At 43.6% G+C, this 72,089-nt stretch overlaps 2 protein-coding genes across 2 annotated transcripts; both read right to left on the reverse strand.

Annotated features, from left to right (window-relative positions):
• Positions 1 to 7,282: 7,282 nt before the first annotated feature.
• On the reverse strand, positions 7,283 to 12,544 carry LOC118473355 (cytochrome c oxidase subunit 2-like). The gene is made up of 2 exons (XM_035962589.1): positions 9,986 to 12,544; positions 7,283 to 9,192 (listed from the first exon to the last, which is right to left on the reverse strand). The coding sequence occupies exons 1-2, from the start codon at positions 10,308 to 10,310 to the stop codon at positions 8,912 to 8,914; spliced, it is 606 nt and encodes a 201-aa protein (XP_035818482.1). The 5' UTR covers positions 10,311 to 12,544; the 3' UTR covers positions 7,283 to 8,911.
• A 6,373-nt stretch (positions 12,545 to 18,917) lies between these two features.
• On the reverse strand, positions 18,918 to 23,948 carry LOC118473356 (ATP synthase protein MI25-like). Its single transcript, XM_035962590.1, has one exon. The coding sequence runs from the start codon at positions 19,596 to 19,598 to the stop codon at positions 18,933 to 18,935; it is 666 nt and encodes a 221-aa protein (XP_035818483.1). The 5' UTR covers positions 19,599 to 23,948; the 3' UTR covers positions 18,918 to 18,932.
• Between the last annotated feature and the right edge of the window lie 48,141 nt (positions 23,949 to 72,089).

A 72,089-nucleotide genomic window follows, 5' to 3' on the forward strand; every position in this document is an offset into this window, starting at 1 on the left:
AACAAGGCGCGAAGCGATGCCGCCCTCTTGGTTTTGATTTCCTCACAAGTATACTTTTCCGGGAAAAAGAGATTCATACAACTTCCTTTCTGCCTCCACCTTACTCACCGGCTCTCGCTTGTCAGTTTGGCTTTGTGAATTTGAAATACCCTCTCTCCTCGCTTCTAGGCTAGGGATTGGCTCGTATCCTGGTTGAGAAGAAGCAGTTTTCAAGCTTGACTTTTCTTGTAATAAATGATAGAGCAGAGCACTCGCTCGTCAACTCGCTACTCTCTCCCCTTCTACTTGTCTAGGCTTCATACCCGAAAGATCAACTGGCGCAAGCACATTCTTGAAAGATAAGGCCAGAGAATAGTAGGTATAGCGCTGTTGTAGGTTAAAAGGAGGAAGAAATAGCTGTACGAGTTGCAGAGCTGGTGACAAGTGCCACTGTACGCTAGAAAGAATGAGTCCCTAACAAAGTAAAAAAAGATAGGTCGAAATGCCTGTATTCCTACTGGAAAAGTGCGTGATGGTTACTCTTTATCATTGGCATACTTGCATTCCTTTCCCCAACTATCCGAGTTTGGGTTTCCTACCAGTCCTTTCCCTTCGCCAGTCTTAGACAGTTCGCTTACCCGATAGGCTTGGCAATTCCACTACTTTAAGTTGGGATTTTTTCATGTATCTTTCCTTTTGTCCTCGAAAGCCTGTCTTCCCCGAGAAGACAGTCTTCCTCTATAAAACAACAACATTAGTGGATATAGACTAGGCTAAGGGACGGACTTCATCTCTGTTCTTACCCAAGGAAACTGGGTATCGGGGCGGTATAGTATAGTATAGGAAAGGAGTAGATCTGCCAGTATCTGCCTTCTGTTTGGGGCGCCAGGTCGAATACGTCAAATAAAAGACAAAGTGTGGAACAGCAGATCTAGTTTCTTGGCATGTTGATCGATCAACCCTTTTGCGGGTCTATAGTGCCAGGGCTCTCTTATAGACTTATAGATGGGTTTCTTGCTTTGGAGGCAGGCTATTGGAGTGCGAGGGTTAGCCAGTTAGTTCTTTCTTATTTGAGGTAAGGTGATCCGCTATAGGCTATAGGACGAGAACGGGAATATGCAAATATACGAGTGCCAGACCCGATAAAATATACGAGTGCAAACGCGCCCTCCATGATCATTGCAAGGTTTAGAGCAGTTAATAAGCCAAGCCACCAGCATCCAAAATAAGTAGCGAAGGATATTAATATGATTGCTTAGCACGGCTCACGCACGTTGCTATACATCAAAAAAGCTTCTTCGTCTGTCTGTCAGCAGCGTATACAAAGGCTGCATGATAAACCTATCATTATCCATCTCACGAACCCACCCTTGGGACGAACTCACTCCTGGTTCTCAAGCTTCCTGTTTCTAAATCGAGGAAACAGATACCAACCAAGTCGTAGACTTACCACTTGAGTATGCTCATACAGCCAAACCTTTTGATTGCAAACATTAGTAGTTAAAGCCATACTGTAATCACCCACCAACAATACAGGACGGAAAAAAACAAACTTACTGCATTTTCTTACCAGCAAAGCAAAATGCGGCCCAAGCAGCGTAGGCTTGTGAATCTTCTCATCCGCCATAAAGTCTTGCACACACTTACCCATAGCATAAACAGAGTTCAACAGGTTGTCACCAACAGACTGCCCCCATGCATACTCCCACAACCCTTCAAGATCACCAACATAATCCCAGAAAAACATTTGAACAACGTACCGGACGAAAGGTAAGTGCGAAGGGCGAAGTTGCGAAGGAATAGTTGTTACTACTCTTAGTTTAGTTTAGTACCCACGGTCCATTTGATCATTTGCTGCGGTACCAAAGTTCAATCGTCATCTTCAGTTGAAAGAGTACACATTATATTGAGTACCTCCCTATCTTCGATCTCTCTTGTAAGAAATCCTACGCATCCCTCCCTTGTCAGAAAATAAATAGGAATATGAGCCTGTACTCACTCACGCTGCCGGAGTACTTTTTGAGTTGAGGGTAACGTAGTAAAAATCCTTTATTTCTGGGGATTTGCCTTTTCTTTCAAAATGAATTTATGCTTAGTCTAAAATTGGTAAATACCAAATAATAATAATATAAAGATATAATATATATTATTATTATTATAAATATGTACCAGTTTCCTGAAACTAACAAATAGAGTTATAGCTTTGATTGACTTACTAGCTTACGGGAATGCTTTGAATCTCAACTTACTTTTTTAGAGGGGGGGATTACTACTGCATGGAAGGATGGTATACTGGAACGCAGGTGTTCTTACTCTTTCTCAGGTACCTGAGAAAATAGAGTTGGCTGACTATAACATGGAAGGCCCCAAGCGTCGCCTTGAAAATTATGTGGAAGAGTTCCGGCTTGCTTGCATTAGGATCCATCCCTCCAAGAAACCATCAATATATGAAGCATATGGCTCCTCTTTGAGTTCTATTTTCTTGGGGTTGGGATGAGAGCACGATATGAGCATGCGAATTTCTTCGAATCTACCATTGGAGAGAAAATAAGGGGTTATGTGGATGGGGGATTTGGAGATTCTTGAAAGAATGTTTTGGCTTCTTCCTATTACGCTTCAACACAGAAGAAGATTGTTAAAAGGTGCTGGAAGGAGGATATATTTTTCCAATTGTTTCAATTGCCCAACCTCGGAATGGCCAAGGTTTAATGATTTCATGTAATTCTTCCGCTTACAGGTTTTTAATCGGTCTGTATCTTTGGACATCCTCGGGCGTATTTATTGCAATCTTTTTCCATGTTTGGCCAATAAAACCCATATCTGTGTATCAGCCATCTCATTCTTCTGCCCGCTTGATGTGCTCCAGCGATTCTTTCATGGACCTCAGCCATTACCAATAAAGCCCCCCTTTACCTTCTCTTTCTATTCTATAAAAAGGCGAACATCTAATCTAGGCTCGGTCGCCTTTCTATGAAGGCGAGCAGCCCAGCCCCCTTGTGGAAATTTGTATATTAAGGAAGCCGTATTTCGCAATAGCAGCTCCGAGAAGCTGGGCTTAGGGTGCGCCTCCTGCGGTCGTTTCAGTGACTCAATTGGCTGGCTTCCCTCAGCTCAGACTGGTGTCGCCACCTCTCCCAGGACCGGAATGATTATCCCTGCCCGATGGGTCTACATTCATCCCTGAATGTCGTCGGGTACTCTTCACTTCCCCGCCATTCTTGTAACCGTCACCTGTAATCCGCGCAGGTGTGTCCGCACCCCCTGGAGTGGACGAGAAAGAAAGGATTTTTTCTCGGAGCAACCCCCAGACCCAGGAGTTCACTTTCCCGTATGAGCATTCGGTACATATATAAGTCAGTGGAAGAGTCAAAGGGTCACCACTACTGAGGGTCTCCCCCCTTATCTTAGAAGGGTCGTCTGAGGGTTCGCCGCGGTTCATTGCTGTGCTTACACACTAGGCTACCCTTCTCCGAAAGCTCCGCGGGACCACCTATCACTAGTCTTCGGCCGGAGGGGTTTATTGCACAAAAAGGCCGGGACGCAGAGGAAAGCCCAACGAATGTCAGATGCAAAGCCCCGCACCTCATTAAGATCATATTGGCATACTCTCCCAAAAAAAAAGAGCAGACCCCATTGAAGACGGGAGTGAGGTACAACAAATTTCCGTCCACCTTCTCACGGAGCCGTACGTGGACGTTACCGCTCATACAGCTCCCAGCCAGCAAGCAGTTAGCTTTCCTCTAGAAGTCATGGAAGTGTGGATAAATCGACATCAAACTCTAGTCGACAGAAGGTTTTTCTTTTTTTCCCGCTCGCAGTAGTATAGTAGTCCCAATATTCCAATACTACAGCGTTAGCAGCGTTTTGTCTCGATGAAAAATCTTCTGGTGACCATGAGGATTTCTTCTCTATCCTTTGGACTTGAACGATCCAATTTCGAATCTTGTTGGAGATTCTTTATCTGGCTTTGACGTATGGGGCCCTTTCCCCACTGTTTGAGAAAAGTTTTTCATCTTTCCTTTACATCCGAACAGGACGGGCCGGGCCACTAGTCCCTGATCTGGACGCCGCACCTGGAACTCCTTCTACCTGTGGTTGTGGGGTTGGCGCCTCCTGAGCTGCTTGAGCAGCACCCACAAGGGGGTGGGAAGGAATAAGACTACATAAGAGAATACTCTCTTTTTACTTTATTGACTGGTGTCCCGCGGATCTCTCTCTTTAGGCGCTTCGTTTAGTTCGTTTATAGCGAGAAAGCCCATGCGAGTCAATTAAGTAAGCTGGAAGGCACTTTTTAAAAAGCCTGGAACTTGATCCAATCTCTAACCAATTGCGGCTTGTTAGAGCACCTAAGCAACGATGCGAATAATCGCTTGCCTAATTCAGTAGGGTTTTCATTTGATTTCTATATGATAATATGCAGTAGCCATCCATCCTGGAAAGGAACAACCATAAGTGATTAGAGCGATGCTCCTTTTTTTGCAAAGAGTTGAGTTCTTCCTCTTTCGCGCAGGATAGCCACGGACTCTTCCGAAACATTCAGATATAGGAAAAGCCAGAGCCAAAGCCAACGCGTCAAAGTGGTTCAGCAATCGACGTAACAGGTTCAAATACTCTAAGCTAGGTATATAGAAGGTATATTCGATTCAACAATCTGAAGTAGTGGAGTTAGCCCTCGGTATACCATACTGTAAGCCTCAGATAATCACTAGCTTATTCAAGAATAATATAGTATAGTAAAGTCGTAGAGGAAGAAAAGAAAGAAGAGAAAGAACTGGGAGTATGAGGACAACTTACAGGGAGAAGGAAGGTGGAGACAAACAACAGGAGCTATTCAACCATCGTTAGAGGCAAACCAATGATTAGAAGAATGCTGGAAGAAGAGGAAAGCTGATTGATAACACTTAACCAAACATCGCAAGGACAGGAAGGAGTATCCTGAACGTAAGGCCAATGGCTAGCATACTTCGCTGAACACTCAACTTGATCTATATCGATAGACACATCTGAGAGAATCATAGTTCCCCCTCTGGGGATAACTAGTTCTTCTCCCGAGTCCTTGTTTTGTATGAGATAACAGCAGTCTTTACTTAACCGAGCATCGTAGGGCTTACTTCATCACACATAGCTGTCTTTACTTTCGTTTCGCTAACCGCCCAAAAGCAGGTGCGCACACACAAATGCTAGGCGAGATACGTAGTTCTCTCAACCCTTCCTATCCATCATTACAGACCGGAACTAGATCGGATTAGGTAGAGCAAGACCTTGAGCCTCTTGAGAAACCAATAGAAACGACAGTAGCTAGCTTCACCAGAAGAGGAAGAAAGACTTCTATAACTTAACTTCCCTATTGAGTAGAATGCATGGCAAGTTTCCACTGCTTTAGGCTACTCTACTAAGACTCGAGGGCCGACTTCACGTAACTAAACTAAATGGCTTAACTAAACTAAAAAGGAACTAAACTGGGATAAATCTTAACTAAAGGCGTACTGTACTTTGCTTAACACTCACTATATTCAGCTAAAGCTGGATGCGTATTATATTATATCTTGCCTTGCCTTGGTAGAGCGAAACTTTGAACCCAACACAAGCAACTCTCCAGGTTTAGCGATATTGATGGGTTCCAGCCTCATTCCACTACTTACGCTTCCCGCAAGAGAAGAGTCTTGATTTCGATTCGAGAAGGTAGTTATTCTTCTTCCGATAGTCATATTGATTGATTCGAAGAGACTAGAACGATACACATTCCCTGCATTTCTGCCAGGAGGCAGAAATGGATGGTGGAAACGGATGCACGAAATACCAAAATAGGAGCAACTTATTAAATAGGGCTATCTATACAGTAGGTCAAATAGGATCAAGTTTTGCCAATTCCGAATTCAAGTACGAAAACTAAGAAGTTGGCACTTTTAACACAAGGAAAAGGGAGCCCACATAAAAAATCGAAAGCGAGTTGGTGCTTGGGAAAGATACTGGTACCTTTAGACTAGGGTCAATAATTCATTAACATTTTTTTATTTTCCTGGCTTAAGGCTTTCACCGCAGTATTGTCTTATGCTTTAGCCAAGTATAGCTCTTAAATCTGTCTGATTTGCCAATCCAATGAATCATGATTTCCCTTGCTTTTCAGATAGCCTTGACATGAATGAAATGTGCACTTGACCGTTATCCCTTGCTTTGATTACACTCTCTCTCTATTCTTATCTCTTGTCCGGCACCAATCCTTCTTCTTGATCCCAACCTACTAAGAGTTTTCCGATCGTCATCCAACCAGTAACATGTGATGACCGAATCGACTGCTCTGTGAAGAGTTGGAAGTCAAGCTAGGGGATATTCTCTCTCAACCTATTCTTGGGACATTGGCCAAAGATAATAAGCGAAGAAGGAAGGCAAAGATACTTGGATTCCATTGATTATCTTCCATTTCATCCTGCACTTGATTGCAAAACAAAATCAGAAGCTGTTCTCAGATCCGTTCTCCGCCGATACCAATAGGAAACCTCAGCTGGAAACTCTCTAGATAGCTTCTTAGCGCTTAGCTACTTTCTCCTTCTGCGCCGCTAGCGCTACTACTCCTAGTGATAGGAATAACATACTCTTTTTCGCGATGAGGCCCATCTTGGACCGGTAACGTATTCTAATGATCTGGATCTCTGGCTTATCTCTTACTTGACGGATTCTATTTCAGCTAGTGGGATTTCATTTAAGTGACGATAATCAGGAAAGAACAGGGTGGATTGGCTCTGATCGATACCATCTAAAAGTGCTTGCTTCATTCATTCGTGACATTACTGGTTATTCTTATTTAGTTTCGCCTCGCTCTTGGAATCATGCGCATGGCTCCATGCATATTCATGGGGGGCCTAACGAGTGCTACGAGTGAATGCGTAGCTTTGTCTTCTCTTATTCAATTTCGAGTTAGAGGTTAGAGGGAAAGAGAACTCCCCCAAAGCAGCCATTCTCTTAAGAAGAGCTATTATCCCTTGTTATTTCTAAAATGTGTATCACCATACTGAATCTAGCGCAAAGCTAGGAATGATTATCGGAAGTTGGCTACTTACTTAGACTTAGGTAAATCAGTTCCTTCTCTAAGACCTAACTGCGCTGTCGAGGGTGATCTTGAAAGAGCACATGAAGGATAGGGAGGGACCGGAATTCCCCTTTTTTAAAGAGCTGCTTGTACTCAAGCTTGAAGGTGGAGATCTTATAAAGGTTGCCAGTAAGCAAGAAGCAAGCAGGTATCTATTAACAGCAATAGTCAGAGTCATATAAAAGGTAGCCAAAAAGAAGCATCGAATCCATCAGGTTGTATGAAATGAAAGGAGACCCACAGTCCCACTTCTCCTTCCCCCCGCCCCAGAAATGGGGCGGGCCTCGTTCTTCTTGACGATACCACCGTTCAAAAAGACTACACCTTCTCCCTAAAAACGGAAATCTGGTTTGGCAGTCACAAGGAAGATTGTGTACCCCAACTCAAAAAAACAGGCACGGGACTAGCCCGCTGTCCCGAGGACAAGAAAAAGGCTGTGTTTAGCCTTTTCGTGCGCGATCCCAATCGTGGACCGTTAAGTCGATATGGGCTTTATCTTAGGTTCCCCCGTATAGGTATAAAAGAAAACCCTTTTCCAGTTCATGTTATCGAGGACCTGGGCGATTTTTACCCGCTTCTCGGCGCTCGCCGTTTCAAGGTGAAGATCTTCGTTAATCCTTTTTAGGATTTTTTATTTTCGTATACGCTGGCATGAGCGAATAACATTTTTGATTCGTTCTCGCAAGAACGAAATGGATGGTGCTTCAGGTTCAGGGTTCGGCGGGGTGTGGCTTGTGGATGGTTCGGACGCGGCATTTTCCTCCGACTCCGATAAGTTGAGGTACTTTTGCCAACTCTCAGAGGCGGATCCCGAAGCCGACCCAGAAGAATTCATCCAATTTATGAGAGCGGATTCGCTACCGAAGAAGACCCCCAAGAGAGAAAGAATCACCAAGGCGAGACTCCCAGGGCAGCCCATCTTTCTCAAAAAGGAAGAGAGGGTGAGCCCAGAACCCCATTCTTTCAAGAAAGTTAGAATAGAATGAATTCTGTCGAAAAAGAAAGCAGGAAAATAGGAGTAAGCGAGTAGGGTCAACAAGATTCTAAACGAATACGCGAAGGATATTTTTTATATTATTCCAATTATTATTTATTGATTGATTATATAATTTTTTTTAGATCCATATTCATTTTCATTTGCAAATACAAACTCTCTTGCATTTTATTTTTACTTTAGAAGGATAAGGGAACGGAGAAAAAAAGAGCTGGCTTGGCTGGTACATCAAGCATATGACATATTGCTTGTTCGGTGTGGTACACATATCTGTCAATGTCAATCAAGTAAGAAAATTCATTCCCACTGTCTGAGGAAAAGGTGAAGAATTGCAATTTATTGAGCTTGTAAGGCCCGTCCCCGATAAAGGGTATAAATAGGGCTATAAGTAGGCCGTTTGCTATTGCAATAAGGGCTGCTCGCCTTTCCTTTTGACGGCTTGGCTTCCTATCGCTCCTATGTAGTGGTCGGCCTTAAAAGGAGTCTTCCTACCATACCATCATGCATGCCTATGTTATAGTGCGTTAAGCTTCGGCAGAAGCAAGCAAGATGATGAAGCGAAGCTTCGTAGACAAGGCTCGTTCCGTGCTTTACTTACGAGCTCGTGTAGTAAGGCCTCGCCCTACTTCAATAAGGGCTTATGCACTCCACTCGTAAACGAGCGTTAGAGCTTTTTGAGCGAGCGAGCGAAGCCTTCCCTCACCCGAGAATTGCATTTCCGCTTCAGCTTCCCCGGTTTAGTTGGTTTGGAGGATTAATTGATTGGATACCCAATCCGCATAATCTTTCAAAGTCACTGCTTCTACGACGATAGGCGTAAAGGCATGATTAGTTCCACAAATCTCACTGCACTAACCATAGTAAACTCCTTCTCGTTGTACCGAGATGGAGGTAAGATTTGAACGACCAGGTACAGCATCACATTTGACACCTGAGGAAGGTACAGCCCAACTATGAGGTACATCAGCGGGTGTTACAATCATACGTAGATGAGTTTTGGCTGGTACAACCACTCTATTGTCAACTTCTAATAAACGTGATTGACCCAATTCTGGATCATCTTCTGGAATCGTATAACTGTCAAAAGTGAGTGACTGTTCATCGGAACTGTTATAGTCCGAATACTCATAAGGTTGGGTCGACGCCCGCCTCCCCCCAAACTTGACTTGCAAGTTTCCCCGCAAAAAGCTCTCCACGCCTACTCTTATTTTTAAAGAGCGCTATTCTTCTTTAGTTAGGTAGTTCTCCCCCCTCTTGAGTCACCCTTATCTAAAAAAAAGGACGGAGTCTATCTAGATCATAGGATCACTGTATTCAGAGGTCAATTCTCTTTCTTTGACCTCCCACCGTTCACGACATCCCTTGCTTCTCGCAAGAACGGCTCCTCGGTGGAGGAGTAGAAGCGCTGGTCCCCTTCGGCCAAGTGCTTGTGCGTGCTCTTACCTACCGTAGGACCTCCGTCCCCGAAGCGAAGAAGGAGGAGCAGGAACAACAGGTTGTCCTCTCTTGGCCCAGTAGTTCCGCAACTACTACCGTGGTTGTTGCCAACGGGGATCCCCCATTCCGAAAGGTAACGGGGCCGGCCCTTAGGTCCAAAGTTGTATGCCACTGCTGTGGTGCCGATAGATTCACTACTGAAGCCCCGTTATCGGACATTGCGGGCTTAGCATCTATTTTTCGTATATCGCTCCACCACACCGAGAAGAGGTATGTGTACCTCCAGCAATAACAAGAATGGAACCATAGGCTCCTATGCTGGGAGCATTTCGGGGTATAGGTCTAACCACCTCAACTCCCCGTTTCTGGCATGCTATAGTTCTTTTAGTCTCTCGACGACGGGAATGGGAGATGACCGGTAAGCCAGATGCTTCGCGAACCACCGGTACATTTCGTTGCACTTAAATCACCCTCGTTAAGAGGCGCACTCCGATACCATTGATGTCCAATAGCTTTGATAGTAATGGCTGGATCTACTAATACCCCGTCCATTGAGTATAACAGAGCAAACGATGGTATAGCAATGAACAATGGAATGACACTAGGAAAAATGGTCCGAATAATTTCGATAGTAGTTCCATGAACAATCCTTTGCGGGATTGGATTAGTTTGCTCGTTGAAATGCCATAAAGCGCGAACCAACATCCGTGATACGAAAACCAAAATCAGAATGAGGAAGAAAAAGATATCGTGATGTAAGTCAATGATTCCTTGCATCATAGTGTTGCTGCGTCTTGAGATCCTAATTGCCATGGTTCCGCAGCATCACAAAGAGCGATTGTGAGGAATCGACATTCTAATGAACGAAGAATCATTGGCAGCACCAGAAGTAGGACCAAACCGAGAGTGAGTAGCATAGACAAGGATAGATTTGTGAATGAGACATAGTACTCACCAATATTCAGATCCAGAATTGGGTGAATTCCAAATTGATATTGATCCAACGGGCTGTTGAGATTAGGTAGGTTACCAAAATACCCTCTGCCTTGTTGGGCAATCAAGTAGTCCCAGTTGCCCTCGGCAGACATTCGGGCGTGCAGATCTTGTATTCTCTGACCAAAACAACTACGTCCCTGAGGTGTGTGAATCTCCTCGAGTAAGGAGCGCCAAAAAGCGTCGTAGTCCGCAATCGCACTCTCACGCCGGATACCAGAGAATAGATTCACACGGAAAGCGCTTATTTCCTGTACTGACGGGAGATTCAGGTTCCTCTCACGCAAGATACCTTCCATTTCTCTAAATAAGGGGAGGGCTCGGAGTACCCTATGCACATCCTCCACCGATTCCGATTCTCGATTTAGTGGGATTCCAGGCATCCCACGAGTTGCAATCATAATGGGTTTACTACTTGATAATAGCATTTTTCTATCCGTTAATAAAAATATCATCGTACTTGACAATTCCATCTTTTTCAGCTCTGCTCCCAAAAGAGAAAGGAGACTAGACTGATCCATTCTTGACGAATCGTCGGCGTTGGTTTTTCCAACGAAACGAAAAAAAGAACATTCGAACAAATAGACTTGATTCCATGACAAGCAAAAATGCTAGCTTCCCAGTACAGTAACGCATACACTATAGACTTTATTCTCCCGTGCTCTACCCAACGAAAGCCATAGTATAGTAACGAAAGCCATAGTATAGTTGAGAACAGGAGCGGGAGACTGAACACCGACACAATGTCGATTTGACAGATCATCGCCATCTCTTTTGATGTAACGAGCACTCTTTCACGAACTTCTCGGACAAAACGCAATGCTCGTTTCGCATACACTAGAGCGTTTGTCCCATCCTTATCTAGTGGGCCAATGAGATTACTATTACTATTACTATTACTATTACTATTACTATATACTATACGCATTTTCTGAGGAGCAACATGAGACTTGATTTCCTCCATCTCTGAATACGAGTTCAGCTCCGGCACCTATTGATTTAGCTCCTTCTAACATTATATATAATATATATCTATCTATTATCGCGTGTATACTTTCTTTACTTTGTATCTGTGCTATTTCGGTTTTCGTCGGCTACCTGACTTTGATTTTTCTCTTTCGAGCCGAGAAAAAAGAAAGATTTTAAAGCCAGGGTCCCATAACTTTATAAAATAAGAAAAATCCATTTTTCCTATATAGAGATGATATCGCGCTTGCGGCTCTTTCCCTGATTTATCGTTGATTCCTTTTCTTTTTTTCGCCTATGCCAACTGAGCTAACTAACTTGCTGTTTTTTACTTGTTTGGTATCTAGAAATGCCAATTCAGTGAAACATACCAGAATATCGTACTAGATAGAGACTGGGCTCGTCCTGTATCAAGTACTATCTGCCTTTCCATGGCCTTGAGCGGACCTTTACTCAGCTCCTGCTAGAAGGGCTTACGACGAATAAGATTGTTGGAATGGCTTTAAGTGTGCCGGGCTTGCCCCTATTCCAGTACTATATAGATAGCCTCGCCTCGATGGATCGTTGATTCCTCAATCATGGCATGCACAATACGCCAGAGAACCTAAATCATCACATCATTGTAATACGCATTTTCTTGTAAGTTAAGGGAATAGGCCCTGCCCTGGAAATCCATCTCGATCGAAAGCAAGTGAGCTTGTCGGTTGAGTCGTCATAGATAGTGGTTTCCTCAAGTCAAGCAAGCCCTAGAAACTCGATCCCACAGGGGAGGGGATATTCATTTGAGTTGCCGGTGCCGATCTACGCTTTCCAGGTAGTGAGCCTGCTTCATGACTCGATCTATATTTGATTTGCCGAAGATAGTGGTCTCCTTTTGAAGAAGTCGATTTTTCTCTTGCTTTTCCACCGGGCCGGTGCTCCCCTCTGTTAGGAAAGCTGGAAAGGTCTCTGGTTTGTGAGTGACAAAGGTTTCATTCATCTTACTGCCGTTTATTGGATCGAGAATAGAAACGATTGCTTGATGGCTGGTTGAACCATCCTTGCCAATGAGGTGGAGTGGCCAGTGCATCCCATGATATGAGTGACTGCTGGGCACCCTTCCCGCTACTTCTCTTTCCTCGGTAAGCGGATTTCCGTGGAGTTTGCTCCGCTCTAAAGAAGGGTTACCAGAATAGAAATAGGGGAAGGATAGGCCTCATCAATTAGCATTCTATTGAGTCATTGTTTAGCAATCTCGCAGTCATTGAGACAAAGACTTAGCACAGGAGAGGGATCACTGGAGCTATGGCACTTTTTAGCCAGTCTGGCTGAAAGCAGCCTAAGTCCAGGCAATGCAATTCCGGTGGGACGTGCCCAAAGTGGCTTTTGCCAGAAGAAGCGGTTTTGCGGGATGGGGAAAAAAGGCATTTCAGTACATTGTTCGTTGAAGGAATAGAATAAAATAAAGGTATGCTCTCCTGAAAGGAGAAGGAATTCAGGCTAGCCCCCCTGCTCTATCGTCAGTCGTTCTCACTCCTTCGTCCATCATACTCCCCGCGCCGCACTCCCCAAACTCTATAGGTTGCGTTAGCAATACGAGCGAATTGGCGGTTTCGAGCGTGTAGCAATGCGAGATAGAAGATTGAGCTTGCATGCAATAGCTATGGGTAAGTGCGCCGTAGGCACGAGTGAAGGGAACTAGTAGCCTTATCACGTCAGGTAGCTAGCTAACCGAAGGAGATATATGCCGTTTCGCCACAACAACGCCTATCGGCCAAGACCACTTGAAGATGGAGAGTCAAGTCTATCTCGCCATGAAAAGTGAAGTGAAAGTAAAGTAGTAACAGGATTTCCATTGAAATACTATTATTTCCGATCTGCTTCATCCTCAACCAAACAAGACAGCGGATTCTCATTTATCATAGGTAAGATCAAAGAAGAAGAAGTCGGTTCTAGTCCCTTTGTTAGCCCGAATTGTTGCTATCTCTTTCTGTCGAAGGGAATGCAAACAAAGCGCATCATCCTAGTACGAGATCATCATCCCCGTAGGAGATTCCGGAGCTTTGCACATCCATCAGTCACGTGGACCATACGCACTGGTGCTTTTGCTCAGCTCTGTCGATACCTCGAGCTTCTATTTCTTCTGTTAAGGGAGATGATGTAAATGTCTTAGTTTTCCCGGTAATCCACAATCCATTGTCAAAAGCGAATTGTGAAATATCTACGCCTAAATGATCAGAGACTTAAGTTGCCTCCGTCTAAGGAACCCCTGGATAAGCTTCCTAGATCCTCGCTTATCGTTCACGATGCCATAAACCTTGGTTAGCTCTTCAGAAGCAAGGTATGCCAATTAGTTCAGATGGTGTTCTACCGCCCAGCCCACTTCTTCCATATTTGAAAGCCTTGTCTTCCTATTGATTCCACTCCAATAAATCTATTGCACACCCAGTGGTGAGGTCGGTGATAACCCAGTATTAAAGAGCGGATTCAGCGACTTGTTACACAAATCATTGTAAAGTACAGAGAAAAAGGAGATCTAAATTGGTCAATTTCAAACTCCCGCCACATCCGGGCGAAAGGAGTGGCAGATAAATCGAGAATCCAATTTCGAATGAGCAGAGGAAAGGTGTTTTCCCTCGTTTCTCGCTTTGATTGGCTCGTGGGTGGATAGAAAAGAGATTCTTGGCTGCGCATGTCAGTTGACCATGTTCCAGAAATCGATCCAACCAAGGAAAAAGATACAGACGGATCTTGCTTCTTATGTGCTGCCCTGGTAAAGACCCGTAAGTGGAATCAATAATAATCCTTTCTAGTGGGACTATGCTGGGTTTCTTATGTTAGGAAAAATAGGGTTCCAAAATCCTTTAAACAAATCCGGCACTTGCTGCGGGAACTTCATTGTGGGCAGTTCCCCACAGAAGATGACCTGGCACTTATCGAGATGTTGTGGACGTATCACCATAGTTCTTAGCTGTCCGTATTGGCGGTTAGTAAGTAGTTTGGTTTCTAGGAGGAAATTGGTTCCATTTCTCTTGCATCCATAAGTAACAAAGACCCTCTTTAGGAATTTCTTGCGGCAGGGTTGTTAGCTTGGCTTGAGTATTGCAAGGATGGATTCGAGAATGGTGTTTTCAGAACGACGCTTGTCCGCCTGCTTGTGAGTCAGTTCTGCCACTCTTTCCTGCTGAAGCAAGAATCCGAGGCATGACTAGACCACTCTTCGATGAGATAGTCAAGACCCTGGTAAGCGTTAAGAAAGAGAGGCCATAGGCACAGTCTCCCCTTGGGAAAAAGGGAAACCCGGCTCCATTTTCTCTAAAAACTTCTATCTGGCCACCTGAATAAGTTGATCAAACTCTTGGCATACAGATTTGAATTCTAGTTGGTATCGGCCTGTCATACTCATCCTCCCCTCGCCCATGAAGTATGATATCCGTTGTAGTGCTTCCAATAGCAGAGCCGTGGATCCGACAACCTTGTCTACTGTAAGGCTGGGGATGTGAGTCTATGCGTTCTCCACTCCATTCTATTGATGCTTCTTATTAGCTAGATCGGGCCCAATTGACAGACAGGTTCTGCCCTCCGAGCACTAAATCCCTTCATCTTGCACTGGATAAGGGAATCTAGTATTGAGAAAGAATGGTACTTCTTTTTTACGTCGTTTATAGACGGAGGAATGGATACGAGTAGCAACATCGGGAGATGGAAGCTGACACAGGCAAGACAAAACATGAGTCTTCATAAGCTAGAGCTTCCGACCTTTACTATTTACATCAGCTCAACCTTCTTGCCCATTTGCTTTAGCGGTTTGATTGGCGGGTTTTCGGCCTTGCGTAGATGGTTTGCTTGGGCTCTAGGGTCATTCCCTTCTCAAGGCTGGCAAAGTAGGTTCTTTATTACTCGAAAGCCGTTGCACTTTCGTTTCTTATCTCGGCACAGTAGAACTGTGCAGCCGTTTTATCGCTTGCTACAAGTAAAAAGTCTGTCTGACTCGTTACATATAGCTCTACTGGGGGAGTAGAACAGAGTGAGTATTCCGTTCGTTTATTCCGCTCGTTCCTACTTTCACCAACCGTCCCCTACTCCATCCCTCTGCTTGGCTCTAGCCTTGCCCGGACCTCCACCTTCGCCCCCTGAGTTGCGTTCTTTGTCTCGTCCATCTGAGGCCGACGGCTAGGAAAGCATACCCTGATTGGATCGACCGAGTTCCTCAGTTTCCAAGGTGCCAGAGTTTGTTCTCTTTTCCGGTGAGGAGAATAAGTCGATCGACTATTGAGCATATAGCTCGGTTCTCGGTCCAGTGCGGGGAAGCTAGGTCCAAGGACTGCCTCAAGCTTTGGCTCTTTGCCAACTCTCTTACTAAATCGGCCTTCCCCTGGTATATGAGCATCTCTCCAAACTCTATTAACAGTTGGTACGATCTGGAAAGCAAGTTCCATGAGCTATTCTATAGGACAGACCCAGACATTTGCCAATTTGGCAAGATTGACTCAGCTCCAACGGTCGAATCGCGAGGTTTAGGAAGCACTACGGGTTAGTGACTCGTTAACACTCCCCGTTCCGTGGGCTCAATAACTCGATGCTGATGAAACTCCTTTAGCGACTCGGTTCCTATTACAGACAGGTGGCAGCTTCCCATGCAAAGCAACATCGTTCCGTTTTTTCAATAACCGTTTATACGCCTGGGGGGAAGGTCTAGAGATTTCTACCTCGATTTTACGGTATCCGCTTTAGGTGGTAACCATATGGACTCAAGACCTCTTGTCTTGGGTTGAGAGGGCCTTGGATTGCTCTTGGCAAGGAACTTTCTCTCTTAAAGATGGTCTTCCATGCCAGGCTCTTCAATAGGTTGAGTGACCATCTCGAAGGGGGAGTATACCGGGGAAAGGTTATGTAATAGAGGCGAGAGTGAGCCCCCGAAGAGTGCTTTTCTATTATTCCCGTGACTCGCTATGTATTCCTTTCACTGGAAAAGCTCCATCGCTCCTAATACTAGGACAAGGCTCTCTTATGGCTCGCTTCGGATAGCCTTGTGGCATAGATAGCGGCATAGAAGCCTACTCTTTATGAAGAAATTCAACCAACCCATCTGACCTTTGAGTAGATCAGAGTCTTGTATTTTATATTTGTTCCCATGATTTGTAACAAACCTGCTAATTGGCATAAGAAGGGCGCTCTGGCAGATACAGCCATGATGTATACTTTAGCTTGATCATACATAGGTGTGGCTACCTATCTCACCCTGCCCTTCTGAATAAAGACTACTATCGTCACGGGGACTTGTTGGCGCAAAAGAGGGCGTATCGGTATCTATCTCTCTTAAGCCAAGTGGAATAGTTAGACTTCTCTGATAGAAAACAGAGGATTTTTTCAACGGGATGGCTTGACTAAACCAATGGGCCTGCCTGAGTAGAAGTTCCCTTTCATTTATGAATGCCGTTATCAAGCGAAGCGCTTTTCCGGTATAGATATAAAAGATGGGCCTAGAGCTGGTGGTGGTGAGTATGACTAATCGAGCTCCTCAATTGCCGAATTCTTGATTCGGTGGGAACCTTACCGCTGCGCGCCTTAACCATCGATTTATGTACATCAAGCAGATTAATAAGAAAGTACTTCTAACTACTTCCTCAGGCAAGAAAGTAACCCTGCGCTTTCTTCATCGAGCCTACCTTTGCGTAGAGTTGTGAGCCTAGTAGTCAACCATCTTGGGTTCTGTGGGGAAGGAAGTCCAATTCAATCATCAGGTAGTAGAAGAAAAGAAGCTTGCTAGCGAGGGAATAAACTTCTTTCTCTTCTGTCTCAACGTAAGGTGGATGATGTCGGGTACCTTCTTCTATCTACCCATAGGGCTCACAAATATGTGAAAGCTATGAAAGCTACTTTACCGAGTTCCCCGATTCTAATTCCAACTTTGACCTACAAACATACTTCCCTGCCAGCAAATCCTAAAAATATCACTTTACCAAATGGAAGAAGGGCAAGGAACCTCTTAGTACCAAGCGGGCTACCAACCAATTAGTTGATTTCTTTCCCAGCCATTTAAATGAAATTAGTTGATACTCCCGAATCAGTGTTTCTATCTCACTTGTGTGATTAGACTTGCCTGAACGAAGACCAAGGATGACAAATGCCCTTTCCTTTGGCGGGGCAAAGAAAGCTTTCAACGGAGGTTGCTCAAATCGCTAATGTGGGAAAGATATTTCTACTTCCCATCGTTCAAAACTGGACAACGGGGTCTAAGAATTTGTCGACGAAGAAGCTTTTCAAGTAGAAGTAGGCTGGAATCAAAGTCTCAGGTTCCATGGAATGGCTTTGTTCCCCCGAAGGCCAAGCCTATTAGAAAATAAAGACTTAAGTCGGTTTGCGAACCCCAAACAAGAAATGCTCAGATTCCAGTTACAGGCCCGAGTGTGATAAGCCTTACGAAGGCTGTGCTATATGGGGAGGGCTTTGAAGCATTAAGTCATCGTTCAAAAGTATTAAAGGAATGGCCATAGGCTGATAAGCCAATCTACACCTAGGATCATGGCATCTCCCCTCCAACTTTCTCACTTTTGACCTTCTAACTTGGCATCGCATCTCGTGTCAGTCACTATTATTGTGAACCATAGTCCACTTGACGACTTTACCCCACCGGGTTGTTTTGGCTAATTTCAGGGCCCCCGGGTTTACAAATAACTATACAACTATTCAAACTGGACCACTATCCAAGAGAACACAAATAGGTATTAGGTCACGGCCTCTTCATTTCATTGCTTTGACTGACCTCCTTCCTTGGGTAGGAGTAAACATAGTGATGATGGCTTCTTTCTTATATATGCTTCTTCAGTTTATTGAGCATACACTTCTTCGCTACGCGCCTTTTCCCATAAGATCTGAACTGAAGCCAATGCCGATTCTTTAAGATCAAATAAAGGCAATTCAATTGTTTTTCAACTCTTCGTAGATCAAAACAAGTGTTCAGTCCCTCTCTGATTTTTATTACGTAAAGTAAAGAATGGCACCATGAAAGAAGCCCCATACCCACTCTTCTTTCCCCACCAAACCATAAATCAAGTATACGGTTGGTGGGCCTCGGTATCTCTTTTCCTATGAGATCCATCCCTACACCAAGAAATATGACTTTTTATGCATCGCCCTACTCATCGCTTATAAAGCGGGTAAAAGCCGCGGCTTCGGAAAACTGGCATCATAAGTTGGAGGACTTTATTGACGTTAGAAACGCTCAAGGAGCAAATTACAGATAAGCTCCAGGGTTGTTTCAACGTCTATTGTAATACTCCTCCGGGCGTGAATTGGAAGGGCCAAGGGTTTACAATGAAACAAATTGCGTATAATTTGCACGGCGATACGAACAGTATAGAATTTCTGCACTCCTTATATGCAGACTTAGTTAGTCAAGGGAAGGGGTGCATAGCCAATACTTCCTTCTCAGAAGTGGATTCGAACCCCCAACACCGTGGTTCGTAGCCACGTGCTCTAATCCTCTGAGCTGAGCTACAGGCCCACCCCGTCTCCACAGGATCTCTTCCCGGGGATACCCCCCACCCTCACCTTTCTGAGGACTATAAAGCCTTCTCGAATTAGGTCTCTGGGTTCTAATAAGAAGGCCTCTCGAATTTGTTCTACGGTAGAAGCTTCTACCAAAGTTGTAGACCCGGATACTAATCTTTCACTCACTGAAAAGTGAAAACCTGTGACTATATCGTCCTGAAGACGGATGCGACGGGAAGAAGTGGCATTTAGAAGTGTTGCTGACTTGACATTTAGGTTTCGGCATAACAAAGCTTGCACTGTCTTTTCGCACTTAGGCGCACAGCGTGCCGCTAGTAATGATTCTACTACTTTTACGGTGCTGCAAATTCGCAAGCTGATCCGTAGATTAAGTAATCGTTGTTGTTCATTGGATTCCTCCAGAATGACTTCGTTAGGATTGAAGAATTGCTGCAATGATTCCTGAATAGACTCGATTCTCCCGTCGAGAGTTTCTTTGAAAGTCTTACCTAAACTCTTCCGACTTAATATGAGAAAGCCTATAAAACAACGAGCTACTATCATTTCTTCATTATAGATTGAGATCTTCTTCGGACTTGATGCACAAATAGATGGAATAGCAGCAAATAGCATATTTATACCCTTCATATCCATTCCACTAAATCTCATTGTGACTCTCCACTTTTATGATGAAGCTCTGCTCCAAGAGAAAGGGAGACTTTTTTTGTGGTTGGTTTTTCCAAAAAAAGAACATTCGAACAAATAGACTTGATTCCATGACAAGCAAAAATGCTAGCTTCCCAGTAACTGTAACGCATACACTGGAGCGTTTGTCCCATTGACGAAGGCCAATGAAACTATTCTACTAATTTTCTGAGGAGCAACTTGACATTTCTTCATGCAGCTCAAAAGCTCTAGCGGAATCGCCGCAGCATCCTGATATTTTCATATTCTATATGTGACCACATCAGGGATTAACCCTGGATCTCTTAGCCCACTGAAGATTTCCTCAGCTGAAGATATGCGTCCTTGCCCACAAATTCAATAAGCGAATTGAAAGATAGGACAGTTGGATCAACTCGGAAATCTCCTCACCTCAAATGAGTTCCTTATCACTGCATCAGATGCCACGCATGAGATTGTCCTTACCAATATCTTTACGCGCACCCAGCTTTGGTTACCCACACCACCAATGCAACTAATTTCTGATCCCAACTTCATTCCTTTTATTTATCCGCGTTATATCATTCGGGTAATCTTATCTCCACCTTCGTCAGAAGGCTTTGAAGTCGTGTTCCAACTGAACGGACCCACATTCGGATATTGCAAAGTACACAGCAATGCTTGGGCTGGCTACTAATTCAAGGATGATGAGTAGGATATTCACTCCATGCTCTTAGGGAGTTCTTTATGCTGTGCGGTTACCGCCTTGCCACTATAGATCTCGTTCCTGAGATGAAATTCACTGTTCTCAGTGTAGACTATGACACTGCCCCATAATGACCAAGGGATGAAACCGGCTTTTACATAACTCAGCAGTTCCTTTGTGTACTTGCAGACGCTGGTGACGATCTATTGTTAGTTCTCATGAGCACAGAAACTGATAAAGTAATAATTTACCGCGGGGTTATAAAATGGGTGAAGCCCTCAAGCCTGGGATTCAGTGGAAGAAGTGAAATCAGTTCTCGCTTTGAGACTTCCAGATTGCACCGCAAGTAACGATGAAATGCAAGAAAGAAGACTCAGGAATGAAATCAATCAAACCTCCTACTCATACTACCCCCTCTTCCCGATAAGCCCTGTCTTCTTCTTCGCCATCGACTTTAACACGTAGTCCTGCCCGTGTGAAAGCTGTCAACACACCCCGCTCACTACGACGGTTCGACAACCCTACTACCATTCCCGTAAGGTGGGCGGGCTTCATGTAAGGTGGCCCTCTTCCGTATTGATAACGTAGATTTGAAGCACCTAGAAGGAGGAAAGTCACGAAGTCATCAGTAGGAGTAGTGAAAGCAATACGAATCAATGAATTGAGGGCAGTCGAAGCAGACAGTAAATTACTTGAAATAAAGATAAATAAGTGCTCGAGCAATTGATTATTAAGTAAGTAGGCGGCGTAGAAGGGGCGGTTCTACTTAAATGAAATGAATGGCTCGTTCATAAATCCACTCGCTTGGCAGCAGTCCATTCCTACCGTACTCCGGCTATTCTATCTGTCTGTGTATCGCGTAGAGCACGTACTATGAATCCAAGTTCCCTAGTGTCAGACTCAACTCAGTCTGGTAGTGTCCCTGGTCCTATCGAAGCAGCTACTTCATCCCTGGTGTAAGGGCTTGTAGCTTTCAATGTGTTCTTTCTTGCAGTAAAGTAAGGAACGATTGATCTCTCTTTTTTGAGGGACCATAGGCCTTAGGCTTAGTCCTAGAAGGTTGAATGCTTTCGCTACGCCCCGCATAATGAAACCTATGTCTTAGAATTTTGAATTCGCTTATATAAGCAATTATAAGATCCTTCCTCTATCTCATAGTCAAGTACGGAGTAGGAATCAATAACAATTGAATAAGACATAATTATTGCTGCATGCATGTTCACCTAAAGCATTTCTTACCACTTAAGTGAACGAGGGGGATATCAGTATTTTGACTGACGGCTGTTGTCTAATTATTGAAATAGAAACACTCCCTTCCAAATGCTATTGCCATTCTCCATTCCGGTCTGTAGCAACGTACTTAGCGCACTAGTTCAATTTTTTGATTCACTCTTCGCATTGATAAATCAAACAAACTATGACAAATTAAAGGAGAGGGAGGGCACTCTAACCAGGCTATATTTTCACTGCTTCATGGATTTTCGTTATTGGGTCTCACCCCGGGAGAGATTTTCTGCATCAGCGATCATGCCCCCCTTATTCTAGCGGAGGAACAGCTTCATCAGATTCATTCCCTTGCTAATCCGCCTTCAAGTACAGGAAAGGCTCCTGAATTGCTACCTAATAATAGATGACTTCATTTTACGGAATACCTGCAACGAGGTTAAGGCGTTAACAAAGAGAGGCCATAGATAGGCACAGTCTTCCCATCCCATACTGGGAGTCAACAGCTTAGATGAAATCCAAAGGCTTCTTATTATTCACCGCTAGGATCTCTACCCGTTATCCAGGATGGGCAAATGAATGGACTCTCCCTCCCCTCAATAATAGTCGTATCAAGAGACAGAGGTGAGTTAGCAATTTCAGATAGCTCGGTTGCGGGTACAGTTGCACTGAATACTCCTCTGCTTCCCCAAGGGAATCGAGTGGATTAAAGCACTCCACTCCGTAGTACAAAGAAATTCACAGCACTGATTTGTGACAGTACCATGCTAGCACAGTGAATTTTGTGCTTCCATTCTAATCTAATTACAGAAGAAATGATGCTGGAAGAAATGAGCTTTTCTGCTGTAGTTTATTGAACTAAGGCACTCTGCACATAAGTCACACCTAACCGGCTATATGTTTCTTGATCGCCGATATCTCCTCCCCACCCAGCATTTGCTAGCTTGCCAAGCTTCCCTCACGAGACTGTGAAAAGCATATAGGAAGGCAGAACAAAGACAGGTGGGACCTCAATGATGAGTATGCTTGCTTCGCCTCCACTGCAAGACAATAGCTTGGGCCATAGCCAATAACCAGTTTCCATCCTAGCTTTTCGCGACAATCCATGATATCTTGCTGAATGCATTGCTTCGGATCTCTATGCTCTGCTACAGTGCTCTTCCGTCCATTCGATTCTTTTCCTGCCAGTCAGACCCCCCATTTCATGTAGTCAAGGACTCAAGGGAGTTAGTTCTAGGTGGGCCGCCCCAAGAGAACCATTCGCAGCAACGATGGTCATATAGGATTTCCGGTACCAAAGGTGACATCGGCGACTGAAGAAAGACTATTTAGCAAAGGATTGACGGGGCTAGTCTACAGAACAGATTCAGACCCAATGAGGTATAATTCATAGAATAAAAGAGCTTTGATTGTCTTGCCTATGAAACAACCTAGGATTCTCTTTTCATTTGATGTCATAGACTCTACTCGAGCCAGGAATCGATTTGTAATTTCAGTGAAGTTCAAAGCTGTATTGTATGGAGAAATGGTGAATTCCCAGTGGTAAGCCCAAGTTATGATAAATAGAAAATCAATGCGCTGGTTTATTCCAATATTTAAGACGTGGATGAGGGCGCGCGAATATCGAAAGTTCTTCGAGGGAAGAGTTCGGAGAACAACAACATGCTTTCTTTGAAAATCCAAAAGCCCATATATATCATATCTTCTTTGCATTTAGATCGCTGTGTGTTTCGCGTGTGGCAGGGTTGGGGTTCATTGGCATCATGACTCCCTTTTTGGATAGGGGAATAAGAGAATTTCCAGGTCGTAGTGAGACTGCATCGTTCGAAGACGCATGTTCCTCTATTTCTTCTAATCTAAAGAGGTCATTCATTAGTGTGGCGTGGGTTCTCCCAATCATTAGAAGAAGAATCCAACAATGTATGTTCAAAAGGGGGCTGGGATTAGGTCTCATTTAAGACAGATCCTTAAACAGATATGGCTATAACCCTTCCTTAGACTTAGAGTGACTTGAGTGAAAGTGATAGCTTCTCCTACTTTCGAAACAGAACGACTAGGTGGAGTATATTGCCTATCTTTTGTGTATTCTCCCGCATATCGATTTCATGATTGTCGTCTACTTCCCTCTCCTGACTTGATTCTCTAATGCGAGTATGGCGCTTCTCTCTCCCGTCCGGTCTACCTTATTTTAGCGCATCCTCTCTCTCCCCTTCTTGGCTCTTTCGAGTTGCGACTCTTCTCCAAAAAACCCAAGGATATGCAATTCCCATTATGTGTGAGCATGCGTCCTTCATAGAGATAATTAGGTGGTTTGGCAATCAGTAAATTCTCATTCGGATGAGGAAGATGACTTGTTCGGAGGAAGGAAAAGAAAGAGAAAAAGGGTTTTTCTTAAAAGAGAAAGTCTGGCACATGCATATGCATAAGAAAAGAAGCAACGTACTTTATATCAATCCTATATATCTGTCTTTTACAAACTACTCTAAAAGATTTCATCCTCCTTTTTTTCAACAACGTACTCTAAATGATGTTCTCTATACGCAAAACTCTATATTAAAGACATTTTTATTTTTTATACATATGTACTTGTCATACTCTAAAATGTATTGTACATATTTTAGTTTTATTAAACCAGTTGTTTAAAGTATTCAAATTGATAGAGGAGAGGGTAGAGAAACTCTATATATAGAGAATCGAACAACGTCCTCTAAATTTAAAGGACCGTTTAGAAGACGTTAATGCGGGGAGTAAAGGACGATAATATTATCTAAAATTTAGAGTATATGATTCTTTAGAGGACCTCCAAATTGAATGAGGAGCTCTTTATTTGTAAACTGAGTGACATTGTTTGTTGTGTTTGTTTCAATACTGAGTTTACAGTTGCACATAATTTGTTTAATATGCATCATCGAGGCAAATAGAAGAATGTACTTTTTCATGAAATGTATCTTCGGCCTCTAAACTTTTTCTTGTATCATCGTCTGGATCCATAAACTCTGAATTTGGGTCATTCAACTTTTCATGATGTTCATTTGGAGTGAATTTAGGTCTGCAATTGGGTCTAAAAAAGTGAATTTAGAATTAACCACATGAAAAGCTGAATGAGATTGAAGAAAACATGTAAAAACCCACTACATATGTCACTATTAAATTATATACCACTTTAGTTTTGTTTCAAGTCTATATCTATATATCTATTATTAAAGAAGGAATGGAAATTTTCATTAGTCTTTTTTTTACTTCTCATAATGCCCCTAAGTCTTTCCTATCTCGTCTGGAGCGAGACTCAGAACACCATAGAACACCATACACGTTTATACGTCCAACTATATGGTATAAAGTTCGATTTCAGTATGTATTAGAACATATAGCCTGATCGTTACATAAGTCATCAAACCCCTAGTCAATCGGATGATTATGCGGCAAGGTACATATTTTATTGCAAAGTGTGGATATGTTTACTAGTTTATAGAAAACATACACAAATATCTGCCAAGTTTGTACAGAATATGTCTTGATTGTTCTTTATTTGAAATTGTAAATATTACTGTATGTATTCCTATTTTTTTTTGTAAAACTTGACTAAAAGTAAAAGAAAATTTGACAAGAAGAATGGTAGAACGACTTAAGGGGCGTTTGATAGAGCTTCCATAACTCCACTCCTAGCAATCACTCCCACATAGCTAAACGGTAAAAAAGTGAACCTCTTCATTATGGAAGCAGAGTGAATTTAGGGCCTGTTTGGTTTGTGGTTAAATGTGCCACACTTTGCCTCAGGTTAGTCGTTCGAATTGAATAACTAACCTTAGGCAGAAAAGTTAGGCAAAGTGTGACAACTGAGGTAGTGAACCAAACATGCCTTTAGTCTCCATTTATACTAGAGAGTATGAGAAAAAAAATGCTTCCCGCCGCTTCCAACCTGCTCCTCACTCTCCAATCCCTAAGAATCATTTCACACACTATTTGCAAAACAGTTTTAAGATAGATTCATTTCTACTAGAGAATCATTCGAAATTACTTCATCGACGAATCAACTCTTGGAGCTAGAAAATCTATCAAACGAGCTCTTGTAACTTTGGAGAAATCAAGTCTTTCAACTTGTGCTATATATATATATATATATATATATATATATATATATATATATATATATATATATATATATATATATATATATATATATATATATATATATATATATATAGGGAGAGAGAGAGAGAAAACGATTCAGGAAATGACAGGTGTGGCTACGCTTTTCGCTCGAGGAAATTAGTCACCTGGCAGTGACAATGGAGCTCTCTAGATGTCTTGGCGTGGCGGCCTTTGAACGGCATGACCTTAGATTGCACCAGGTGGACCTAGTGGCCGCTGCCCTACTCGGACGCTACCGCATTGTATACACTCAGCATCCCAGTCCCAGCTGCAAGGAACGAAACAAAAGCGGCAGGAAGCTAAGGTCAAGTAGCTAGTAGAGCCCCTGATGCATGGGCAATGATTCTCCGTTCTCCCGTCTTTTCTTCATCGGGAAACCCACGGAAAGCTGTTCGTATACGTACAAACAAGCGGCAAGTGAAGCAGTAGGTGGAGCTACGCTAACAGCAAGCCTTTATGCCAAACTGTGAATCAAATACATATATAGAGTACGTACTCCTATGACTGAACAAGCGAGGAGGAGGAGGAGAATGCGCGTCACATCTTTGTCTCGGAAAACCTCACGACGTTAGCTTAGCCGGCCACCTCGCTCAGAGTCAGAGGGCCTTCCCTAGTGAGCTGCTGTTAGTAGGATGGACACCTCAGCTGAGACAGCATCGTCGTACGCTTCCAGGGTCTTGCAGCACCCAATGCGCTAGCTAAATGCCGCCGCATGCAGCTTAAGGTCCCCTGTTTTCAGAGCTTCTACTCTAGACCTAAAAAAAAAAATTCTAAAAGCTGTTCCAAACACCCAATGCACCGCATGCAGTTTTCACTTACAGCTTGTTAGTTTGGTTAGAAGGGAATTGGAGAAAATTAGCGTGAGAACATAGAAAAGTTACCTTGGTTCACTTTCTTATTACCAAAGAAACCCTTAAACTGACCTTGGTTTACTTTCCGGTTCAATTTTTATGCGCACGAGACGGGTACAAACTAATTGATGGCTAGATCGAATGTACTCCAAAAGTTAAGAGAACATAGAAAAAAACTATAATTGATAAGGACAAGAACCAAAGAACAACTCATAAAACACGAGTAAAATGGATCTCTACCGGGTATAATACCTGTTGAGGGCCTTTCTCTTTCGAAGGTCTTTAAAAACACGACTAACTATTTACTTTTAGCATATTACTGATGATAGCTTCTCCGGAAGACCTTCCTTTGCTTGCTCCACCAGTTTAGTTCCCGAAGGTCCAGCTTCAGCGTAGGTAGGAGAAGCGCTTGCAACAACTACTTCACCTAATTCTTCAATCTTGTCCTCGGAAGACTTAGTAGAAGCAGGAGTTAGCACCTTCGAAGATTTCAGAACAACGTCCAGAACGCTGGCCACTTCTCCCTTTCCTAGGAGTTACCACTGGAGCGGTGGCCGACTTTGACAACCCCGTTATTGCTGGGGGACTCTGCAGCTTCGGTTGCTGCTCAGCCTTCGAACTCTTTGGTTCTGTTTCTTCTACCTGAGCGACAGTAGCTTCGGCAGTCGCAAGAGGTATTATCTCCGAAGCTAATGGAGTAGCTTCGGCAAATTCAACAACTTCTATCTTTTCTGTAGTAGGCAGAGCAGCAGCCTTTTCTAAAGAGTGCAGCTTCGGCCGACAAGTCAAAACTTTAGCTCTTTTTGGCTTTGACGCGGCGGAAGAGGTTGTAGTTGCGATTTCCTCTTTGTCCCTTGTTCCCGAATGGGAAAGCAGTAGTCAGGGTAAATGAATCCAATCACATCAAACACTCTTTTTAGTTTCCTTTTCCCTCGAGCACCGAAGGCAGTGTTCATGGCTTTGTCCTCTGCCTTCATATCAGCTCCCAACAGCTCATCACTGGTCACCTCAACGGCTTCAAGCCTTTCATCATTCGGCTCGTCAAACTGACTTATGTAGCAATAGGTGTATTTCAGGTAAACCAGGCCACCTTCGTTGGAGCCAGTAGCCGTCTCCTTTGACATTTCCCAATCATTAACAAGAGACCATACCTTAAAAGCAATGTGCTCCTGAGCCAAATCTCTAGTGCCAATGTAGGTGCACACTGTGTTGAAGGCGATCAAACATGTTTGTGTTTCGTTTCCACCCGCGATCGAAGGTCTCCTGATGCCGAAGCGTGAACGAATGGGGTGCTGGATTACGCCCTTCACATCCTCCCTCTCACTCAAATCATTTTTAACGTAAAACCATTGCCTCATCCATGAGCCCGGACATTTTTCCGAAACGTTGGCACATGACACTTCACATTAGACTGATACACGAAGCTGTAACATCCAAAGTTGTAACGATATTGCTCTTTCCCAACCGCCTTCGTCTGGTAGGACAATTCGTGAATATTGCAGAAGTAGTTGGCGTTTGGCTCCAGCCCTTGGCTCCTCATCGTCCAAATAAAAACTCCAACTTTGATCAAAGCCTAGGGAGTAAGTTGATGAAGGAATATTTCAAATGTTTTTAGCACTTCGACCAGCATCTTATGCAAGGGAAAGCGAAGCCCAGCCTTCATAAAACTTTTGAATGCTACCACTTCGTCTATCTCAGGAAGAGGAACAATATTCTCCCCTCACTATGGATATATCATGGAAATATTTGCCCTTCATCGCTTTAATCTGCCCTTGCTTAACAGTGGATTTTCCAAAAACAACATGACTTGGCCTCCATGGTCGATCTTCGGCATCTTCGTTCTCACTCTCAACATCAAAACTCCTGCTGTCGCTTGAGTCCTCAGACAACCCAGCTAACATCTCATCAGTGATTTTCTCAACATTGGTCCTCTCCATGGCTTCGTAGAAACCAGCAAGCGTGGGGTCCACGCTTTTCTTATCTTCGACCATTCCAGCGATGATTACAATAGAAAGCCAAAGCTAAAAAACAATTGCGGTCACATAGGTAGAAAGCTAAGACGACAAACACATCACAAAGCTTGATAGCACGAAAAATATTTTCAGCGCAAGCCCTTGTATATATACACAAAGCATCACTGAGTGGTGGGGCCCACAATGCAGAATGTTTCGCTATTCTAGCAAAGGGAAGGTATTTTTCCGGACCTTCGGCTAAAGGCCTTCGTTCATTTCACAGTCTGAATTTGTTACAAAGAAACAAACTAATAATGCGAGGGACTACTATTGGAGCCTTCCTCTTTCGAAGGTCCTAAAAACACGGCTAACCATTTGCTTTCAGCATATTGCTGAGTATTATAGGAGCTTCGTCACCAGAAAAGCTTCAGTATAACACAAGAGGAGCGAAGCAAGCTTCGTCCAATAGGCTTCATCACGGTGAAACAGGTAGACAATGTGGCTCTGACATAACGAATGGGAAGTACAACGAAGCACGCTTCATCAAGCAGGCTTTGTCATGACGAAACAATGAGACGATGCAAGGAGAAGGTGTTGCTCAATTTATTAAATACAAATGGTGATGTTGCCCTTGTGACATCTTGTAAACTCTATAAGTAATTACTGAGGGCATAAATGTAATAGCATACGAGCCCTTACGGTTGCTTATAAATAGATGAACAGTACCCTCGTACTGTTCACGCTGGATTGTAATTGCTCTCGCGTCAATACCTTCAGACAAGCCGAAGGTATCAATGTAATATGAATTCTATTAATGTTCATATGTTTATCATGAAATAAATATATGAATGAATAATATATATTATCTCTATGATCTCTTATCTTCATGAATGATGAAGGTGTGTCCTTCATGACCTTCGTCTGAAGATCGTTATATCCGAAAGGAGATAATGCTTCGAAGGACGAAGGTCCTTAATCTTTAACAATTTTGTTGCCTTGTTCGTGACCCACAACATTTGAGAACAAGTGACCAACAATACTGGATCCTCTGGTATGAATACCGAACCCCCTGGTTTAAGAATTTAGCACAATAGTTCTCGGCATATGCAATTTTGAGAGAAAATCTCAAAACCTATCCAAACAATGTTCAAAATTCATTGATTTTTAAACCATAGGCTCACAACACCATAGGAAAGAGGCTCACGAAAACATAGCTCAGAATTTCAAAGACCTCATACCAGACCGTCTGGTATAGATGAACCACACATTGGGAAAGCTGTTCCAAAAATCTAATCTGATTAGTCTAAACTTTACATAAAGGTTCCTAGGGTGTTAGTAGAATATACTCAGTGTACCAACACCCAAGACAACTCACAACTCAATTGATCCAGGAATCCATCAAACAAAACATGGTCTTGTCAATTTTTCTCTAAAAGATGAATCTGCATTCTCACGAGAAATCTATTCAAACTATTTGGCAGCGATGATACTTAGAGGTCCTAGCACATATCCGTCCAATAAAAACCACAACAAACTTGATGCACAATATCCATTAAAATAGAGAAGAGAAGCGAGAGAGGAAAGAAAAAAAATCAAATATCCAAAGTCAAAGTAATCACGTGAGCCACAAATTTCCGAGGAAAGATTGCTTTGACTCAACCATCACACAAGTCAAGAACTTTCCTAGAGTTACAAAGATGATAGGAATACATGGGATCATGATTCTATCTATTGATCTCAGCTAGTATAAGAAAACTACGAAGAGATAAAACCTAAACTCGAAGAATGAAAAAATGAAATGCTACGAGATGAGGCTAGATGGACCAGTCTTCCCTTATTCACATAGCTATTACATATTTCTAACTTGCCTCTAGGTAATTAAAGCTGAGTAGCTTAACCCGAGTGGCCTTATGGTCCAACAAAAGACCTATAGATGTAACGGTCATGGGCTCTTCAGGACTTTGCTTCACATTGTCCTAAGTTGCACGATGACATCACGTGCCACCTTCAGTTTTCATTGGAACTCCACCAAGGTTTTGATGCCCAAACCCGAGAAACCGTTTGTCCAGTGGTTTAGGGTCCAAACCACCAAACCTCTAGTGAGTAGCATATCTGATATGCTCTCTCTACAATCTTGACGTGTGTTACCGCTAGTACTCGACATTCGAATCACCAAGTCCTCCAGCATCTCCACTCAATTTGGTCAACCTTTGTCTTAACTTGGTCAATATTTTTTCTACTCCTTTACGTACTCTTACACTTGTTGACGCCCCAGGTGTTAGCAACTTCTTAAGTCTCTCAGTCTAAGCCTCAACTTTTGTCCTTCACTTCTCACCATTCATTAGCACGAACTCGCTTGTCTTTCACCTTTACCATCACCCATCATCTCTGTGCTCTACTCCTGCGTACCACAAACCAAGAGATACCTTGAACCATACACTCTCGCAATGACTAGTTTATAAACTCAACAAAAAATGATCATTTTCTAGTAATCACTCATTACACTTAAATATAGTACGTAGATACCTATCAAGTATCAACCACGTATTTGTAAGCTTCGTTAGAGCAACTTTCCAACCTTTCACAAAAAGACTTTTTCGAACGTATTTTTTGGAAACGATATATACGGCTCTCCTAAACTGCTGCTTAACTAGATTGCCGCTGATAATGGTGTATGATGCCCACTGTGCAATGATCCCAAGAGGTCGGCACGACACTTCCACCGGTAATCACGACGGTAAAATGCTTGCCCGGACCGTAGCCGCTAAGATGGACATATCAGCTAGGCTATATGGACAGAGTGGCTCATCCAAGTTTGTCGGCTTTGTCGAGCTGCTTGTGCAGCAGCACAAGAAGATAATAGTGGGCAAGCACACGCAATATAATGTCCCAAACACTACGCATGCTTACACCATGCATGTTGATTTTCTTGCTCCACATCGGTTATATTCACCGATCACTACGGTAAAAGAGGACATTTCCAACGGCTAAAGTCGTCGGACATAAGACCTAAGTTGTCGTAAATAACTTATTTCCGACGGTCGAAGGCTTATGTCCGACGGCAACCATCCCTCCGCCGTAACGGGTCAAAAATAAGCTTATTTTTCGACGACGGTCGTCGGAAATAGCTTGCGTCCGACGACCGCAAAGGGCCGTCGACATTTAACTTCGATAACGGTTGTGGGTGGGGCCCACGGTGTCCGACGGCTGTCAGACAAGCCATCAGATATAACATAGCTTATGTCCGACGACCGCCGCTCAACCGTCGGACATAAGCTATGTTATGTCTGACGGTTTGTTTGACAGCCGCCGGACATATTCCCTTATGTCCGATGGCTATCCATAGCCGTCGGACATAACCGACGGCCTCGTAGGAAGTCGTCGGACATAAGACAACCATTAGAGATGTGTAATTTTACTGTTGTGGATGGAAGAGCTTATTAAACTGTTAGAGAATGTGGCCAATAGCATAAATTTCAACAAACCATGTGTTAACTGAATGAGGCATGTACTTTGACACTTTATTCACAAATCGGGCCAGCTTTCGCTCTAGCTAGAATCTAATAGGGCATGTACAATCACGTTTAATATGTGATCACTTGAGAAGTCTATAGAAGGTTAGCTGAAGAAAAGTACTCTCTCTATCCTAAATTAAAATTTGTTTTAGTTTTTTAATAGATTTATACAATAGTTGATGTATCTGTTTTATACATGTGTCTAGATTCATAATCATCACATAAAAATTAAGAGATAAAGTGAATACTATTTTGTTATACACAACTCTTCTATATATTGTCTTTTAACTACATATTTATAATCAAGAAACTCATAGTTATATCATAGTCTTCTAACTATTTCTTGCACTTGAAAATACCGATTTAAAGGATCGGAGTTTTGGATGCCCTAATGCTACTATTAGAATTGACTGTGCGCGCTCGTCACCAAGCTAGCTAGCTGAATTGCGGCAAGGGTAGCTTTCGAGGATCGAGGGAGCACACGTACTACCCATGTCTCGAGGTGCCCTGTGCCAAGCAACTCCAAATCTATCTCTCCTAGTCTGGCCCAATGGCGATTCCACACCGGAGCACAGGGAATAGTTAGCACAGGGAGTAGGCTCTAGCAAGTTGCCATGCTCAATCTTTCTTTTCGAGGCCTTTAATTAGGCCAATAGCCACGTCACCGTCATGCCTCCTAGATTCCGTCGCCTAATTTAGTATAGGACACGGAGGATTGGCGTTGGGTGCTGTGCTGCAAAAATCTCCGCAATGGATCACCGTCTGCACTGTGCGCTGGTAGTAGTCACTTTCAACTACTTTGCACCTCTTGCAAGTCCCTGGATTATTGTAACGGGTCATGACCTTATTATCTTTTATTTTTATAAAATAAAATACATATATTACATTAGTAAATCGGATTCTCTAGATATTTTAAGAGCTTATACAACACCATATTAATGTGATCTATTGAGAGGTGTTTAAAGACAAATGAAAGGAACAAAAGATATTCGTAAAGAGTCTGTCTCTATACGACTATCTATAGATATGATCTCTTAATTATATTTATGATCTTAAAGCTTATAGTTGTATCATACAATAGCTTAATTATCTCTTGTACTTAGAAAACCGACACAGAGGCTCAGAGTTATGCATGCTCTAAGAGAGATCGCATGTAAAATGTACAAAATTATTGCAACCCGATTCAACACTGCCCATTGGAAAGATTCTAAAATGACGGAAGGGGTGTTTTGGCAATTCCCAAGCGACAACAAAACTCTTCGTAGGGTTTGAACCTAGGAGAGATCTCAGACAATGGAGCAGACATGGATGAGCTCGTGAGGGAGATCCTTCCTCCGATCCTTGTTGGGAGAAGCTGTTGGTTGTATCACGTCACGGGCTCACGACAAAGCCATATGGCTTTGGTGGGGACTACTGCCCATGGTAGCCCGAGCGCTAGGGGCTCTCGAGTTGTTGGAGGCCTTCTTCTTCCGAAGGTCCTGAAAATACTAACTTAATAACTATTTTCTAGCCTATTTCAAGTGTTACAGGTAGAACGACGAAGATCATCTTTGGTTGGAACTGCTATGAATGCAAGTACAAAGGCACTAACTTTGGATTAACTATGTGTATGCGTAATTGGCAAAGCAAGACGAAGCTATGAGAAGCCCTCAAGGCTTGCTCAACAAGGCAGCTAAAGGAAAGGACAACACTACCCTTATTTTGTTCATTAGTTCAAATGTATAGGCTTAAGGGCACAATTGTAATTTTGACGAAGCTGTATCCCGCACCTATAAATAGAAGAACAGAGCCATGCAGTGTTCATGCTTTTGGCCGGAGAGGAACAAATTGCTTTACCTATGAAGCCGTATTTCCTTTACCTTCATCCTATAATCTTACGAAGATGAAGATATACAAGTAACCCTTTGTTAAATAATAGGAAAGGGGGATAAAATAATATCTCATGAGGTTAAATTGAGTGTCTTACCTTTACTTTATGCATAATTTATCTTATATGTTCTTTACATCCTCTTCACTCACTTTCTACATTTCCATCCTTTAATCAACCTTCTCCCCAAGAAGGAAGAACTAGAGGATGAAGATGAAGCTTGATCTAATTGTGTTGCCTCTTGATTCCTGAAGGGTATAAAAAACAAGTGACCAACATTGGCGTCCACCTCTAGTGAACACACGACTACCACAAGGAGCTTCATCATGCCTCTAAAGGAAACAACAACATGCTGTCCTCACTCCCTTGGATTCTAACCAAGGAGAAGATGCACTTCTTTGAGAAACACGAAACCTGAAAAGGAAAACTGTTGACCCTACACCACAAGACGACAAGCTTGATTAGGAGATCTGTAACCTCGAAACCATCCATTAGCAAGTTGAGAAGTGTAAGGAGAAAATGATTCGGCTTTCTGAGCTCCAGAAAAAGATCTATGAAGCATCCAAGCAAATGCACAACATTGCATATTACACTGATCAACAAGAGCACCAATACCACTATAGGGACCTTTGACATGAGGGTTACAATCATGATGACCTTCGACATGAAGCTTACAACTATGATGATTCCCTATATGATGATGCTTCTCCTTTGGCTGTAGAATTATAGGCCATGCCATGGCCACCATTGTACAAGCCACCTCAACTGCCAATGTACGATGGTCATTTAGACCCAAAGCAATTTCTGATGAGCTATGAAGCTACAATATCTTCGTATGGATGAATACACGAGGGCAGACAATGATTTTCACCAAAGAAGGGAAGAAGTCCAAAGATATGTGGAGATTACTAGAGGCATCGGGGGAAGGTTTCACCCAAAACATATCACAAACATTCATAATCCAAGCCAACATAAAACAAAACTAGCCAGTCCCAAGGACAGCAGAATCAACCTCAGGAGACAGGGATGTGATATCCTAGCCCCTTTGGATGGTGATATCCTGGTCCAAGGCTTAATAGAATTAATAGAGTACTCATATGAACAAGGTGTATCTTATTTTTCAGAAGCCTATCTTGAAAGAACCTCCAAGTTAAGCGTGCTTGGATTGGAGCAATTTGGGATGTGTGACCGACCGGGAAGTTTTCTCGGGTGCGCATGAGTGAGGAAAAAGTATGCACAAAAGACTCATGTTGGTCTGTGGGGACAATATATGATCCTAGAGAGCTGCTAGGAGTAAGTACCGCCGGTCCAGGAGTGGACGATGTGTTACAAGGGACCCAACAGTAATATTCTCAGAACAACTTCCACCGACCAGCTCCAAGAGGACGAAGAGGAGGTTGAAGCTTTGAAGGAAGATACAACTCTCAACCAAGGAAGATGTCCTACCTCTTATGTGGAGAGAATAAGGGCCACACCAGGAAGAGTTGCCAAGTAACTATACAAAAGCAGATAGAAATTGCTGAAGCATGACAAAATCAGCCAAAGCAAGTTTTTTACACATCTTCATACTAGCCTCCCTACATTCTAGAGCATGTCCACCATCAGCAGTCAAAGCCACAACCTTCGGGTCCATTGCTTCGACCTGTCCATCGTCAAGTCATTGGGTGATGCCTCAGTCCTTCATACTGGGACCTTCACCATATGAACAACAACTTGTAGGCAAATCACAAGACTAGCCATAATTCTCCACACAGAACATGCCACACCATGACAGAAGTAAGCAATATGATGCTAGAATAGTTAACAGTGTGGTCCCTGAGTCAAAGCATATCTACTAGATGCCTAAGGGGCTGCATCAAGAAGCTAAAGCTAGAACACAAAGTTAAAAAATTTCTTGTAATTTTTGTATTTACTTTCCTTCAGTTGATTTTTGCCGCAATAAATGCTAAGGGAATATACCCTTCAACAAATTGTACATGTAATCTAGAGTTTACACCATCGAGTGTAACAAAAAGTGAATAAGGCTCCAAAGTCATCCCTAAGGGAATGCAGAGCTCGAATGAAAAGCACCTAGTAAAGGTGAAAAGGCTGCAGAGTCGTTCCTAAGGGAATGCAGAGCCCGAACAAAAACACCTAGTAAAGGTGGAAACACTCCAAAGTCATTCATAATGGAATGCAGAGTTAGATCCAAAAGACCTTCAAATGAAGGCAAGATCGTTTTTCTTTTATATAATATCTTCGTCATGACACCATCTGCATCATATCATCATTCCATCATCGCATCATACATATCATCCTTTATAATTTTATACAAAATAATGCAAGAAGGGAAAGTGCCCTTCTCCTTGAAATAGACAAGCAACTTCAGTTATTTGGTAACAGTGACAATAACAGCAAGGCTATCTAATACGGATTTCGATGAAGCTCCTACCCTAATAACACAAAAATGAAGGTAGCTTCGTTATTGTGTTTAATTATTGTTCTCTGGTTTGTTAACGAAGCATGTTCATATCGTCTTTATAAAGCGTGAAAATAAGGGAAGGTGTTTTTCGCCTTCGGCTCAAAAAGTACATGTGTAAGTTTCACGCATCATAAAGAAGAAGCACAACAAAACCACATGAAGCTTGCATATTACGCAAATATAACTCTTAAGTTTTTTACACAAATGTTTATTAGTTCTTTTTGAGAACTCTCTCAGCAATATCACCAAATACGTTGCCAACTACTTCATCTACAGTCTTGAACAACATATCAAGGTGAGCCAACTAGTCTTGCAACATTGGATCCATGTCCGGATTATAACCTTTAGATTCTAGTGAAAGCACATATGTAGAAGAAGTATACACCGTTACTTTCAAAGAAGCATAGCCAAAATTATCCAAAGCTTTGAAAAGTAAGTATGCAAAATACCTTCAAGTTCCTTCAATCTTAAGGCCCCCTTATTGCTTTAGCTTTCTTTGCAAGCCTATGAATCCGCAGAAGTAGAATGTGTAAGTACTAAACTCAAAAAAATCGAAGGTAAAAACAAATATTAAAAGAAACATTTCTCGCATTTTCTCACGCCAGTAAGCCAAATATCCGTATAAAACCTTCTCCCAAGCACTCTAGTTGAGGGTTGTCGAATATCATCAACAGAGAGTTTAAACTCGTTGAATGATGGTCCTAACATGTCCACACCTAGCTTTAAATAAGGAAATTGTTCCTCAAGCTCCTACACATGCGCAAAAGTCACCGTAGACAGTTAGGACTTCGTCGAAGGCTTCTATTTCGCCTTCAATCCACTTCATCGCCCTAGAGGCATTACCACACATGAATTCCTTTTCGCTTGACAACACCCCAATCACGACAAACATATTTTTTAGCTTCTCACACCATTGGGAATGGTAAAGAAGCATTCTTCCTTAGATTGATGAAGTTCATCAACAATTTTTTGTACCCTGTCTTTTTTTATTTTCAGCGATTTCTTGTTTTACTTTTTCCAATTCAACATTGGCATTATATTCTTCAATTTCTTCTTTCAGCCTAGCCAATTCGGCTTTATGTGCGTTAGCTTTCTCATTTATTTGTGCCTCAAGCTTGGCAATGCGCTTCGTGCTCTGGGTATTGTCATTCTCTAGCTTTGAAATTTTGCCATCCTTCTCTTCAGATATTCTCTAAAACTTAGAACAGTCCCCAATCAAGTTTTTCGCTAGAGTAGTCAACATTATCTTCTTCTCTTCAACCTTGTGCCGAAGCTCAATAACTTTGGACCACAAGTTCCCAAAAGCTATCCAGGTGTTTTCATCTTCACCATCTTTCTTGACCTCCAAAGCTTTGCTTAGAATAAGTCCCTATATGTTAGAAAGGTTATATTTAAAAATAGATCATAGAAACTCTATTTATTCAAAAAGATGAAGGACCAAAGTCTAACCTTTAGGTTATTGTAAGCTAGGCAGTCCACGAGTTGGTCCTTCGGCATAGCAGACAACCCACACTCTAGTTTAGGGTAGCCCATTTTATCCATCATTTTGCGACATGCTTCAAGTTCTTTGTTGGCTGGGAGATAGTAGAGATAGTCATCCTCATCGTTGCCACCATAAACAAGTGAGCTTGATGGGTATTTCAGATCTTCAGCAAAATCCCGCACTCTGGTAATTTGCTTTGTAGTCAATCTTCCTCCAGAGGCATGTCGAATGATATATTCGTGTGGCTTAAATGGTCTCTCTTCAATGGTCGTGATAGTCTCTACTCATAGACTTTAGTTTGATCCTTTTCTTTCTCCTTGAGCACGTCAGATATAGTGTAGGTCGTCGAAGCAGAGATTTCTTCTGGTACAAGATCAGTCTTCAGAATTTCATCTAGCTTCACCGCTAGATCAACTTTTGTGCTCTTGATTTCAGACTCGCTCGAAGGAGGCCCATTAACCTTTGCCTCGGCAGACCCCACAACTTTTGCGGGTTTCAAAAGAGCCTTCAAAACATTAGCCATCCTTTTTCCCTTTCGAGGAGTGCCCTCAGTGGACGCTTTAGGCTTTGACTCTACCACTGTTTTGGACCTTGGCTACAAGATGGCTACGAGAACTTGTTATTGAATGGGAATTTCAACCATATCTTCCTCAACTTTCTTCTCTTCTCCCTACATTAAAAGCAAATGGTTACAAAAACTATCCAAAAAATTTATCTAGTTCATAAAGAGAACCAAACACTTATTACTTTATCAAGACGGGAGAGACAACCTTCGACTCAGTAGCTGGCATATGCTTCATGATATCTTTGTCTGTACAAGTAGAAACGACATGCAACCTTGGTTCAATCACAACTACCCTCTCTTCATAATAAGCCTTTGACCAATTTTCCAAAATCTTTACTCTTTTCTGCTTTGGAGCAGCTACTGGCTGTATGAAAGAATTTTTTCTCTTCTTCCCCTTGCCTTTTATCGAGAAGCAGTAATCCAGGTACATGAATCGGATAGAGTAAAAACCCCAATTTAATCTTCTTTTTCCTTGGGATCTGAAGGTAACCGTTAAGGCTTCATCTTCCTTCTTGGTATAGTTACCTAAAATTTTGTTGCATTTTGATTCGACATCCTCTAGCAAATCATCATCTAGCTCACCAAACTGGCTCCAGTATCTATATGCGTATTTTAGATGCACCAGACCACCTTCTCCCGCCTTTGGCCTAGACAAGTTACATTCTATTTGATTCGGCATTTCCTACTGATTTGCAAGTGACCAACCCTGAAGGCTAAATGATCTTGGACTAGATCCCTTATGCCGATATAGCTGCACACGGTGTTGAAGGCCACTAGAAAAGCTTGAGCTTCATCACGTCCTTTGGATAATATCCCTGGTATCTTCCCTCTTCTCCAAGTCATTCTTCACATAAAACCATTCATTCGTCCAAGAAGCCAACCATTTGTTCGGTATGCCATGGCAGGGTACTGGACATCCTTCCAGTATGCGAAGGTGTAGCAACCAAAGTTGCTATGAAGTTGCTCTTTTCCAGTTGTGTTTGTCTGGTAATGGAGCTCATGAATATTATAGAAGCAGTCAACATTTCGCTCCACACCGTGGCTCCTTACTGCCTAGATAAAGATCCCCATCCTTACCATAGCATTTGGGGTCAACTTATGACGAAAGATATTAAAGTTCTTCAAGACCTCCACTAGAATTTTGTGAAGTGGAAATCGAAATCCAGCTCTCATGAAGCTTTGGAATACCACCACTTCGTCTTTTCAGCATGTAGGATAGTATCCTTACCACCAAGCCTAACGATAGAAATATCATGAAAGTAATTGTTGGGGACCTCTATTGCTAAAGATCCTCAAAACCTCTTATTACCAAATTGAGAAGGTGTGTTTCAGGTACATTGCATAGAACCAACGAACCTAACCTTCATCAAAGGTAGACTACAAATCAAAAGGAGAAGCTATGGAGCTTTGCCTGTGTGGAGGTGATGCAAAGACACACGCCAAAGGAGGTGGCTTCGGCTTCAAAGGCATTGTCATACAAAGCAAGGTGGAAGAAGAAGACTCGGAAGGCTTGTTCAACATGGGAAGGAAAAGACAAAGGACAATCTTGCACCTATGAGACTTGTAAATCCTGTGTGTAAAATTCATGGGCATGTTTGTAAATTCATATGAAGTTGTACCTCATGACTATAAATAGAGGAACACTGCCATGCATAACGACACCCTTTTTTGAGCCTGAAACATTAATTTGCTGAGCCTTCAAAGATACCTTTGAGCCCTCATCTGTGTGAAGTCTAAGGTATGCTTGTAATCATTTGATGTGATAGAACCTCCCAAGATATTAGGCCCACCTATAGGTGTCCTTGTACTAAGGACCTTGGACAACCCTGTAGATGCACATAATCACTTGACAAGTTCGGTAACTGTATCCTCATCATTTCGCCCAAGAGCGCTTCACCCATCACACAAATATTACATCTCATCGGAGGAAAGGATAAGCGGAAGCAGAATACAATAACTTAATTTACATTCATAAAATATATATAGAGAGTATTATTATTACAATACCAGGGTATTAAGAGTGCATAAGTATTATTACAAACCAGGGAGGCAAAACACCCTACCGCACAAAAGTTTATTGTTTTCAGGGTGGGAGGCAAACATCCTCCCGCGACCAACTTCACTGCTGGGGCTCCTCCTTAGGTACCACCTTTGAACAGAAACAACAAAACTCTATTGTTTCCTCACCTACAACAACATGGGTTCGAAAACCCTGAGTACAGAGTGTACTTTCGCAAGTCTTACTCGACAAAAGAAAAAGACTCTCAAGGATATGCTGGCTTGAGGGAGTCAAGGTAAGGCTATTCAAGAACCAAAGACTCTGTTTGCAGAAATGCTTACTAATAGTGGATCCTTAAAAATCCAGTTTTAATTATCAGGTTAAGTCATTACCTGCATCTAGAGTTCTTTCTACCCTAGTTCAAGCACTTGGCCTACACTAGCCGTCTTTTATCATCCCTTCATTTCACTAGATTGCTACGTGTAGGGCAGTGACCAAGTCTTCATGTCCGAGAAGTAACGGAGATCCGAATCGATTAATACCCAGCTGGGGATCTCCAACCACACGACATATGTAGCACTTAACCCTTGCATATGTCAACTCGCCATCGGGTTTCTCAAGACCAGACCGGGTTCACGCCAACCGAGAGCACAGATACACCACCGTCCAGCCTCTTGCCATGGAGGGTACACACTACTCTCGCCATCTCTCCACTCCCATTGCATGCTGGCCTTTCTGGTATTGGTCTGCCCGAGGCAAATCTTACCCATGACGAGGCATGTGGCCAGTTAAAAGGTCCTCAATCAGCAAGCCTACATCGGTACGGTCCTTAACAGACTCAGATGGAGGCACTACACCAAGACTTCCTTCTCGTGCAAGCCACCTGCCCAGTCTCGTCTTTATCATTTACAATCCCAAAGTTTGGTACCTGGCAGAGGTACATCTTTTCCGATGTTGAACCCATCTTGGCCATGATGGATTCGCCATCAAGTTTTATTTTTGAAAACATCCCATTCCATATGAAGCATCATCTTTGTTTAAAACAAATCATTTTGTTTTCTAAGGCAAAACTAAGCATCAGAAAACTTTTAAGCAAAACATGTATCAAGGAAGGGTAAACAGTTCCAAGGAATGAAATGCAGCAATAGTTTATCACTCAACTCCTATCACCTAATGCATCATTTCAAGTGATAAAGAGTTTAAAACAACAAGGAAAAGGGTAAATGCACCGGGGCTTGCCTTGTGTCGTAGGGGATTCGGGATCGGTTCCACAAATGTCAAAGTAGACACTGTCCCCGACAGGTGGATTTTCAGTCGGTGGTGCAACTTCCTCTTCAACTACTTCTTCTTCGTTTTCTAAACATAACAATATATACACATAAATGCCCATGTGATGCTATGATCATGCTGTTATGATAGAACATAGTAAGTTATATATTGAATATAACTTTCCTTCACGGTACTCCTGAATCACTAGGGTTTTCTGAGTTAGTACCCTATTAGGGTTAGGCCTGTTTTTACCTTAGGAAGCTAGGGTTTTGGGTTTTGGGATCAAACAATGTCCAAAACATGCCAAACTTTACCCAAGGGCTCTAATTATCAAATTAATCTTACTCAAAAAGTTTTATGATTTTTGGAGCTATCAAGTAATTTCTAAAATTCCAAAAGACTAGGTTTAGGCATTCTTAAATACTAAATAATTCATGGTTGGGGCTAAAAATCTTGGAACTAGTTTTATTAAATACTAGGTGAATTTAGAATTCTAGTAAAATTGGTCTCAAGATTTTATCTTTTTTCTAGAATTTTCTATAATTTTCCTAATCCCGACAGAAAAAGAAAAAGGAAAAGAATGAATATTGCTGGGCTGAAACCAGCCCAAACCGGCCCACGTCCAGGCGAAACGCGCTCGCGCGCGCCCGCGCTGGTCACTTTACATAGAGGACCTCGCTACTCAAAAAATCATTAACGAATCCTTAGTCACTATTCCTCTGTGTCTCTGACATGTGCACCGAGCCCCTTCTTTCTCATCTTCGCAAGCCCGGGTCCCCGACGATGGACGACGGCGTGCGTGCTCCGGTGAACTCCTACTAGCCGTGATATGCAATAATCAGTGCCCTAATATGATCTACGCCTGATTCAGACCTTGGTGATCCACTGGGAATCCCTAATTTACCCCGAACGCTGCCCTAAAGCTCGGTCTATGTATGCCCGTGGAGCTTGAGTCTTTCGTGTCATGTTCCCGATGACACAGTACAACAACATACAAATTGGGGGCACGGTAAGCTTTAGCAACGTACCAGAGCTCAAGAACGATAGCTAGGTAGGCGGGTGGAGGGATAGGATGGTGGGTCGATGGAGGGGTGCTCACGGCGGTGCGGAAAACAGATTTGGGGGAAAACCAGAATTAAGGCGCTACGGTGGACGATCAGGCATGAGAGTGGGTGCTCTGGCTTCGTGATAGGCTTACGGAGCTGGCTGTGCACTCAATTTATAGCAGCTGGCCACGGTTGTCCCGAATTTGAAGGAGATTTGGATCACGGTGGTGACAGGATGTTGCACTGGTGAGCTCGTCGTGGCGTTCGTCGGGTACGTGGTGAAAGGTCTACAGCGTGGCACAATCGCGGTGAACGGCGATCTCCACGGCGCCGACCGTCCGGCCACATTGCGGCACTGGTGGGTACGGCGATAGGGCGGCCACAGTGCCTCGACTTCATCCCTGGCGCGAGATCTTTGACCCTGAATCGTTATCCGCGTGCCACTGGGCACGAATCACAACACCAGCGAGGATCATGGCGCGGAGTTCACCGGCGGCAGGTTCACTGCATCTCAAGATCTTTTTGTTCACCGTACCATCAGAATCTTCTTCAGTCTGTCTGACAAAGCATATTCAGGGGTGTTTTTCTTTAATTTCTATGTGAAAAGCTATCGACTGGATTACAGCAAAGTTATTCACCTATATACCAGCTCCAATTCGACCATAGAAACCTTGGCCATTTGCTTACTCGATTAAGCTCAAATCAACCCCAAAGTTCATCAGTGTTCACTGTCAGCCAATTTCAGACTTCAGTGGTGACTAACAGCCAGACTTCTAGTCCATTTATCTCCAATTTTTATACAGCATCAGTGCTTAGTCTCTTAATCAAAATTGTACTCCTATCATAGCTCTACAAATTTGATGTATTGACCTAGGGCAAAATCCTTATGAATTTAGAGATACACGGCTCCAAAGTTGACCCAATTCTATTGAAATTCAGACTTCACTTAGGGGTTCTTGGGTCCTTTTGCAAATAAGTCCAATTTCCTCCATACTACATAGAAATCCTTCAATGTGAAAGTTACTTGGTTTTTGATGTTCTATCACTTTGATATTTGCACTTTGGTCCAAAAGTGAATAGAATTTGAGTCCACCCCCTAGGGTTCCAATTAGGGTTTTCTAGGGTTTGTTTTAGGGTTTGGGCACACTAGGGTTTTTGGGCCACTCAACTTCATTACTCTTGATCTCTTTTGAATATTTCTAATATATTTTTAAGACATTGCTCACCTTGGCTTCATTTTCATCCATAGGCCCTAATTCCAGGGTTAAGTACCCTACCCTAATATTAAGCACACCTTAAGTCACATCATCACAACTTGTTTTGAAATTTTACCTAGTGAATGCATTCTAGGTGTAACAAACAACATGAAATGTCAATGCACATGATGTTATGCTCAAGTTTTAGTGCCAGTAACACCAGGGGTGTTACATCCTTCCCCCCATAAAAGAATCTCGTCCCGAGATTTAAGGTCCTAAGGTAAGTAGTGGAAAAGGAAACACGTCAGGGCAGGGGGTGGTATGGGGTTTATTCCAACTTTACAATCAAATGTACATATCTTACATGTTACGTGAAGCTAAAAACCTAGGAAAATTTTTCTCCAAAAAGTCTTGAGTCTCCCAGGTAGCTTCATCTTCAGTGTGCTGGTTCCACTGTACCTTTTAGAATTGAAGAGTCCTTTTTCGGGTGATCCTATCCTTCTGATCCAAAACTCGAATGGGATGTTCTGAATAAGTCAAATCTAGTTCCGAAGCAACATCCACTACATCGAAGGTTCGATCCGGAATTCGAAGGCACTTCTTTAATTGTGATACATGGAACACATTATGTACCGCAGATAATGCTTCAGGCATGTTAAGTCTATACGCCACTGGTCCGTATCATTCAAGAATAAGAAACGGGCCAATATATCAGGGTGCCAATTTCCTTTTTACCCCGAATCGGTTAACACCCTTCATTGGTGATACTTCAAGTATACATGATCGTTAACTTGAAAGACCAACGGCTGGCGTCGCTTATTCGAATAATTCTTCTGCCGAGCTTGTGCCTCTTTCAAGTTGTGCATTATCCATTGAACATTTTCTTCTGTCTTCTTGACCATGTCAGGCCTGAAAAACCATCATTCTCATGGTCCAGACCAATGTAAGGGTGTACGGCACCGTCGCCCGTACTGTGCTTCAAATGGTTCCATCTTAATGCTTGCTTGATAGCTATTATTATAAGAAAATTCTGCCAAGGGCAGACAGTCATCCCATTTCTGTGGGAACTCCAAAACACATGCCCGTAGCATATCTTCAAGTATCTGATTTACTCTCTTAGTTTGTCCACTTGTTTGAGGATGATAAGCCGAACTGTGGAGCAACTTAATACCCAGGGACTTGTGCAACTCTTCCCAAAATTTAGATACAAATTGCGGTCCACGGTCCAACACAATTGTTTTTGGAACTCCATGTAGACTGAGAATACGAGCAATATAAAATTCCGCATATGTGGCCACTGTATAATTTACTTTGACGGGAAGAAAGTGGGCAATCTTTGTAAGCCGATCAATTATGACCCAAATAGAGTCAAAGCCTTTGGCCGTCTTGGGAATCCCACAATGAAATCCATACTAATATTGTCGGCGTTTCGACTCCGAGGGGTCCCTGGACCGACGAGTGAATTGTCGCCGCGTGTCCCAGCCTAGATGGGTCGGCGCGAGACGGAGAACGAAGGGGGGAGAAACGGCAAAGGGGAATCCCGCGGCCTCCGTGTTGTCCTACGCCCAGGTCGGGTGCACTTGCAGTAGGGGGTTACAAGCGTCCGCGAGGGAGAGTGGGAGAGAGAGACTGTCCGCCAGCCCGTTCTCCCGCGCGACCAACCTTCTTGTACGAGATCCCTGGACCTTCCTTTTATAGGCGTAAGGAGAGGGCCCAGGTGTACAATGGGGGTGCAGTAGTGTGCTAACGTGTCTAGCAGAGAGGAGCTAGAGCCCTAAGTACATGCCGTCGTGGCTGTCGGAGAGGTTTTGGCGCCCTGTTCATGTGATGTCGTGGCCGTCGGAGGAGCGCTTGAGCCCTGTGGAAGGACAGCTGTCGGGGTTGTCGGATCCTTGCTGACGTCTCCTTGCTTTCGTAAGGGGCTGAGAGCCGCCGTCGTCATGGAGCACGCGGGGTGCCATCATTACTTGTTTACCGGGGCGAGCCAGATGGGACGCTGGTCTTGTTCCCCGTAGCCTGAGCTAGCTAGGGTTAGGGTAATGATGCCCCCCCCCCCTGTGATGTGGTCGGTCCGAGCCCGAGGTCGGGCGAGGCGGAGGCTCCTCCGAGGTCGAGGTTGAGTCCGAGCCCTGGGGTCGGGCGAGGCGGAGTCCGTCTTCCGAGGTCGAGGCCGAGCCTGAGCCCTGGGGTCGGGCGAGGCGGAGTCCATCTTCCGAGGTCGAGGCTGAGTCCGAGCCCTGGGGTCGGGCGAGGCGGAGTTCGTCTTCCGACGTCGAGGTTGAGCCCGAGCCCTGGGGTCAGGCGAGGCGGAGCTTCCTGTGGCGCCCGAGGCTGGACTTAGCTGCTGTCAGCCTCACTCTATCGAGTGGCACAGCAGTCGGAGCGGGGCAGGCGACGCTGTTTTCCCGTCAGGTCGGCCAGTGGAGCGGCGAAGTGACTGCAGTCACTTCGGCTCTGTCGACTGAGGAGCGCGCGTCAGGATAAGGTGTCAGTCGATCCTTGCATTGAATGCTCCTGCGATACGGTCGGTTGGCGTGGCGATCCAGCCAAGGTTGCTTCTCTGCGAAGCCTGTCCGAGCTGGGCCTCGGGCGAGTCGAAGGTGCGGCCGTTGCTTGAGGGGACCCTCGGGCGAGACATGAATCCTCCTGGGTCAGCTGCCTTTGCCCGAGGCTGGGCTCGGGCATGGCGAGATCGTGTCTCTTGAGTGGACGGAGCCTTGACCGGAATCACGCCCATCAGGCCTTTGCAGCTTTGTGCTGATGGGGGTTACCAGCTAAGATTTAGGAGTCTTTGGGGTACCCCTAATTATGGTTCCCGACAAATATCTTCCCATTTCCAAGTTGGGATGGGCAAGGATTGTAATGGTCCAGCGGTCTTCATATGCACTGCCTTGACACGTCTACAGGTGTCACATCTTACCACATAACGTGCAATCTCAATCTTCATTTTTGTCCACCAATAGTGTTGCTTTATGTCTTGATACATCTTAGTACTTCTGGGATGAATGGAATATCAACTAAGATGAGCTTCATTCAAAATTTGTTGGCAGACTTTAGCATCTTTAGGCACCACTATGCGACCATTGAACCACATTATTCCTTGGTCATCCTTTCTGAAGCAATTTGCCTTGCCAGCTTCTATTTTCTCATGAATATGCTTCATACCCTTGTCGGTCCTTTGGGCATCAATAATTCTCTGTAGAAGAACTGACTCAAGCTTTAGTTGTGTTAACGTTCCGTGTTGTATCATGCCCAGGTTCAACTTTTCCATTTCTTGACATAGGGTGATGTCAGTGGTCCTTATTGTAAGACAATGACAGGAAGCTTTGCGACTCAATGCATCTGCCACCACATTGGCTTTTCCTGGGTGATAATGGATCTCTAAATCATAATCTTTAATTAGCTCAAGCCATCTTCGTTGTCTCATATTCAGTTCTAACTGGGTAAAGATATATTTTAGACTTTTGTGATCTGTATATAAATGACAAGTATTTCCCAGCAAATAATGACGCCATATCTTAAGGGCATGAACAACTGCAGCTAATTCCAAATCATGAGTTGGATAGTGCTCCTCATGCCGGTGTAGTTGTCTTGAAGCATAAGCTATGACTCAACCCTCCTGCATTAGGACACATCCGAGTCCACTACCTGATGCGTCACAATACACATCAAAAGGTTTTTCAATGTCCGGTTGAGCCAATACCGGAGCAGTGGTTAATAGCACCTTCAGTTGCTCGAAGGCTTCATTGCATTTTGAGGACCAGTCAAACTTTGTATCATTTTTCAATAAACCCGTAATAGGTTTAACAATCTTGGAGAAATCCGGAATGAACCTGCGGTAATATCCAGCCAGTCCAAGAAAACTTCGAACTTGATGTACTGTAGTAGGCGGTTTCCATTCTAGAATATCCTCGACCTTGTTGGGATCGACCGCAATTCCTTTTGCAGATAATACATGTCCAAGAAACTGGATTTCCTCCAACCAGAACGTGCATTTGCTGAACTTAGCATACAACTGGTGCTCCCATAAGCGCGTTAGCACGATCCGTAAGTGCTTAGCATGCTCCTCTTCATTTTTGGAATAGATTAGGATGTCATCAATGAAGACCACCACAAATTTATCTAACTCGAGCATAAATACCGAGTTTATTAAGTATGTGAAGTAGGCTGGAGCATTTGTTAATCCGAAGGACATAACCAAATATTCAAATAATCCATACCGTGTAGTGAATGCGGTCTTGGGTATATCTTCGGGTCGAATACTGATCTGATGATAGCCTAACCGGAGGAATACCCAAGCTCCAGTAAGTTGATCGAACAAGATATCGATCCGGGGAAGAGGGTACTTGTTCTTGATGGTAACCTCATTAATGGGTCTATAGTCCACGCACATTCGAAACGTCTGATCCTTCTTCTTGACGAAAATTGCGGGACATCCCCAAGGTGATGAACTTGGCCTAATGAACCCCTTCTCAAGCAAGTCTTGTAGTTGAGTCTTGAGTTCTACCAATTCATTAGGTGGCATTCAGTACAATCTTCTAGAAATAGGAGTCGTACCGGTCTTTAGTTCAATCACAAATTCCACATCCCTTTCTGGAGGCAACCCAGGCAAGTCTTCAGGAAAGACATCCGAAAATTCACATACCACCGGAATATCCTGGATTTCTTGTATGATAGCTTCACAAAATTGTCCAGATGTTTTGGCTGGGACAGCTATAGGGATGGACAATTGAATTTCTTCATGGCCATGGCTCAATTTAATGGTCCTCAAGTCTATATTGATGGCCTTATGCTGGGCTAACCAGTTCATGCCCATAATTACATCTAAGTCCTGCCCCTTTATAACACTCATATTTGTAGGAAATTCCCGTCCGGCCAACGTTCCTAAGGGAATGCAGAGTCAAAGATTTTAATACCAAAGTAATGGTGTAAAAAGACTCCAAAGTCATTCCTAAGGGAATACGGATTCAGAGATTACGAACACCAAAGTAAAGGTGTCAAAAGTTTTCAAAGCCATTCCTAAGGGAATGCAGAGTCAAAGATTACAAACACTGAAGTAAAGGTGTCAAAAGTTTCCAAAACTATTCCTAAGGGAATGCAGAGTTAGAGACTACAAACACCGTGGACCCTCACCCTCACCGTTGTTCGAAGGTGCGCAACACAGTCTAAGGTGTGCGTCTGATCGGGGGAACCATGTGCGTGCCCTTCCTTTTCGGGATCACGACCGGTACCAGGAGGAACTCCTTTCCGTTGAGAAGTCACCGTCGTAGTTTGGTTGGGTGTCGTGGTCAATGCGGATGACAACTTCACTATGGGTACAATTTCCTACTTTCTATTCATTTTCATGTGCGCTTTGGGTAGTAGCCGTTGGGGGGGGGAGTTGGGGTACACCTGATTGTGGTATGCGGGCGCCGGTGTGCCGCGCCACCTGGGGGCTCTGCTCCGTGAGTCGGACCACCATGGGCGAGCGGGGAAGGGACTGTTGTGACAGAACCTCCCAAGTAATTAGGCCCACCTACAGTTGTCCTTGTCCAACGGACCTCAGACAACCCTGCAGGTGCACCTGACCACTTGACAAATTCGGTATCTGTATTCTTTACCTTGCCCAAGAGCGTTTCACCCGTCACGCAGATATTACAACACATCGGAGGAACGAGTATGCGGAAGCAGTTACAATAACTTTATTTTAGATTAAAGTATAGAAAGAGTAGTATTATTACAGACCAGAGCAAAATATAGGAGTGCAGGAGTAATATTATTACATATCTTGGGAGGCAAAAACCCCTCTCGATTACAGTGAAAAGTTTTTAGAGGAGGTCACTTCCTCCTGAGGCTTCAGTCTTGATTTTCTTCCTTAGACACCAACTTGGAACAAAAGCAACAAAAATTTGCTGCTTCCTCACCTAAAACGACATGAGACAAAGCCCTGAGTACGGAGTGTACTTTCGCAAGTCTTACCCGTCAAAATAAAAAGACTCTCAAGGATATGCTGGCCTCTGGGAATCAAGGTATGGCTTATCAATAACCAAAGATTCTGTTTGCAGAAATGCTTACTAATAGTGGATCCTTAAAAGTCCAATTTTATTAGCAAGTTAAGTCATTACCTGAGTTCTAGAGTTCTTTCTACCCTAGTTCAATCACTTGACCTATACTAGCCAATTTCTTATCAACCCTTCTTGTTCACTGGATTGCTACGTGTAGGTCAGTGACCAAGTCTTCATGTCCGAGAAGTAACGACGATCCGAATTGATTAATACTTAGCTGAGGATCTCCAATCACACGACATATGTAGCACTTAACCCTTGCATATGTCAACTCGCCACCGGGGTTCTTAAGACCAGATCAGGTTCACGCCAACCGAGAGCACAGATACACCATCGTCCAGCCTCTTGCCACGGAGGGTACACGCTACTCTCGCCATCTCTCCACTCCCATTGCGTGTTATCTTATTCTGGTATTAGTCTGCCAGAGGCAAAGCTTACCCATGATGAGGCATGTGACCAGTTAAAGGGTCCTCGATCATCAAGCCTACATTGACAAGGTCCTTAATCGACTCAGACGAAGACACTACACCGAGACTCTCTTCTCGTGCAAGTCACCCGCCCGGTCTCAGCTTTATCATTTCAAACCCAAAGTTTGGTACATGGCAGAGGTACATCTTTTCCGATGTTGAACCCATCATGGCCATGATGGATCCACCATCAAGTTTTTTTTAAAACATCCCACCCAATTTGAAGCGTCATCTTTTGTCAAAACAAAACATTTTGTTTTTAGAGCAAAGCTAAGCATAAGAAAACCCTTTTTGTAAAACAGGTGATCAAGGTAAGGTAATCAAATTCTCAAGGAAAGAAATGCATCAATTTGTTTAGCACTCAACTCCTATCACCTAATGCATCAAGCAAGTGAGAAAGATTTTAAAATAGCAAGGAGGTGGAAAATGCACCGGGGCTTGCCTTGTGTTATAGGTGAGTCAGGCTCTGCTCCACAGATGTCAATATAAAAGCAGTTCCCAGCCTGGGGTTCTTCAGGTGGTGGTTTAGTCCTTGCTTCTTCAACTTCTATCTCTTCTTCGTTTTCTATATATAGCCATATATAATCATGAATGCTCATGTAATGCTTATGCAAATGCAAAGATAATAAAAGTACATTATCTTAGGCCTTGAATACAATTTTCCTTCATGGATCTCCGGAAAACTACGGTTTTTGGAGTCTATAGTGAAGTTCATAGGGCACGAGACTAGGGTTTTGGGTTCTAGGTACCAAACATAGTCTAAATCATGCCACACTTTACCCAAGGCTTCTAAATAATATTTAAAGCTTATCTAAAAAGTTTGGTGATTTTTGAAATTATTAATTAATTTCTAAAATTCCAAGGGTATGAGTTTTGGCTATTTTAAATACTCCATAATTCCCTATTTGGACTAAAAATCATAAATCTATTTTTATTAAATACTAAAGAAATTTAGGAGCCTAGAAAATTTGGTTTCATCTTTTTAGCATTTTCCTAGAATTTTCTAGAAATTCTTTAATCCTGGTGGAAAAGAAAAAGGAAAAACAATGAATAGTGTTGGGCTGATTTCAGCCCAACCGGCCTACAAAAGGGGAGAACCCGCGCGCGCCCGCGCCCGCGGTGTTGACTTTGTGAATAGGTCCCCGATGCTTTAAATAACTTGAAAGACGTCCCACGAACTATTCCCTATGTCACTGACATTCACAAAAACCCCTTCAAGTTCTATTTCTTTACATCCTGAGGTCCACGATGTCGCACGACGGAGAACCGAGCTCCGGCGAGCCTACACCGGCCGGATCATTCAACTACCAGTGCTCCGGTGCAGTTGATACCAAATTTGACCCCTCCCAACCATTTCCCCTCCATCAATTGTAGCGTTCGAGCTCTTAATCATACTGCCCACAGTGACAGCGCGAGGAATGGACCGACCGAGATGTTCCCGATGATCCAAAGGATTCTAGCTCAATTGGATGGGTCAGAGAGTATCAAGAACACACAAGGATACTGAAACGAAAGAGCAGGGGGCATGAGCGGACCTGGAACAAGCTAGCCACGACGGGGCCCCTTTCACGGTGGCGGAAAACAGTTTTGGGGGAAATCTTGAATTGGCGAGCTCTGGTAGATGATTTGAGGCACGAGATGCTAGATTAGGTGCTTGACTACCTAGCGGAGCTGAGGGTGCGTTCAATTTATAGCATGCTTGAGCGGTGGCCAGTGAATTTTAAGAAGACACACGGCGGTCGGAGAGTGAGGAGAGCACTGTCGCGAGAGCTTGGTGGCTTTCATCGTGGCGAGCTCACCTGCGATGAACAAATGGATTACGGTGACTCACTGCGACACGGTTAAAGGGTCAGGGCGTGGCGCGACCTGGGAAAACGGCGGTGACCACGGTAATGGCCGCGCGGCCACGTTGCCGGCGCAAGTGGGCAAGAGATAGAGCGGCCATAGTGCCTTGTGTTCATCCGCGGCGAGATCATTTCACCGTTGAGGGCAATCCACTCGCCCGTGGCACGAATCGTGATGACTGGCGTGAATCTGGGCGCAAGGTCACCGGCGGCGAGGGGGTGAACCTGCGATCTTATTCAGTCACTGTACAATCAGAACGCCATTCAGTCTATCTCACAAGGCCATTTGCACGGCATTAATCTCTGTTTTTTGTGTGGCAACTTGTTAATCTCTCTGTAACAAAGTTCTAGCCCTATAATCCAGCTACAACTTTGCTATGGTAATCATGCTCAAAGACTCACTAGATTATCCTCGAAAGAGCTCCCAAAGTTCATCCTATGTCACTGTGAGTAACATTTTAGATTCTAAGTTAACTGACAGCCCAACTTTGAGTCCATTTAACTCCAACTTACAACACTTGTGTCTGATGATCTAAACAAAGTTATACTCCTTTAGTAGCTCTTCAATTTTGATGTATGGACCCTAGGCAAATTCTTTACGGATTAAGAGAAATAAGGCTCCAAAGTCAGCCTTGTTCAACTGTTTTCAGACTTAGTCACATGAGCACAAGAGTGGCCTTTTTGCAATTAGGCCCAAATCTCATGGTTTCTTTTGCAAATATTCAAATATGTGAACCATATGACTTAAGGTACCCTAATTCCATGGTTTTTTCACTTAGGTCCAAAAATGTGCAACATTTGCATATAACCCCCTAGGGTTTTAGTCCAGGGTTTTTGAGAGGTCTGTTTAGGGTTTTTGGTACTTCTAGGGTTTGGATGCCACTTAAGTCCATTAATGGGGACATTTTATGATCATTACTAATAAGTTTTGAAGTTTTCTCTTATTTAGGCTTTGTTTACTCTTTTAAGCCCAGTTTAGGGTTAAGTACCATACTCTAGGGTTTTACCCATGATGAGTAACATCAATACAACTTGTTTGAAATTTTTGCCTAGTGAATGCATTCTAAGTGTAACAATCACATGATATGCTAATGCTCATGATGTTATGCTCAAGTTTTAGTGGTAGTAACACCAGGGGTGTTACAACTGTAGTCTATGATCTGTGAATGAATGGTGAGGATTAGATACATCCTTTACCCCTTCAGGTGTTTGAATCTTGGTTGTTGATCACCGATCGGGTGTGCCTCATAGCGTACCAGTTCGTGCGTTTTATCGGAGCCATGGATCAATGATACAATGGTCTCGGTCTGCGCCCACGGTATACAACTTTGACAGTTTTTCAAAAAAGTCCCCAATTTACTCAACACGACCGGCGTCAATGCAAATGTAAAGACTATTACCATGGGGTCCTATAATTTATGTTTTGAACCCTGAACTTTATAAATATAGTACCCGCTATCCAAAACTTGTTGAATATTGTAAAATAAAATCAGGAAACTATTTTTAAGTATTAAAGTAATTCAATAAAACTTAAGAAATTCATAATGGCTCTGTTTTAACTCTGAATTTAGTGTTTCTCAAACCTACGATCTTGTAGCGACGTGTAAAATATTCTTACACAGTTTGTTCTCAAGTTTACGTGTAATATTATCATATCCATTATTTGTTTATTTGTATGTATTGCTACGAGTAGAAGCGAGGTCATGAGAAAGCTGAAGACCAAATTGGAGAAGTACCTAGAGTTGCACCTGTAACACCCCACTGATCCCACACAATGGATGTTACCAAAAACCCTTCCTACATGACTTATGCAACACATAGAGAAAGAAAGTATTGCAAAATCCGACAGCACCTCCCTTGAAAGAAGCATAACAAGGGAAACATAGAGTTTATACAGGATGTAAAAGAAAGATAATTGACATAGTATAATTGAAATGCAACAGTAGAAATGAACATTCATGACCAGACAAAAGATAGACAACTCAGCCCACCAAACTAAATAGTTCAACTACCATGAAAGATTAGAATGTAATAATCCCCTAGACTTGACCCTCCCTGTTTAACATCATTATTAAGCAGTGGTTCCTTTATTTAAAGGTGTGGTGGCCATGCTGCTACATCCCTTCTTTCCCAAAGCAAAGATCAGGTGCCTGCATCAGACAATGCAAGAGTGAGATGACACATGTCAGCAAGTAAAAAGAGCAAACACCAGTTGGACAATGTAAACCAACTGTGCATAAGCAACCACGTGGTTCACAACTTCTTTCTTAAATATTAAATTGCAGGAAGTAAGCAAGTAATCTATTACTTAATGCCAAGATGAATCACAAAGTAAAGAACCACATCATTCACATCACCATAATAGGTTCCACACTTCCCCCATGAATGCACATGGCTACAGATGCAATATGACTTCTGCCTTCATACCTCTAAGGATATGAAGCTGCATCATACCCATTCTCGGGCAACATATGATGCTCATTGTACCGGTACGGTCAGACCATAAGATCGCGATGAAACTTCAATGCAATGGATGATGAATGCATTATGCATGTCAACAACATGAGTTCTTCCCAAATAAAATGTGCTAGACATATACTTCCACCCATTTCACATAATAAACCACATGGGTAACATGACCAAACCACAACCTCCACATGTATAATAAATAAACATGAATAACTTCAAACGACGGTACCCAATTAGGAATATGAATACGAACACAAATAGCACAAACATAATCAAGTATAAGACTCTTCAATCAACAGACGGAATAACCATCACTGTTTTACTTGCCTTCACCGGATGTTTGGGCAAATTCCTAAGTACGATCCGGAAGTCCACCACCTGTTTTTGACACACAACTTAGTGCACCAATTTCACACAATCAGGCTCATAAACGACGCCGCACCTACGCACAATCTCAAACCCCGTCGCGGGTAACATCTCTCCCCACACCCACCAAACTGCAGCGGCGCTGCTTAATAATTTCATAACTTTAAAATTAGGACAGCAGTGGTAACAAACAAAAATTCTAGAGGCATCTACATAAAATTCCCCACAAGTTTTGTATACAATTTATAATTAAATTCCAACATCTAATTAGCCCAAAACAGTCCACAAGATAAACCCTGTAATCTGTTTTCTCTCTCTTTTGGACAGCAACATACACGGATTCAAACAGCGATAACTTTTAAAATATAATTCCAAATCAAGCGCATAAGTACTCATTGGAAAGATAAGACAAGGCCCTACATGGTTATCATACTGGTTATCACTAATTACGCACGAAAAATTCCCAGAAACTGCTAATACTACTGCTGTTCACCCACCTGAAAAATCTGTTTTTTGGACAGCACATACCCGGATTCAAACAACGATATCTCCTAAATTATAACTCCGAATCGAGCGCATAAGTACTCGTTGGAAAGGTATGACAAAGATCTACATGATTATCCCACTGATTCCCACTAATTAACCCACGAAAAGTCCCAGAAACCCTAGAACTACTGCTGTTCACCCACTCACAAAATTCCTGGACAGCACCTCTACCGATTCGCAAAGATGAACGCATAATCCAATTAATTGCAGCACAAAAACATCAAAAGTTAATCACAAATTCACCTTGGGTTCTTCCCTTCCTCCTTCCTTCTTCCTCCTTCCAAACTCCAATTGAGATCGCAGCCACACGACGAAGAACCACACGGGAGGGCTGCACCTTGGAGGGGGAGGGGGGCGGCTAGGGTTTTGGGTGGTGATGGCTGCAAGGGTTTGAGGAGGAAGAAGATGAGAGAGGGGAGGGGGGGGCTGCACAAAGGGGGTGGATTAGGGGGAGGGCGGCTAGGGTTAAGGGGAGACTAATGGGCCAGATCAAGGTTCAAGGCCCAACTCGCCCACATGACAGCTCCCGACCCCGTCGCAAGCAACTAACCAAAGAAATTCTACTGTCTTACAGGTGAATGTTTTCCACAAAATTCCAAATTCCCAAAGCGCATCACCCGAATGAGGAAAAAGAGCAAAAAGAATAACCTCCACTTCTCCTCTTTGCAAACCGGGTATCACAGCGCCAAAAAAGCAAGTTGTGTCCTTGATCACTTTCTTTAACATAATAATGTTCTGTTAATCACCATGGCCCTATTAGGTTAAGCTGATGGCACCTAATAGGTTACCTAGTTTCTTTACCCTACACCTTGCAAACAAATGAACTATTGGGTAGTCTTGCTATTGTTGTACCTGGTTTTGGGATTAATATTATATCTGAATTATGATCATGCTTTATGACTATTGTTGGCTCAATTATTGTTCGTGATAACATTATTGTGTTAATTGTAACATGGAGAACCAACTAAGAAAACAGTGCTACCAGAAGGGTGGAATGGGACGTCCATGGCCAAGTAATTACGAAATCTAGAGAGAGATTACCTTACCCGAAAGGGACAAGCAGGGAGTGCATCGCTGCAAAGTATAGGGAGGTCCTTGGGTCGAGCTGTCTGTAATAACTTTTCGGACGAGGGATTCCTATGCTTCCTTCTTCCTGAAACGTTAGCGGGTTTTCTCAAATTTGTGGAACTTTGGAAAGGTCTCGTAGTGCTACCCTACCTTGCCTCCTCGGTAGAGGTGTATGTGATTCATGACCCCATGTCAGGTGGGTATCATGGCTTATGGGTAAAGGTGCACAACCTCTGTAGAGTGTAAAACTGGTATTAAACTCATCACGTGCTCATGGTCAAGAGAGGCTTGGACCCTCAATGAGTAATTTATGGAATTAAACTTAATCTGCCATATGCATTGCATTGTGGGATTTATTATAATTGTGATGTCTTATTTAATTGGGTTGGTAAACACTTATACTTAGTAAATGCTAATAAAATCTTGACCAACTTATTAAAAGCAATGCTCAGCCTTAATCATCTTCCTTGGTAAGCCTTACACTTCACATGAGCCCCCACTATAAGTGAGCTCATGCACATTATTCCCCACAGTTGCTGAGCGATGAACGTATGTGAGCTCACCCTTGCTGTACTCACACCAGGTCAACAACAAGTACCACTGAAGGAACATGAAGGATGCTACGATGAGTTTGGAGAGGTCTAAGCTATCGTCTCCTAGTCAACTATGGTTGTGGAGGATCGTTGTTGTCATATGAAGTATTTATTTACCTATTTTGTACAGAACTTCTATTATATAATAAATATCTGACGTTGATTTCTATACCATGAGTCATCATACGTGTGAGACTTGATCCTAGCACATATTTGAGACACGCCAGGGTTTGCCCTTAAATCTGGGTGTGACATTAGGGTCTATGTAGGCCTTCACGTGGTCACAAACAACCACTAGTAAAGCCTAAGTTGTGCTTTAGGATCCTATCCGGGCGCAGTGGTCCTCACGGGTTGAAAGCACACCTTTGAATGCCCCTACTTCACCACAAATCCATCTCATAGCCCCAACTATGTCACCATCAACAAAGTTTTTCTCGTGAGACCTTGCTCCAACTATGGAGAAGGTACTTTCTAATTATTCGATACATCTAGTAGCTAGACAAAAGCAATCATCTTTCAAACATCAAAAGTTCTGAAAAAGTTTACTCAAGTGATCCTTTTCATCTATAGCATCTTCCATCTTGACCTTTTCAATTTCGAAGTTAACCTTCGCTTCAGCAACTTCCATTCTTAGCTTCTCGATTTTGGCTTTGTGAGTTTCCTTTTGTTGTTTTATCTCGGCTTCGAGCGCAACAAGGTGCTGACTTTGTTGTAAGTTCAATGTCTCAAGCTCTAAGATTTTAGCAGTCATTGTCCCTTGAAGATCCATGGCTTCATTCTTCTCCTAAATTAACCTCTAGAGTTCACTTCGACTCTCGACCAAGCCTTTGTCTTGAAGATTAATCATCTTTTCTTTTTCATCACAATCAAAACGAAGCTCAGAGACCTCCGACTGAAGCTTCTTGATTTCCATTTTAATAGCTTTGCCCTAGATGTTCTTTTAGTTTTTCAATGCCTTGCTTAATATCAGCCCCTGTAAAGTCAAAAAGATAATAGGATTCAAGCCACAAAATAATCTAACAATCCAAAGTAGTAAGAGCACCATAAACTATTCCTTCAAATGTTTATAGGCAAGGAAGTCCAAAAAGTCTTCAAAGGGCATAGTTGACAGCACAATTTCGAGCTTAGGAAAGCCTATGTTGTCTGCCATACAGTGGAACACATCGGTTTCCCGTCTATCTGAACAACAATATAAGTAGTCATCTGGCCCTCCTCCGAAGATTGTCGATCCAGAAGGATACCCCAGTTGTTCAGCAAATCCAAGGGCTTCAACCATCTATTTTGCACCTATTGTTTTTTGGCTGAGTGGTGAACTCTGTATCATCGCCCCCCAAATTCTAGATCAAAAGGACCTTCTACCAAAGACACAACACATTCTATACCCTTTTTAGCTTCTTTGGTTCCCATGGCACCTTTGCCCTTCTCATCTGTGAGCACATGCCTTGAGATTCATCCTCTTTCTCAGCTGCTTTGGCCAGTGAAAGTTTTACTATTCAAAACATTTTAGGGATTTCTGTAGTGGTTGGTGCTCCTACAGCTATGGAAGGCACCCCACTATCCTTCATCACCACAGTTGTCATGACAGTAGTCCTCTTTGAGCCCTTCGCCTCTGCCACATCTTCGCCAACATCCTCTTTGTCATAAAAAATGAATGCACTCATGATGGGAATTATGCGCTCGTCTTTTTGCAAAGCACTCGGAGAAAATGTCAGAGTTGGAACCTCCTTTAGCTCAACAACAATCTTGGCCAAAGGAGCTTCTTCAAGGATATGTAGTTCAACAACGTCGTCATCTTCAGAATTAATATTCAAAAACAAGAATAGCTAGATGAGAGAACCTTTTTAATCAGAAAACAAATTCAGAAGTCATATCATACCTTAGGCTCTATCGAAGCTTGAGCAGTTGCTCGAGTAACCTGCCTTGGCTCTATAATGGCAGCCTTCTGTTCAAGATCTTCCTTCATCATTTCAGGCTTGCTCTTTGAAGGAGAGATCTTGCGGTGTTTGGAAGTCACTTTCACATACTTTTGCTTCCTCTTCTTTGTCTCTTGGATTACATGGGGGTAGTCACGATACACAAATCCAATAGCATCGAATATATGATTTAGTCGAAGTTTTTTCCTGGCCACGAAGGTCAGGCTTAACATTTTGACCTCTTTTTTGCTATAGTTACCAAGAATCTCAATGAATTTCCCTCAATAGCGTCTAACCATTCATCGCAAGGTTATCTGATTTGAGTTTCAAACTTATATTTGTACCGAAGCCTAACCAAACCAGGCTATGTTTTCGAAGCATCCTCCTCCATCTCAGTCATACTCCAATCAACCCTCAGTGGCGATGTGTTGAATGCCATATTGGGGGCCCTATATTGTTGAAGATCCTCAAAACCTTTCGTCTTCAAATTGTGAAAGTGTGTTTCATGTATAATACAAAGAATTGATGAAGCTAACTTTTGTCAAGATCGGTTAACAAACCAGAAGGGAAAAGCTTCAGAGCTTCACTTGTGTACGAGCGTTGCGAAGTTGTGCACCGACGCAGATAGTTTTGGTGCCGAAAGGCTTTGTATATGAAACACAGAAGAGGACTCAGAAGGCTTGTCCAGCACGAAAAGAGGAGGAAAGTCGACATTGCCCATGTAATGCTTGTAAACAATACATGTAAAATTTGTTGGCATACATGTAAATCCATACGAAGTTGTATCTCTCCCATATAATTAAAGGAATAATACCATGCATAAATTGACCTCTCGAAAGCACAGAGTTTCATTTCGCTCAACCTTCGAAGATACCTTCGACCCATCTCTTATGCAAAGGCAAAGGTATGTCTGTAATTGTTAGATATATTGCAAGGAATGAAATGATATGTGTGAACACTCATATGAATAGCATGTCGTGCTGTTTATTGTTTACATTCCATCCTTGGTAATATACATATATCTTCACCCTCTATCTTCTCTCTTGAATTAACCTTCGAAGAAGGGTTAATTGAAGAGAGAAGCTCAAGGTTTCATAACTTGTGTTGCCTTGTTTTTTATATCATATAGCAATCAAAAGCTATTGACGAACATTGGTGCCCACCTCTGGTGATTTCATGACCACAACAAACTACACCATGCCACCAAAGAAGTCAATGAGAACTGGTGCCATCCTTATGCCCTTGGATCCCAACCAAGGAGAAGAGGCACTCCTTTGGGAAGCAAGGAACCAAAAGTGGAAGGCAAATAGCCTCAAACCACGAGATGATGAACTAGATTGGGAGATCAACAACCTCGAAGCTATTCACCAACATGTCGAGAAGCGCAAGGATAAGATTCTTCGGCTCTCCAAGCTTCAGAAGAATATTGATAATACAACTAAGGAAATGTGCAGCATCGCGCAAGATACTGAACATTAAGAGCATTAGCACAACTACAGGGACCTTTGGCATCAGGGCCACAATCATGAAGACCTCCGTCATGAAGCATACAATCTTGAGGACTTCTTGTATGACGAAGCTTCCCCTGACACTAGAACTGCAAGCTACACTTTGGCCACCATTGTATAGGCCTCCCTAACTGCCAATGTATGATGGTGGCAATGCAACAATCATGGCAGTCAGAAGTGTGGCCCAAACTTGGTATTCGTCTCTTCGACCAATGACTATCGCTTTGTGGCAGAAGCTGAACAACATGCTCCTCACAAGCTTTAAAGGCTTTCAGACCAAACCAATTATTGTCCAAGTCCTTTTCCAGTGCACTCATGAGCATGATGAGTACCTTCAGGCTTATGTCCAAAGGTTTCTTCGCCTAAGGGCTCAAGCACCAACCGTGCAAGATGACATTGTCATAGAGGCAATGATTAAGGGGCTTTGTCTAGGCCCAACAACTTAGTACTTCACCAGGAAACCACCACACTCTCTGGAGAAGTTGCTCCAAAAAACTGGATGAATACATAAGGGCAGATAATGACTTTAGTCAAAGAAGGGAGGAGGTCCAAAGGTATGTAGAAACTGCTAGGGGCATCGGGAAAAGTTTCCACCTGAGGTATGTTCGAAGAATTCACAATCCAGCTCAATGTGTTGAGAAAATAGCCCAGTCCTAGGGGTAGTCAAGCGAGCAAAAATAGTCAAGTACTCAACAACAATCCTCCCATAGAACCTTCCACCCACCAGCTCCGAGAGGGGAAGAGGAGGCCAAAGCTTTGGCGGCAGGTTCAACACACAACCAAGAAAGTTATACTGTGTGTTTTGTTGTGAAGATAAAAGGCCACACAACAAGGATCTACCGGATAACCATCGAGAAGCAAAAAGAGCTTGCTGTTGTGGTTTCTCAGCCATGTCAGCCAAAGGAGGTGTTTAGTACATCTTCGTACTACTCACCATACATCCCATAATATGTCCAACCCTAGGACCCCAAGCCACAACATCCTTCAGCTTTGAATGCTTCGAGTAACCCCATAACGGGCGGATGGTCGCCATTGGCTTCCTTCATTCTAGGGCCACCTCCCTATGATCATGTCCCTACTGGCCATCCCAAGTTATTAGTGCTGGACATGGAACAATAGGACAGAAGGGAGGCCTTCGAAGCCCGCACAGTTGACACCATGGTCCCAGAAACAAATCATATATACCGAGGCCTAAGGGTCTAGGTAAGTAAACTCGAAACTATCAAAACACTCATGCGTATCTTTGTTTACCTACGTTTACTTGCAGTCTCCTTTTCTTCGCATCACATAATTCTATGTAATAATGTGCTTGCACCTTCGAAACGCAATAAAGAAGCAATAACACTCTTGAGGACCTTCATATGAAAGGTCAAAAAAGGCTACAAAGTCATTCCTAAGGGGATGCAAAGCTCAAGTGAAAACACCTAGTAAATTTGAAAAAGACTCCAAAGTCATTCCTAAGGGAATGCAGAGTCAAAATAAAAAGCTCGGAAGTCGTTCCTAAAGGGATGCGGAGAAAAAATAAAAATACCTAGTAAAGGTGAAAAAAGACTTCGAAGTCGTTCTGAAGGGAATGCAGAGTCATAAGAAAAAGCTCCGAGGTCGTTCCTAAAGGGATGCAGAGCACAAGTGATTTAATTCACCGAAGCAAAGGTATAAAAGACTCAGAAGTCGTTCATAATGGAATGCATAATCAAAAATTTTATACACCAAGGGATGATTATGAAGTCCTATTGATTTAAAATAACTTCGAGTGATCAAAGACAACAACGAAGAGCATTGCCTTTGTCACGTGTGAAAAGAAGGGAAGATGTTTTTTGCCTTCGGCTCAAAAGAATGCGGGGATTAGATTTCACACATCACAAACGCAAAATTAGCAAACCAAGTAACATACTTTATATTACGACCCAAATGTCACAATAAAATATTTTTTGAAGCATTCATTGCCCCCACATTACTTCGTCATAAAGATCGTTACAAATTTTCAATACAATGTCATCTGCAATCTTCTCCGCCGTTTCAATAGCAACTACTTCGGCATCCGCTTCAGATTGCTTAGCTTCGATCATGGCCTGCGTGGGAGGGGGGATCTTCCAAGAAAAAAGTCAAACAAAGAAAACGAGAACCACCAATACATAGCAATGAAAAAAACAAGTTTACACACCTTCGAGCTCTTTTGGTTGTAAAGCTTTTTTGCTGGCCATGGCCTTCTCAGCTGCCTTCTCTGTGTAACACCTCAAAACCATTAACTAAAAATATAGCATTTAGATTATTAGTGGTAATTATAGTAAAAAAATTCTTTCAAGTGTTTGATCTTATTTACCTTCAGAAGAATTTTTGCTTGCTCATAATTGTTCGATGGTTGTGGTTAAAATTTCTTTTATATGAAAACCCAACTAATTTATATACGAACTTTGGTCCAAAGCTAAATTCTTTATTGATAAATATTGTTGTTATAATTATTATGAATTTTTAGAAAATATTTGGAAATAGATTTATTTATATTTTTGGGATATAACGATAAAAAGAAAAAAGAAAAAAAGAGGAAACCCTAGCCAAACGGCCCACCAACGGCCAAACCAGCTCACCCGCGCCCCCACTCCCCTTCCCTCTCTCACCGCCGTGCGGGCCCCACTTGCAGGCCTCTCCCCTTCTTTTCCTCCAGCTGTGCCGCCACCCTGGCCTTTGGTTGGACCGTCCGCGCCACGCGCAGCGCCGCGCACCCGCCCTAACCGAGCCATCCATGTGCCCAACCCTGGCCACGCCTCCTCGCCTTCCCCTGCACCAGAAACGGCCGCGTCTCTCCCCCCTTCCTGTCCCCCATTTCCCCTCCCTCCATAAATGGAGAAAACGTCTGCCATTAATGGTCTTGAAGCCGCCGGCGCCCCTTCCTCTCCCCACGGCGCCCTCTCTCCTTCCCCTCTCCCTCTATAAAATAGCAAGCTGGCCCTCTCCCTCTCCCCTGCCGAGCTCGCTCTCATCTTCTATTCCAAGCCGTCGTCGTTGCTCTCACTCGGCCGTGCCCACAAAGGAGCCTGCTCGGACAGTTCAAGCCCCCGCCCAGACCGTCCGCGACTGTGCCGAGTCCCACCGAGCCACGCCGTGCCGAGCCCTCGTCTCGACGCACGCGCCCGAGCCGTCTGGATTGTACGCCGTCCGTGGTCGCCTCGGTCGAGCCCTGTCCGCCACCGCGTCTCGCCGGACCGTCCGCCACCGTCTGTCATCGTCTTTCATTGCTAGGTTGAGAGCAATCTAAAATAGTTTTGTTAATTTTCAAAAACATGTTTTAAACTAGTGTATGAAATTTTATAAATTATTGTATTGGAATGTTGGGATTTGGAATCCATGTGTATGTGAATTATTGGTATATGTATGTGAATGGTTATTAGCCATGTTATTTGGTTACAATGGTTTTAGAATATTGGATTAGAAAGAATATGACAAAATTTGGTAGACATGTGTCCGTGGTAAAAATACTAGATATGTGATTTTATAATTAACTCTGTTTATGATGAATTTCAGAGTTTATTTAGAAGTCATAATCCAAGGTCCATTTAGGCTCACTAAATAACTAATGGAAATATCGTAACATAGAAATTAGTAAGTGGTGTAGATTTTATTACAGTGCAAGAATTATAGGTTAATCATTGGTCTAATTTGTTATTAGATGTTTTGACCTCTGATTATATTAATGATACTTTCTCTTAGAAAGGAAGGATAAAATTAAAAGAATATCATTAGCCATAATGAAAATAATTAATTGGTAATTTATTTCTGCAGAATTGGCTAAGTCATTATATCTAAGCTATGTTAGGTAAAATACTTTCGTAGTCACATGTCCATATAACTTTCACCAGTGACAATTCAAAGTGGAGATTTTAGTGGATTAATAAAATGAATATGAATTATGTTTTATTTTAGGCACTATTTATAGGTATAATTTGTGTGGTATATGATTGTTCATGTAATGGTGAATGTTACCCATGTAATGGTGTATGTGTATTTATTTGGTATATGTATTCTTTTGTATGTACAATATGCGAATCGATAGTAGAAGCTGACTGTGTGGTAGAAGATCCAAACACGTTCAAAGACGACTCGTAGGACACGTTCAAACAAGGCAAGTGGATTCTCCCTCTTCATTTCTGTTTGTACCCAAGTAATGCATATAATAATGTTTATCTTTCGTATATTTGCATAATTTGGTGGGATTTGCCTAAATAGGATTTTCCTAGAAATATCAATCCTATTCCTTGATTACCCTGGGATAAATACTATGCTTAGCAATTTGTGCTACTGCTCAACCTAATAATTATGATAATATTGTTCTGGAAATGAAATTTGTATTATGATGTTAATCCGATGGTTAAACAAGATCATTTCATATTAAATGGAACATGGAGTGACCAACTAGGATAACAGTGCAACCACGAGTGCTATAATGGCTCTGGCTTTGGTAATTAGCTCTATAGACTTAGTGCTTAGCAACCCTATCTGAAAGATGGGCAAGAGGGGTAGCAGTGGTTTGGTGGCAGCTCATGTTAACATGAGGTGGTAGTCTTGGTTAAGTTACCTCGCCCAGAGGGCCATCAATACTGACGTGGAAACCTTAGTGGGTGTCTTTGTAATAAGGATATTTTGTGAAAGCCTCATAATGGATCCCTAGCCATTCACCTCGTCAGTGTTTACTGCTTCGTACAACCTAGGATAGATAGGATACATGACTTGTGGGTAAAGTTGTACCACCTCTGCAGAGTGTAAAACTGATATGTCAGTCGTGCTCACGGTTAAGAGCAACCTGGACCCTCACATGATAATTGAACTTAAAGATGGAAAATAAATCGTGATCCAATGATTTATAAATGGTTTGCTTAAGTGGTTTCACTTAAGTGTTTTTGAGATATAATCATATGCTTATGATTAATTGGGATATTTGTGATACACTTACAATTAGTAAGTCAGTCGTTGTTAATAAAATATTGACCAACTAAAATGCTTATCGCTTATCCATAGCCTACCTTGTTAAACTTGCATTACTCCTCCCACTTGATGAGCCCCGACTATAAGTGAGCTCACATCTTGCTAATATTTTGATCAAAGGGTGATGAAGAAGACTTCATCGAAGATGTTGACGAGTACTAAGTCTAACGCTGGGCCAGTCATCTTCCACTGGAAGAGCGTCCATATTTTATCCACTGTACTTTGATGATGATACTATTTAAGACACTTATGTCTGGATGATGTAATGAAGTTACTCTACTCTCTTTACACCTTTATTACATTGTCTTTTGATATATTACACTTGTGACGTCAACATATGTGTGGAAAATGGATCCTGGCACACATATGCTACACATTTGGTTTTGCCCCCAAAACCAGGTGTGACACTTTGCCTGTAACAAACTAGATATCAAAAACACGCTCACTCCGAAGTAGTAGTGTAAAATAAGAAGTGCTTGGGAAGTGAGAAACTACTCACTAATTTTCTTGATTCCTCAAGGGCATTTTCTTTTCCCACCTTGGTCCATATATCAAACATAATTTTTTTGCCCCACTATGAAGCCTCAATAGTTGATGTTCTAACATTTTCTACAGGCAATTTGAAGTTGGGGTCTAGACAGGCTTTCATATGGTTGCAACCAACCCTCAGTAGTGCTGAAGCTGTGCTTCAAGCACCTATCCAAACACAATAATCTTCTCGGGTTGAGAGCACGCCCTTGAAGGCCCCCACTTTGCCATGGATCCATCTCATCACACCAACTATATCACCATCGATAATTTTTTTCTCCCAGGACCTTGCTCCAATTGAAGAGAAGGTCCTCTCTAATTCTTCACAATATCTTGTAGCTACGCAAAAGTAATCATCTTTCAGGCTTCGAAAATTTCCAACAAGAGTATTTAAATGATCTTTCTTAGCTATAGCGTCTTCCTTTTTTACTTTTTCAAGTTCAAAGTTGACCTTCGCTTCAGCAGCTGCTCTTCTTAGTTTGTCGGTTTCAGCTTCATGGCTCTCCTTCAGCCATTCCATCTTAGCTTCAAGTGTCGCAAGGTGCTCATTTTGTTGTGAGTTCAACACTTGAAGCTCTAATATCTTGGAACTCATTGTCCCTTTAAGCTTTATAGCTTTGTTCCTCTCCTCAGTCAAATTCTGGACGTCGCTTCGGCTATCAATAAAGTCTTGCTCCAGAATCTTGAGTGATTTTTCTTTTTCATCACAATCAAAATGTAGTCCAGATAATTTAGATCGAAGCTTCATTATCTTTTTTTGGGAAGCTTCGCCCTAGATATTTATCCGGTTCTTTAGCACCTTGCTTAGTATAAACCCTTGTAAAGGCAAAAAAGACACAAGTTTCAAGCTATGGAATAATCGAATAATCCGAAGCAACAAAACACCACAAGTTATACCTTTAAGTGTGTATAGGTGAGGCAATCTAAAAAAAATCCTCGAAGGGCATTGTTGATAGTACAACTTCAAGCTTGGGGAATCCTATGTTGTACACCATGTAGCAACATACATTGGTCTCCCAACTTTCTAGGCAGAAGGTCCAGGTTCAATGCAAATAGAAGAAGCCCTTGCAGTGGCTACTTCTCTTAGATCTTCAATCTTGTCCTCGGAAGCTTTAGTAGAAATAGGAGTTGACATCTTTGTAGATTTCAGAACAGCATCCAGAACGCTGGCCATTCTCCTTCCTTTCCTAGGACTTGCTGCTGGAGCAACTGCTAATTTTGATAACCCAGTCGTGGTTGGGGGACTCTGCAGTTTCGGACGCTGCTCTATCTTTGAGTTCTTTGCTTATATTTCTTTTACCGGACCGACAGTAGCTTTGGCGGTCGCAACAAGTATTTTCTCCAAAGCCGAGGGTGCAGCTTCGGTATATTCAATTTCCATCTTCTCTAAAGCAGGCGTTCCAGCAGTCTTCTCTAGAGAGTGCAGCTTCGGCTTTCGAGTCAAAACTTTAGCCCTTTTTGGCTTGACGCGGTGGAAGAGGTGGTAGTCGTGATTTTTCTCTTCGCTCCTTGTTTCTGAGCGGGAAAGCAGTAATCAGAATAAATGAATCCAATCACATCAAAAACTTTGTTCAGTCTCCTTTTGCCTCGAGCGCCGAAGGTAGTGTTCATGGCTTCGTCTTCTGCCTTTGTATAAGCCCCTAGCATTTCGTCACTGGTCGCCTCAACAGCTTCAAGCCAATCATCATTCGGCATGTCAAATTGACTTCTATAGCGATAGGTGTACCTCATATAAACTAGACCATACCTTATAAGCAAGCAAGCATGCCTTATAAGCAAGCAGCAGTTTCTTTCGGCATCTCCCAGTCATTAACAAGCGACCATACCTTATAAGCAATATGCTCCTGAACCAAATCTCTGGTGCCGATGTAAGTGCACACTGTGTTGAAGGCCATCAAACATGCTTGTACTTCCTTTCCACTTGCGATCGAAGGCCTCCTGATGCCAAAGCGTGAACGGATGGGGCATTGCATTAGGCCCTTCACATACTCTCTCTCACTCAAATAATTTTTGACATAAAACCATTGCTTCATCCATGAGCCTAGCCATTTTTTCTGGAACGTTGGCACAAGACACCTCACATCAGACCTGTACACAAAGTTGTAGCATCCGAAGTTGTTATGATACTGCTCTTTCCCAACTGCCTTCATCTGGTAGGGCATTTCATGAATGTTGCAGAAGCACTTGGCATCTAGCTCCAGCCCTTTGCTTCTCATAGCCCAAATAAAAACTCCAACTTTAATTAAAGCTTCGGGAGCAAGCTGATGAACGTATATCTCAAATGTCTTCAGCACTTCGACCAGCATCTTATGTAAGGGAAAACGAAGCCCAGCCTTCACAAAACTTCTAAATACTACCACTTCATCTGCTTCAGGAAGAGGAACAATGCTTCTCCTCCAGCCCTCACTATGGATATATCATGGAAATATCTGCCTGTTGGGGGCCTTCCTCTTCCGAAGGTCCTCAAAAATGTGACTAACCATATGTTTTCAGTATGACTTAGACTATTACAGGAAGCTTCGGCTTTGGGATGAAGTTGTGATATGAGGATACAACCTAAAGGCAACACAGATGGACGCCGAAGCTATGGCTAAAGGAGCTTCGGTTTGGTATGATAGCGAAGATGAAGGACGAAACCGACCTAAGCAGGAAATGGCTACTTCCGAAGGTCCTAAAAAACATGACCAACCATATGTTTTCAGTATGAATTAGACTATTATAGGAAGCTTCGGCTTTGGGTTGAAGGTGTGATATGAGGATACAGTCCGAAGGCAACACGGATGGACGTTGAAGCTATGGCTAAAGGAGCTTCGGTTTGGTATGATAGCGAAGATGAAGGATGAAACTGACCTAAGGGGGAAAAGGCTACTTAGTCTTTGGTAGTTTGCATTATGATTAAGAGTAGATGTCAGGGGCATGAATGTAATCTTATCCGGGATGCGCCCCGTGCCTATAAATAGATGAACAGTAACACTGTTCATGTTGGATTGTAATCACTCTTGCGTCATTCTCGCATTTTCACCTTGTGACAAGCCAAAGGCATCAATGTAATATTAATGTTGTTGATGTTTATTTATGTTCATAAAATGAGAATATACATAACTCAATGGTTCATAATTATTATTTATATTCTTTTATGTTTGTCGGTGTTTCGACCCCGGGGGGTCCCTGGACCGACGAGTAAATTGTCGCCGCGTGCCCTAGCCCAGATGGGTCGGCGCGAGACGGAGCGCGAAGGGGGAAAACCGGAGGGAGACAGGCGTAAAAGGGGAAACCCGCGGCCTTCGTGTTTGTCCCGCGCCCAGGTCGGGTGCGCTTGCAGTAGGGGGTTACAAGTGTCCGCGTGGGAGGGAGCGAGAGGCCTGCACGCGCCGTCCCGTCCTCCCCGCGTGGCCAACCCTCTGTAAGAGGGCCCTGGACCTCCCTTTTATAGGCGTAAGGAGAGGGTCCAGGTGTACAATGGGAGATGTAGCAGTGTGCTAACGTGTCTAGCAGAGAGGAGCTAGTGCCCTAAGTACATGCCGTCGTGGCAGCCGGAGAGGTTTTGGCACCCTGTTCATGAGATGTCGTGGCCGTCGGAGGAGCGCTGGAGCCTGGCGGAAGGACAACTGTCGGGGCTGTCGAGTCCTTGCTGACGTCTCCTTGCTTCCGTAAGGGGGCTGAGAGCCGCCATCGTCATGGAGCACGCGGGGCGCCATCATTATTTGTTTTACCGGGGCGAGCCAGATGGGACGCTGGTCTTGTTCCCCGTAGCCAGAGCTAGCTAGGGGTAGGGTAATGATGGCCCCTCCTGTGACGTGGTCGGTCCGAGCCCTGGGTCGGGCGAGGCGGAGGCTCCTCCGAGGTCGAGGTCGAGTCTGTCTTCCGAGGTCGAGGTCGAGTCCGAGCCCCTGGGTCGGGCAAGGCGGAGGCTCCTCCGAGGTCGAGGTTGAGTCTGTCTTCCGAGGTCGAGGTCGAGTCCGAGCCCCTGGGTCGGGCGAGGCGGAGACCGTCGGCTAAGGCCAGGGCCGAGTCCGAGCCCTGGGGTCGGGCGAGGCGGAGTTCGTCGTCTTCCGGGGCCGAGGCCGAGTCCGAGCCCTGGGGTCGGGTGAGGCAGAGCTTCCTATGGCGCCCGAGGCCAGACTTGGCTGCTGTCAGCCTCACTCTGTCGAGTGGCACAGCAGTCGGAGCGGCGCAGTCCTCTTGTCAGGCCGGTCAGTGGAGCGGCGAAGTGACTGCAGTCACTTCGGCTCTGTCGACTGAAGGGCGCGCGTCAGGATGAGGTGTCAGGCCATCCTTGCATTAAATGCTCCTGCGATACGGTCGGTCGGAGTGGCGATTTGGCCAAGGTTGCTTCTTGGCGAAGGCTGGGCCTCGGGCGAGCCGAAGGTGTGTCCGTTGCTTGAGGGGGCCCTCGGGCGAGACGTAAATCCTCCGGGGTCGGCTGCCCTTGCCCGAGGCTGGGCTCGGGCGAGGCGAGATCGTGTCCCTTGAGTGGACCGAGCCTTGACTTAATCGCACCCCTCAGGCCTTTGCAGCTTTGAGCTGATGGGGGTTACCAGCTGAGATTAGGAGTCTTGGGGGTACCCCTAATTATGGTCCCCGACAGTAGCCCCCGAGCCTCGAAGGGAGTGTTAATGCTCGCTTGGAGGCTTTTGTCACACTTTTTTGCAAGGGGACCGGCCTTTCTCGGTTGCGTTTTGTTCCGGTGGGTGCGCGCGAGCGCACCCGCCGGGTGTAGCCCCCGAGGCCTTGGAGGAGTGGTTTGACTCCTTCGAGGTCTTAATGCGTTTCGTGATGCTTCGGCCGGTCTGGTTGTTCCCTCATGCGAGCTGGCCATAGCCCGGGTGCACAGTCGGGTCCCAAGTTCTCGGGCTGGTATGTTGACGCTTTCAACGGTTTGGCCGGAGCCGGGTTTGCGAGAGCAGCCCCCGAGCCTCCGCACAGAGCGAGAGGACGGTCAAGGACAGACTCGACTTTTTTACATACGCCCCTGCGTCGCCTTTCCGCAAGGAGGAGGGGGGAAAAGCGCCATGTTGCCCTTGGAGGGCACCGAACATGGTGTCTCCAGTGAGCTGCTAATGGGTAATCCGAGTGGAAGCCCGTGCCCCATTTGTTAGGGGTCGGCTAGTGGCCCGGAGGCGCGCTCCAAAAGTACCTGCGGGTGATTTGCCGGACCCGGTCCCCTTTTGACGGGGTCCGAGGGCTCGATGCCTCACTCTGATGGGATTCCGTTACAAAATCGTTCCCGTTGGTCTCGGAAATGTCCTAGGGTACCTCGGGAGCGTAGCCCGAGCCTTGGTTATGTATCGAACATACCCAGGGTCATCCCTCGCTCTGCGTCTGAGGAGGTTGTCGAACCCTTCGAGGGCCAGCCTACGAACCCCTGATCAGTAGTGGGCGCGGAGCCCGAGTGGCCTGAGGCGGCCGTTGAACCCTTCCGAGGGGCTGGCCTTCGAACCTCTGACCAGTAGTGGGCGCAGAGCCTGGGCGCTCTGAGGCGGCTGTTGAACCCCTTCGAGGGGCCAGCCTTCGAACCTCTGATCAGTAGGGGGGCTCGGGGCCCGTTTCCTTCGCGGAGAAGGATCCCTTTCGGGGTATCCCCTTTCCCGGTCCCTGTTGTAAGAGAGAGAAAGAGGAAGAGGAAAAGGATATGAAATCGAATGACGTGGCACACCTTTTTGACATGGTCATTATGGCGGGAGCGAAGCGTCGCCTGCTTCTCCTGCCAAAGGTGACACCTGTCCTGCCGCAGAGTTAATGCGACGGGACGAGTGGTTCGCGGGGCAGCCGTTGCGCGTGCGCGAGCCGTTCGAGGAACAGAACACGGGCGCGCCGTCTTCACGCCGTGGGAGAGGGTTCTCTCGCTGTCCCAGAAGGGGACGCGAGCTTGGCTGACGACTTGA

This window comes from Zea mays, chromosome 9 (genome assembly GCF_902167145.1).
Source record: "Zea mays cultivar B73 chromosome 9, Zm-B73-REFERENCE-NAM-5.0, whole genome shotgun sequence".
Taxonomy (NCBI): Eukaryota; Viridiplantae; Streptophyta; class Magnoliopsida; order Poales; family Poaceae; genus Zea; species Zea mays.

Excerpts from the sequence above, each read along its gene's own strand:
- LOC118473355 (XM_035962589.1), bottom strand. The coding sequence starts at position 10,310 with ATGGCAATTAGGATCTCAAGACGCAGCAACACTATGATGCAAGGAATC. Across the intron at positions 9,193-9,985 it reads TGGACATCAATGGTATCGGA|CTTATGAGTATTCGGACTAT; the intron begins GTGCGCCTCTTA and ends CGTCGACCCAAC.
- LOC118473356 (XM_035962590.1), bottom strand. The coding sequence starts at position 19,598 with ATGAGATTTAGTGGAATGGATATGAAGGGTATAAATATGCTATTTGCT.